At 40.6% G+C, this 72,089-nt stretch overlaps 1 protein-coding gene across 2 annotated transcripts; it reads right to left on the reverse strand.

The window, feature by feature from the left end:
- Positions 1-708: 708 nt before the first annotated feature.
- LOC145449005 (organic cation/carnitine transporter 2-like) lies at positions 709-36,325 on the reverse strand. 2 transcript variants are annotated; one of them, XM_080327465.1, is made up of 11 exons: positions 35,655-36,315; positions 34,598-34,825; positions 29,038-29,138; positions 28,638-28,792; positions 28,215-28,386; positions 28,029-28,149; positions 11,060-11,178; positions 10,517-10,731; positions 9,142-9,324; positions 8,433-8,571; positions 709-965 (listed from the first exon to the last, which is right to left on the reverse strand). In XM_080327465.1, the coding sequence occupies exons 1-11, from the start codon at positions 35,853-35,855 to the stop codon at positions 863-865; spliced, it is 1,737 nt and encodes a 578-aa protein (XP_080183591.1). In that variant the 5' UTR covers positions 35,856-36,315; the 3' UTR covers positions 709-862. The 2 variants fall into 2 exon arrangements, with proteins under 2 accessions (XP_080183591.1, XP_080183592.1); XM_080327466.1 differs by lacking the exon at positions 9,142-9,324 and having other exon boundaries at positions 35,655-36,325.
- Positions 36,326-72,089: the final 35,764 nt, after the last annotated feature.

The raw sequence follows: 72,089 nt of genomic DNA on the forward strand, positions 1-72,089 counted from the left end.
TCCCATCATTCATTGCATTGCAGTCTTGTGATGTTTTGAAGTGATGAAATTTTATGAATAACTTGAACTTGAACCCATATACCCTCCTGTAAAGTGTAAGACGAGGCAGATTCGAATCCTCCATATAGTCGCTGCCGCATAGTGATCATGGGATGTACATGGTACACAAGAAAAGAAAACGTTAGTATTTTACGTATAGGCAGTTTTGGAAGAGGCGAAAGAAAAAGTCCTTCATAATCGATATGCTGTCAACTCGGGTAGTATTTAAAAAAGAAAATCAATTTAAAACAAACATGCCCCTTTTTTAAAACATGTTTTCTTGTTTTTAATTATGTTTTTTATTTAGCCATGGCGTCAGGAACGTTTAAGTGTGACGTCACAGTGGATTCACATTGACAATTGAAAAATAGGGCGAATATGGCTCCTTTGTCGAAAAAGGTTTTTGACCGTTGTCATAAATGGACAAAAAATATCTTTAACCAGGACTACATCGTTATGCAGCATTTTTATGGACGGCCGTCGTCATCATCACAACATCCACTCCACATCTCCTCCGTACCAATGATCTATATTTACGTGATACAACTGTTGAACCGACGACAATTACGTCGACTAAATCGGACACAAATTGTTCTTAGGCTCGTATTACATGTTTTTCGAAAGTATTTACACAATTTTAGTATATCTCTGCAACTTTTGCACAAAAAATTCTTGATGTTTCAGAAGGGTATTTTATAAACACCATTTGTTTTAAATGCAACCCCACTGTCATCACGTTACTAAAATCTTGCATTTGTAGAGGTCCTTGCCATAATGCCATAGGCCTCTTCCTTTACGGCATGCGGTCCATTTCGCACACATGCTACAGCATCTGCTCGGTTTCATCAATCTTCACAGAGTCACGTCTTTTCTTTTGTCTTGCTCCGTCCGTTCCGAAATTGGCCAGCAATTTGAATCCGTAAATTCTAAAATAAAAGAGACACGTAGACGCGGCCATGTGTCTACTGTACATTGTACATGTGCATTTGTGCAATGCACATGTGTATGTGTAACACCCAGGGCTTTGGAGCAGCCGTAAATTTAAACTGCTCCAGCTCCGGCTCCGGAGCTTTCTTCTATCATACATTAGCTCTGGCTCCAGCTCCGGAGCAACATTATTACCACTGCTCCGGCTCCGGCTCTGAAATTATTGAATGGGCCTGTCCATATCAGGGGTGGCCAACCTGTGGGCCAAATGTGGCCCGCGAGAGGGTTTTTCGTGGCTCGCGAGGTAATTTGCTAATATATTATCGAAAATGAATTTCTCAGATTGTGAACTTGCAATGTCAACCAAAAATTACAAGTCTGGCTGCGACACTTGGGATGTTGATGACTAAAATCAGTTCCGACGCATTGGCAGCTTCAGGGTCCAGTCACATTTTCAGTAAATCGTCGTACATTACAATAAACTAAAATAGTAGTGAAATTTTTCTACACGCTTCGCGTGTTTAATTGTCACACGATTTCGTGCTCGGTAGCCTACCCCCTACTGAAAATGAAAAAAAAACGCCTAATTTACCCGATTGAGTCTAACTGTATACGCAATTGCGGGAGAAAGTCTTTTCGCGTTTGCGCTCGCATAAAGATCGTCGACGGTGAAATGTAGACACAAAATCACTGTCGCATATTATCGGAGACCTTCGATATCGATGTGGCCAGACACCGAATAGTCGTGTCCTTGCAAACTGATCCTAGCGGGCGGTATACAGCAGTAGACCCCAATATACTCAAGTAATAATATTGACCTAGTTTATTGATAATCTTTGAAAATTTTACCCGCTTGGCGCGGCTTGTGGACCGCGCACTCGTTCGTCAATTGCATGTGCCCCTTTAGCCGAAAAGGTTGGCCATTCGTAGTCTATATAGATTACTAATCTACCCATAGGTTAGTTATCTATAGTAATCTAGAGCAGTGCTCTTCAACCGGGGTGGTCGTACACCCTAGGGTGTACCAGAATTTGCAAAGGGTGTACCACTCGGATGGGGTGTACAGGGGTGTACCAGATCCGGATTACAATGAGCCGATGGCTAGCTATCACAAAGGCAGGTTTCTGGGCCAGGACAGGTTGACGCACAGGTTAATGACCATGCAGCACCGTAAATGCCACACCCCAAACCCCCCAATTGGGGAGGGGGGTGAGCTCGAAGGGGGGGCCAAATTATTTCGTGAATTAACATAAATTATAGCGTATTTTTTGAAAATTTATGCAATTTTTTTCAAAATTTAAAGTTGCCAATTATGTTCATTATTTGGTACTCTTCCCCCAAGAAAAAACACGCAACATTTATAGAAATGGACATATCGGCGTTGGCCATTAACACGCCACCACGCACCAAGATATATAATGATTTAGTACTTATTACATGCGACTCCAAGAAGTGTGCCAGAACGATCGGCAGCGCGAAAAGCTTGGCCGAAACGGACTGCCCTTACGCAGACCGAAAACTTCGTTATATATACCAAATAATAGGTTTAATTGTCCATAGGCGCCTAAATGACTGGCGCTATATGTTCCTGTCTTGGCAATCTGAACCTCAGAAGACAAATACCATCCAGCAAGAAAAAATATATGCCAGTGAAGAAATACCAATTTGAAATCGTGTGCGTCTTTTAGTTTAGTACGTTAGAGCAATTCTATATTTTTGATATAGCAGACAGGAGGTCACGAAATAAAATCATGTAACGAAGTCATACCAACGGGTCCGCCCACCCAAAAATGTTTAATTATTATTTATGGGCCCTAAAGTTTCCGGTAAATCTGATAACATGAGCAGAGAAGACAAGATATTGATAGCAATATATATGCAATTCAATCTTATTGGCCGATTGTATCATGAATTATCGAAAAGTTTCGTGATCCGAGCTGGCACACTAAACAGTGCAGCAAATTTCTCGGCAAAAGCGAACACTGTGATGAGGGGTCGGTTTATCACCTATGAGAACCCAAAACCCAAGTTTTTGTGGGGGGGAGGGGGCTGACGAAGTGCTGTTTCGTTCCTGCCAACGGGTATACGCCCGAGGATGTCTAATTATTATTGGGATGTCCTACAATTTTAAAACAGACTTCGCTCAGCTCCACCGGTAAATCTGATTACGTGAGCAGAGAGAGGTTCAAAATTGATAGCAATATATATCTAATTCCCGATCATATTGCCCGATTACATTCTTAAATTACTGAAATTTTTCGCGCTTCGCGCGTCTAGGCGGGAAAAGCGGTCTCACATAACGTACACCCAGTGGAGATGTGAAATAGCATCAAAAAGCGGATAGCCAAGGGAGGGTCTGGGGGGCGAAGCCCCCCATAAGTTAGGTTTATCACCCCATGGGGGGCCCTAGGCCAACGATTTGGGGGGGGGGGGGCTGACGAAGTGATGTTACGGCCCTGTGAGCATGGTACGATGTTGTCTCAAGTGTAATACAGTACACCGTTTGATTGTGATGTCATAAGCACAAATCTCCCGTAATCATTTAGCCGTCGGCAATAGACCAATGGCTCCGTTTGGTGTTGGAAAGTAGGCAGTTAACAAACATGTGTTCAGCTAGTCATTAGTCTTTTAGTGATTTTTGAGGAAACCGCCGCGATAGCTCAGACTTCTTGAATCGGTGCTTCATACCCGACGTTAATAAATACCGCAATGAAGATAAAAAAAAGTGACGTAGCCAGTCAGGGTCGAAACAGCATCCATGATGAAATCGAAACCCTTTTGTTTTAAAATGCCGATGTTATGTCCAATATTTCGCCATACATTTGTAATTTAATATTTTGTTACTAGTGATTCAAATTAGCGACAATAGACTGTGTATAGCGACATGGGATCTGAGGTTACTGACATCTCATGCAGCCCATGTGCTTCTGTCGACCGTGGGTGGTGTGGGGCAGGCCTGATACGCAGTAGGCTGGTGCGCCTGCTATCATCGCTGATCTGAATCACCGCTTCTGCAGCAGTAGCTTTACCTATTCTCTCCCCAATACTGTTACATTTAGGTTGATTATCGTTCGTAATGTCATGCTGTTTTGGGGCTGACACGAAATAAATTCCAATTTGCGTGACAGGCGGCCTAACTGGCGGCGAATAGACTCTGTGACCAAATACTATTTTATTCAAATTCAAATTTTTGACGGCAATAACTCCGCTTCTACTGGTTGGAATTGAACCAAATTTGAAGAACATCGTTTTTATAGACAACCTAATACTTTCATCGGGTGAACAGAAAAATTTGAAATTTTTCGTTATTTATTTTTCCCGTACTGGTTGGAATCGAACCAAGTTTGGTGTGTAGGCTTAAATTAGGTAACCTAACAATTTTATCAAGTAGCCAGTACGATTTGAGAAAAAAAGTCATTTTTGAAGGCCCAATAATGAACAGGGGTGTACGAGTTTTGAGCAAACGTTAAAAGGGTGTACCACTCCGAAAAAGGTTGAAGAGCACTGATCTAGAGTCTGTCAGCCGTCAGTAACATCCGATGTAGCAACAAAGACATAGGTGCCGCCGTGCTGGCTTGTGACGTCAAAATGAATACTTGTGAATTGTCGATAACATCATAGTTGCACTAGAACGCACTTTACTCTATGCCAGTGGTTCCCAACGTGGGCGATTTGGCGATCTAGGGGGCGAAAATAACGAAGGGGGCGTTAGAGGGGCGAAAACGGACGAAGGGGGCGATAACAACAAAGGGGGCAATGGCGCGTTAAAACGGTTGGGGAGTCAGGACCGTAACTGCCGCACCCCAAACCCCCAATTGGGGGGGGGTGAGCACGAAGGGGCCCAAAATTATTTCGTGAGTTAACATAAATTACGGTACAGAGTAATGTTTTAGAAATTCATGCAACTTTTTCAAAAATTGCAGCGCGATTTCGTTTTGTCATATGTCTTGATTTGGGGGTACCCTCCCCCTCAAAAATACGCATGAATTATTGAAATGGAGACTTCGGCGTAGGCCATTACTGCGCCACGACGCACCAAGACAAATGAAGTTATAGACCATGTAACATACGACTCCGAGAAGTATGCCAGAACGATCAGCAGTGAGAAGACCTTGGCCGAAAAGGAATGCCCTTGTGCTGACCGAAAACTTCGATATACATAGAATTTATACATATATAGGCTATTTAACTGTGCATAGGTGCCTTAATGGCTGGCGTTGAATGTTCCTGTCCTGGCGACCTGAACCCTACAGAAAGAATGTCATCCCGCAGTAAAAAAAATTATTTGCCAGTTCAGAAATACCAATTTGAAATCATGTGCGTCTTTTAGTTTGGTACGTTTTGGATTTCCATATATTACCGGTAAATCTGATTACGTGAGGAGAGAGAGGATAAAAATTGGCGTAGCTGATATGTAGCGAAATAAAGCCCACTGGCTGAGGGGAGTCTGAGGTTTGGTTTATCACCCTATGGGGCCCAAGACCAACGTTTTCGGGGGGGGGCTGACGAAGTGCTGTTACGGTCCTGATTGGAGTCAAGCTGGAGAAATGACTTTTTTTTTGGTCAACTCACGAAAATTTAGCTGTAAAAGTGTAATTTCGAGGTCGAGTCGAAAAGTTGACATTTTTTTACTAGTCAACTCGCCTGTGATCCCAGTTTGTATACCCATTTTTGGCTCCCAATATTTGGAAGCGATGATCGGTGTGGAGCTTCAAAAGTGGGCGATGAGTCGAAAAAGGTTGGGAACCACTGCTCTATGCCATTGCTGTGCATCGCGTTGAAATTCAGGCCTGCTGTTCAATTATGATAAATCAGCAGATGTGGTTGTTGCATATATAATAGCATCTTATGAAATACGTCGGAGCCGGAGCTACTCCTCAAATAACGGGCTCCAGCTCCGGCTCCGGCTCCGGCTGAATTTTATATAGAGCTCCGGCTCCGGCTCCGGCTCCGGCGAAAATGCACGGCTCCGGGGCTCCGGCTCCGGGCTCCGGCTCCGGCTCCAAAGCCCTGGTAACACCTGTAAAGGTTTGCGGTAATGACATCAGTACGCTGTACAGTGTACACAGATTACACTTATATGGGGGCCTTGAACCCTAGCTTGAACAAGAGAGCGCCAAGGTGAGCGGATACGTTTTCAGCGCCCGCTATGATAGCATCAAAAAGCCATAAATCTCGAAGACAGGAAGTCTACTTATCCGATTACATATAGATAGAGGTTTTCACCAACCTAATTTATACACCCGCGATACAGCAAGAAATCGGCGTAAGACGCTAAATTTGATGAATTGGATATACATCAAGAAATACGAAATCTACAGACTCATCAGAATCGCCGTTGCCACATAGGGAGTTATCATTGGCTGCAGTACTTCACCAACCGTCAGCCAATTAATACCATTTTGGACGTAACTTCGCCAACCGTTGGACAATAAATAACATTTGGACCTGAAGTCTACTGGATATTATTCATCTAAAACAGGGGCGGGCAAACTAATGCCCGCGGGCCGTATGCGGCCCTCCACACCGTTCTGTGCGGCCCGCGAGAGTCTAAAGAAACTCTTTAAAAATATTGATAGAATGCGTACTAAAATTGATATAATGCAGGGACTTGATTAAACTATTTCTTAGTATATTTCACCATGATATAATTCTTAAACTGGGGTGCGTGAAAGCATCAGAAGTGGGGCGCGAAGCTGAGCTCAACTAAAAAAAATTTTCGCGCTCCGCGCGATTTACCTGCAGTTTCATATTTGTTGCTCTGTATTTAGTCTGAATTTAACATTTCGAAATCTCACATCCATAGTCGTTACCTTCCATGCCATCAACCTATCCGTTAGGTTGCTAGCAATCTGGTTGCGATTTGTTATATGACGATAAGGGTGTGTGAAATATTTCACCATCATAGGGGGGGGGGTCAAAAGTTTGAGAACCACTGTTCTAAGGTAAATACTTCCTATATTATTTCTTTATGTTTAATTCCGGGCGAGACAGCCCGATCTCAAGACCCACACAGTTTGAAAGGTTTCTACTGCTAAACATCACAGAAATCCTAAACGATATTGACATAATTCGGATCACGAGTGGGATTTTAGTTTGGCCATTCCAGTTTTAATTATTTTAGTAATGTACTTATAAAAACCGATTCGAGCGTGTCTTGGGTAGATTTGTTCTCTTTATGCGTTGACTTGGGGCATTTATATTTTATCTACACATAGTAGAAGCGTGTTTGAAGCTACCATAGTTATTATTCTGTGAGCATTGTGTGTCCTGGAACTGAACCATAAGTGAAATTAGTAAATCTATGAACAGATCGCTGCTCGCAGATTTAAATTTTAATCCTGTTCTAAGAATCAGAATAACCGACATTCATCTCTATAGTTTTGACAAATTAGTTATTGAAGTTGACCAGCCTATGAAATCTCGCCACTATCTTTCTGACCCGTGTACGATATCATCAAAGCAATGTTTGTTTGTTTGTTTTAAATAAGCACATATGTTATCTCCATGTCCTCACTATATATAATCAAATACCAATATTGCGTTTTGGTTTATAAACCCATTTTATATAGCGCAGCCCGCGAATGGATTCAGATGTTGAATGCGGCCCGCGAGCTCAAAAGTTTGCCCACCCCTGATCTAAAAGGGTTGGTGTTAATATTCTCGATCTACATGCTGCTGTATCCTCGCTATTGTAGCTATTGTATTGGATTAACCCCGTGTTGCGTGAATCGGAACGAGCAGCACCAACGCATCATTATCTTCATTCTTTGACTCTTGACATAGATATTTGCGTCAACTCGAAATCACGCAGACTAACAATAGTTTCCTATTGTATCTACTGGAAATAATAGTAGCCTACGATTAAATGGTAATAGTGTTTTTTTGCCCACATCACTTTTTATGTTAAATGCGGCCCTTATACATGGGACGTTGAGAACCCCTGATATACAATGTGACAGTATGGTTGTACTCGCACGAACATGGATAGTAGCGCACAATGGCGCACACCATTGGTTCCGGTTGAATAGAAGTGAAGACAAGGAATGTAAAATGATGAACTATAGTACACAAAGTGTGCCAAACAGATATGAGTCGCTCTGTGCACTGTGCGTGTACAGTACAGTGACGAGTGTACGCCGTATGGTATAGTAAATATAGAAAGTGTGGTGGTGCTGATTCGATCACTCTACGTTTCGTTCCACTTCCATCGTCTATAAAGCATCTTGCGGTACAGATGAAAATAAACATATAGGCTATTTCCTATCTTGCTCATGCTTATACGTTTTAGGGATTTAGCGGTATGCGTCAACATGTTTCAACTCGAAATTACGTGTGCGTAACCAGATGGGATAAGTCACGGCGGAGGATTTTGTAAATCTCACGTTTACACAATCTCGAGCCCCCAAATAACATGGCCGTCTGTGCAAACTTTTTGTAATTGCTAGCACAAAGCAAATATCCACCTTTTATTGCCGCGTGCTTCCGCCGCCGTGTCAGGCACGGGCACCCCAAGGGTCTCCGGAATCCATAGTATAGAGATCAACGCACTTAAAAGAGATGCAGTACCCATCATCGCATTCGCAGCAATGTCGCTAGTATTTGCTGAAACATAATATAACTGAGGCAATCAAATCGTGAAATGATCCTGTTTATGCGACATTGCAGCGTTTCTATTTTCAAAACATCAACATCTGTGATGTAGTTTGCACTTTGCAGTAATGATATTTTTGATGAAATCTCAAATAAAAGTTATGCGGAGAATGGAACAAAATAGCTATAAAAAGGTCAGTCTGCCAGCCATGCTGGTGTCACTCAATGTTTAAACATTTCAACGTTATAGTGAAACTTTTGCGAATAGTTTTTAGTCAATCAGTCTCATCCAGCTTATCTCGTCGAATGCTGTTTTGACCTTACAGCCATGTAACGGAGATAACCATAATAAGAACACGAATAATTTCTCATACATATTATGATGCTTCGAGAAATCCTGATGCCAGGATTCATATGACTGAATTATGCCAGGATTTATATATAACAAACACACTCACAATCTGGGTTGGATTATTCATCATATTTATATATCACTTGGAAACTAATTACTGTAATCAGAAAAGACACTGCTCGCCGCGTTTCGCGTTTCGGTATATTGCTAACGTGATGTTAGTTTCTTACCAAGATACATGACATACGGCGCTATGATTGACCCGACCCGGCCTGCACCCGAGCAGAAACTCATCGCTGAACTCCTTTGGAGGGTCGGCATAACTTCGGTGGGCAACAGGTACCAAACGTGAAACACTCCGCCAATTGATCCTTTCCCGATCATAGCAAGGATCGTTTTTAACGCGTACAGGTCTGATAAAATATGTGACAATTCACAGAAATGAAGTTTCATTGTTCTTTAGGCCAGAGAGAAAATGATTAATGGAAGAGACTAAGGAAACAGGGCATTAATGGACGGGCCGACGAACCGGGCGTCAATGCAGCCGCAATTGTATGTCCAAAATTATTAAAATATTGGAGTAAAGATGATTCCCCGAGCTATTCCAATGCTCCTGTGTTCACTGCTCATGTTATTGTAGATTATCTTTATTCAATTTGGTGGATACTGATGATGAGTCATGTCAGTCATATTACAAGCTTAAACCGCAGTTATACGGACGTCAACGCTGCTAGGCAAGCACATGCAAAAAGCTGTTTTTTTTCGAATCAGTCCTAACTCAGTTTATACCTACTATCGAATGTTAACATGGAATGCCAACGACCGATTTTGCAGTTTCGTTCCCCTTCGATGAGGCTGGAACAAGGATTGTTTTGCGGCAGCAACTGTAGAATTTCTGGGAATCCAAACGTTATCTTAATCGAAAGCTACTGTGGCACTGATTCCGAAAATATAAATTGAAATATGGTCAGATTCCGGACTTTGACCAACAATCACCCTCAACATCTGATATGTGCATTGTTCTGAACAATCGGATGGCGGATGCTATGTGCCGTTCGCTATGAAACAATTCATTCTATATTTCAAATTTGATTAACCGCATTTTCTGACGTTCGCTCCTGATGAAAGTCAGTCGAAAGTTTCCATTGGAATAAATTTGGCAACATGAAAGTATTGTTTGCTGCAATATTGCAGTTATGTTCTTCCAAAAGCCCATTTAATCGGATGGATAACTGCAAAACAATCACCCAATGCATCTCTCCGATTGTTCGGACGATGCCGATATTTCATAATTGGATCCCGAATTCCAGGTGGTTCCAGTGCCTGATCATATTCCAATTCGTATTATTGGAATCGGTGCGACAGTACCTTTCGATCAACAACAGTATCAGTAAATTCTGCGGTCTGGATGATGACTTTTGGATTGCCAAAAATTCTACAGTCGCTGCCGCTAATCAATCCACACTCCGGCCTCAGCGAAGCGGAACGAAGCAGAAAATTCAGTCGTTGCAATTCCATGTTTACAAACGATGTACCGATATACCTATACTAAACAAATTCAAATACCTTTGAGCGACTACATTTAGAATTAAAATTTCCACCGACCTTTTGGTATAAAGGGAAGACCCAAGCTTGACAGGCCAGTAAGTGACATGAGTAGAAATGCGGTTCTTGGTCTTCCTGCGTGCGTTAGAAGAAGGAAAGTAATGACGAAAGCCGGTAAGTCCACGATACCAGACAGAAATACGTTCAGAAAGCGGTCACTGCTGAAGTCCGTCGAGAACAGTGCGATAGCGTAATACACTGTTGATGTCACGAACCTGAAAAGGAATCGTACACACTTTTCCAATGAAACATTAGTTCTGATTTCGTGAATACTTTGCGAGTAGGTCACCTAAAAGTGTAATGCCAGTTTCATCATACTATACTCGTGTACCTCCACGATAGATTTAAAATTGATTATGACTTAATCCGGCCCATGTAACTGTAGCATTTGAATGCAGTAAGTATGAATTTAACCATCACGAAATACTTAAAATAGTTATAGTTGGACTGCGAATAGCATGGGTGTACTCTTCCATGAATGATTGCACATCGCACGGGTTTGCATATTACAACAACAATGCATGTAGTGTCTCCGCTACTAACCATCCGTAAATCAAAGCACAAAATCGTTTTGCTATTCCTGCTTTGAATAGCACTCTCAACGCTACGATCGCCCCTGAGGATGTAGCGTTGCTCTTTGAGATGATCACGTGGTCGTTTTCCTGCAGTATAGATCATTTAACGTACATATAGACTGTGAAATAGATTCACTAAAGCACCATTCGCCACTATCGGGAGTATATTTGATTTACGTCCAGTACGCAGTCGGTACAAAACATATTTCGACGAACTAGAAATGTTCAAACTAAACTATAGTGAACGTGTATATTCATTTTTCGATTTGAATAGTATATCGTAGGCCCTGGTAGCGCCCTTTGCAATCTCAGCCCCGCATGGAAATAAGAAGTTGGAATCGTGTGGTAACTAACGGAAGAAATTTGCTTTGCTTACTTTCCACTATCCTTCCACTATATACTGACAATCTTGATGGGTGGTCAATAAATAACAACAATTGGCTCACTCGAAAATCCATCATCATATTAAAACTTACCCTAAATTGTCGAAACCCCCTCCCTGTACCTTACCTTTGAGCTGATCACGTGAAATGAGAAAGGATAAATGCTTGATAGGAATACTTGAAACTATTAATATTAATGACGAAATTCATTACTGATTCTGTAAATTTTTCGCGCTTGGCGCGACTATAACGATTCCCAAAAACATGACCACTCGTGATTTCGGTGCGTATAGTAAGCCAATCTGAATAAACAAATCGGTGCCGAGCACACGGCAAATGGACATGGACAATTTAACATGAGTATTTGGCGTCCACTTCATTAAGACTGTGCCCTGGAATGTGGCCGTATAGGCTACAAGACTATAGTGCGGCCTTGGATAGCAAAATGATTGGCCATGGCCACCCCTGGGTTAAATCCGTGATAGCTGTACCGTAGCTTATACTTCGTGTAAGGAAGAATACGGAAGGCATCTGTACGAGGTATATTATTAGTGTTTGAACTGTCTACGGGGGTGGCCAACCTTTTTAGAAAAGGGCCACATGCGGATCTTCGAACCAGTACGCGGGCCACATGAGTATTTATAACCTTGTTTAGTCGTCCGATATGAGTGAACCGTATTTGGTTACGATGAACGCAGTTATCTTACTGCCATTCGCGACTCTGTGTACTTGTCATCATTACGTCACATCGACAAAAACCTTTCAATATTTGGAACTCGGTTAACCTCATTTACTGGCGGTCACTCCTGAAGAGGGCCAGTCGAAAAGCTTCGAGTGGAATAAATATGCAATATGAACGTATGTATTGTTTGCTGCAATATATTGTTATTGTATTTATCGTCGGGATATCAGCATCAGTGTCAGTTTAATTTGTCATCATGTTCCGCACAACGCTTTCTTTTTTAAGCTTCTGAATACTTCGTTTTCTATTCACACTTCACACATTAAAGTTGACAAGGATTTCGCATTTAAAACACATTTGTGTGAAGTGTTTACGTGTCTATAGTGTAACACAGGGCCGGCCAACCCGTGGTCCGCGAGAAGGTTTTGAATGGCCCGCGAGGTAATTTCCGAAATTAGTAATATTATCAAAAATGAGTTGCGTGAATCGTGGAAGGCCGACAAAAAATTTGATTAGTCTGGCCGTAACACTTGAGATGTGATGATCAAAATATTAGTTCCGATGCATTGGCAGATCCGTGAGCCACTCAAATTTTGGTAGATCCTCGTACACTATACAATAAAGCAAAATAATTTGCGATAGATTAATCAAAAGTCGAAAATTTCTACACGCTTCGCTCAACATGTTGTCACTTGATTTCTTGCTTTTAATATTGTTGCCTCTTTGTGAAAATGAATGAACTCCTAATATATCAGATTGAGTCTAACTATAATCGCGATTACTAGACAAAGCGTCGTTCAGCATATGCGACCTTGCGTTTACGCTTGCAGAAAGACCGCCGACTATGAAACCTAGGCACAAAATGAGTGACGTATATTCGTCGAAGCTTTCGATATCGATATGTTCAGACGCCGAATTATCCATACCTTGCAAACTGAGCCCAGCGATATACAGCAGGCCCGCAATATAGTCAAATGAAAATGATATTGACCTATAAACCTCAAACAATTTTCGCGCTTCGCGCGGCTAGTAGCCCGCGCGATAGTTCGCAACCGAATGTGGCCCTTTGGCTGAAAAGGTTGGCCACCCCTGGTGTAACATATCAACTTACACCTTCTTCTGTTAGGTTGAGCGCCATTTAACAAAATTATGCTTTCTTGGAAAGTTGTAACTGCCTTTATTTCAACTGTGTTATTATAATTTAGTAGTATTTAAAACAGCTGTCATTGCAAAAAAAACCTTGAATTGAAATAAAAATACAATCTTTCAAAGATTTACAACATGCATCACCAATTAAGCTACCACAGAACTTAATTTCTTTGTTTATAGTAATGACGAAAGCTTGCATAATTGAATATGTGATGAAGTAAAAACTTGACCTGATTGAAAAGAATAGTTTCATTTCTGTGTTCAGTGCGAAAAATTGAAGAGCAGGTAAATCATCCTTGACCTTTCAAAAATAAATTTCAAACGCAGCACAGTGTCATCGATATTTTCCGTCGACGTTTATGAATAACTAAATATTAACAGTTTTTTCACAAAACATCACCAATTTTTATATTTATTTTTCAAAATTACTGAGCGAATGGAGACTGGAGAGGTAAGGCACATAGGTGAGGCACAGACGAGTCGTGTCGCATCTGGGATAATACAATGCATCATAAACAGCTCAGAATTTATAATAGCTGGCAGTCAAATGCTGTTGTCGCTGTGATTTCAGAAATCAGAATATTCACAATGTCACAGCCCCAGTAGTAGGCTTACCAAACGTCAGTAGTATAGTAGATCGCTTTGGGTGTGCCTGGGGCTCTTATGGGCGCGGTCGTGAGGTGCCTGGAAACTCGTGTTGGTGACTCGTACTTTCAGACCCCCCCTTTCGGCGGTGAGGTGCCATGTGTTCTTATGGACGTGTCGGTGAGTCGTACTTTCGAGTATAGGCTACGGCGATGACTCGTATTGAAAACTCGTGTTGGTGATTCGTACTTTCGGGTATAGGCTGCGGCGGTGAATCGTATTGAAATACTCGTGTTGGTAAGTCGTAATTTCAGGTATAGACTGTGGCAGTGATTCGTCTGTCGTGTATTCTTACGGGGTCTGTGGTGATTCGCCATGTGTTCTTATGGGCGTGGCGGTGATTCGTACTTTCAGGCATCTCTCGCGCGGTGTTGAATATGTATCAAGTAAATAGTCATGTGAATGAATCTTTGTTAATGTGTATATCGTGAAAACTCGTGGTCGTGACTCGCCTTTTTTACTATAGGCGGCGGCGGTGATTCGCCTGTCATGTATTCTTACGGGATCTGTGGTGACTCGCCATGTGTTCTTATGGGTGCGGTCGTGAATCGTACTTTCAGATATAGGAATCCCTCGAATGGTGTTGAATATGTATCAAGTAAATAGTCACGAGTATCGTTAAACAGGAAATTCACTAAACCGCAGTGCAATGTGCGATTTTGAAAAGGATTATCGCGACCGCGTTTTGATATTTATGACCCACTAAATACATCCGTTTTGGAAACGCGACCTGATGTGAGGATTTCGAGCGCGCAATATCGTATCGATTATTACACTAATCCAGTCAGTACTATCACATTCAGGAGTATTCAGCATTCAGCAGTGACACAAAAAGCAACCAACAAATAACCACGCTCGTAAATTAACACTTCAAAAAGTGTAAAATAGATTGCAAATCCCGCGATCGCTAACAAGATAATGTCTCGGGCATAACCCTTTTAGTGACTTGGTGTTAAAGACATACCGATCGCTCACAAGGTAATATTTCGGTAATTAGTTTGTCACAGAGCCGTCGCAGACGGTGATTCGAAAACCAACAATTTGACACTTTCTGGTGGTCGCTACATGTTTTGACACTTCGAACAGTGGCTGACTTTAGTTGCCCGATAAGAATTATGAGAATATTCAACCAATGTATCAATTTGACAACTCGAAATGAAACTTACTACACAAACCAAGTTGATTCGTATCTGAATGTGTTAATTCGGTACAATTCTAATTATTTTGAGAAATCTTTTCGTGATCTTTTGATTCGACCATAACCCGAATATTACTGACGCCGACTTTCAGCTACATCGAATTATTCGCACATTCCACGCCGCTGTTTTCAAAATTATAGAATCAATACCAACTATAATTCTGCAAGAATCAAGAATCACAAGTATGTGCATTATACAGTTATTGTCTTTATCAACATGAAATCAAACTCTTAACAAAAACACGCATCTTATCACTCGTCAACTCTATCATGAAAATCCTCGAGTCCTTATCATCAAAAATGTTATAGCGCGGCGTCGGAATCCATTCGTGAGATGTACTAAAGGTAAATCCAGATAATCCAAAATGAAATATTTGGACTTTGACATAGTCTGAATTGAAATACATTGACAAACATGACTACCAACTTTCACCCAGTCACATTTCAAGATTATACTTTGAAACAATCCTTGAAACTGACAACTCTATTCACGACTCCGTTTCCGTTTGTAAAATAGAGTTTCAGAAATACTATCGCGATATTTTAATGTGTTACTACACACAATAGAATCAGTCAATGAAATACCACCTGTTGTAAATATTTCTAACTTGACAACCACTTGTGCATACCGCGATCAAGTTGCGACGCGATGAGTTAAATCGGGATATTTCAATCTATTTGTCGAAACCTTGAACAAACTATCAGGTTATTTTTTGTTGTAATCGAGTGAACGGAAATAGTATTACGTCTCAACATTTTAACATCTTCCCATACACAAAAGAGTAAAATACAAAAAAAAACTTGTCAAGTCAATCCGTTTGTAACTTACCCAACCAAAGCAAAAAGTATCCTTATGAAAAGTAGACAAGACTACTTGAGTAATCACCACAATCCAAAATCCATAGCAAGTTCGGTTGTATTCATAGTCCACCAACTCGTATTTTTATTCCACTGTAAAAGTCGTTACTATTCTGCAAGACAAAGAAATTACTATGTGGTATATTTTGTAAGACAAAAGTAATTACTTCTCAGTGTCGGCGACTTGAGATTAACATAATATGTTTCAGTATACGAGATTTGACAGTCTGACCATCGTAGTTGAGAATTCATTTCTTACAATCGAACACAGGTGTTATATCAAAAATTATCATGATTTAAACATAAGGATTGACACATTGATTTTGACATATGAGATTTTGTAATAGTTGATCAATACTTTATTATTAAATTATTTGCGTTAATTAGACCCGGCGTTGTGGTAAATGTTATGACAGCAACAAACTTTTCAGTACCAATGTTATTAACATATTAAGCTGTAAAACTATGTATGTCTGAAATGTTCTTGATAGGAAAATTACTCCACCTTGGTAAAAATCACTCTGCGTATCGCGGATATCAGAAATATTTCCAGTAACCAAGACTAAAGATGAAACGACAATTTCGTTTGCTGATTAACAACCGGTACAATACTTTATCATCATAATCCGCGGTGAGAATTGAAACACTTTCGCGCATTACCCGGTGTCAAGATATCACACTAGGTGAATTGACATACCGCCGCTTGAATAATACCTAATCCGTTCGCACCATTTCACATACTTTGATCATTAAAAAAGTAAATTGTGATATGTTTGTTAGATGCATCCAATTCAGTTAGAAATGTCTGGTGCACAACAATCGTAATATCAAAAAAGTACTTGCTACACTGTTTTTGCTAAACGTGTTTTGCATTGTTGTTCATTTGTAGTATTGATTGAAATTGTTCTTGAACGCTCAAATAATAATTCCTGACATGAAACTAAGCCGCTGAAAGTCGTTACCATCACGAAGATACAATGTGTACGATGTTTGTCAAATGTGTCCTACCTGGCCAACAGAAAACAATTTTCACTCATTCGAAATGAAACCAATGTGACGGTCTCCATTCGATATTTTGTTTGTGTCAAATACTTTGCAATGAACACATTTGCGTGGTTGAGCTTTACATCATCAAGCTGTTATTTGTAAATCAAGATTTCGGTAAACTTGTAAATGTATCGTTTAACTAACCGACATTTAGTGATTGGGGAACATACCAGACGATACACATCCTTCTCCGAAATACTGCATTGATCTTAATTTCCATCATCGTGATAATCTAAGTACATTTCTTTCGAATTCGTAACAACCGACTATGACATGATCAATTTTTGACAAGTTATGCTTAGAAGATTGGTTGCATATCGCGAAAAAAATAACATACCACTCATATTGATACTGTTACTCCATTGATCGATATTTTCAAACGAGTAAAATTTATTACTTGAGTTTCCCCGCTTAATGTAAATGAAAACTCATCCGTCTTTTAACATCACAAAGACATTGATAAAAAGTAGGCAATCAAACACAACACTTTGTACGACACTAATTATTGTTCCACACATCTCATTTCATACTAAGTGTATACGAAAGATATTCATGACACATGAAAATATTCCCATGCTACAAACCTATACAATGATTGGTGGTGCTTTCAAACTGTTTCGATATCACAAGAACTTTATTGTCTGAATGGGTGTTCATGTATATTAATAATCAAATAGTTCAACACAGAACTAGTACTAACAGAAACATCAGAGTTGTTTACACAAAAGTTTGTATGTGTACAGTATGCGAATACCATGTGTAAGTCCAGCACAATTGCGGTATCCATCCGAGTTTAGTTAACACAAATTTATTACAACGGAGCCACGTAAACTTTCGTGAAAGAAAAGCATACTCACTTCCGGATGGTTCTATCAATGCCATAGCAATACATCAGCTACTCCAACAAAAGAGTACATATGTTTTCTAGTCGCGGTCCCTAAATCATACACACCAAACAATCTACTTTTGCTAACGAAAAGTGCTGAGTCATCACATAATCGCCCTCACAACAAAACAGCTAGTAGATATTATCATTCAAAATATTCCTAACCCTTTACACACCAGTGACAAATCATATAACGAATATGTTTTGTGGGTCGAATTGTTGTTCAGTGTCAAGTCTACCTGTTGAAACTTACATTAAAACAACACAGTCACAATTCAATTAAAACCACGAATCTATTTTCATTTCGTCACATACAGAAAAATAAATTTTCTTTCCCCAACACATACTTGTAACCAATCGCTTTCATTAAACACACAACTCCATAAAAGTATTCACTTTCTACAACATAGACATTCCGATGTAGTCAAGAAATATTTTTATTAATCAAAATCATCGATTTCTGTTCACGGCGTTAGTGTGTGCATGTCATACCTGTGGGCCCCGTATTAAAATGGACACGACACGACTGAATGTAAGGGGGTAGAAGTCTATCGCATCGATTTACATGTGGTCTTCGCTACGGTTTCAAAAAACGAATCACCCATTTTGCATTGATCGAGACCGAGCGAACCAGTTACACGTATTCGCGGTAATGATTTTGCTTGTCATATGCGAATGGTAGGGTTGCTACTCTGGCAAATCAACATACAACAATCTTCTGACGATCATAATAGCAATTTCATTTTCCGCCCCTTCATAATTGTATACGCACGAAAAGTATGTTGTACAACTCGACAACTACGTTTAACAAGACCAATCACACTACCAGCGTTGAACACAAGATACCTACCCAAGTCGAAAAATATCATACTGGTTTGGACAACTGACGTTTACCTGTGTGAAATTATCATTTTCACTTGGAGGTCCACCGTTACCTAAGTAAAATACCATTGTCCTTTGGGGATTTATCGTTAACCCAGTGTAACAAACCCCTTTTCACTTGGAAATATATTTTTACCCTGGATAACAAACCCCTTTTCACTTGGAAATCTATTTTTTCTCTGGGTAACAAACCTTTTTCACTTGGAAATCTATTTTTTCTCTAGGTAACAAACCTTTTTCACTTGGAAATATATTTTTTCTCTGGGTAACAAACCTTTTTCACTTGGAAATATATTTTTTCTCTGGGTAACAAACCTTTTTCACTTGGAAATATATTTTTTCTCTGGGTAACAAACCTTTTTCACTTGGAAATATATTTTTTCCCTGAGCAACAAACCATTTTCACTGAGCAACAAACCATTTTCACTTGGTGGGTCGTCGTTTACCTGAGTAAAAATATCATTTTCCTTTGGAGATCTGGCGTTTATCCAGTGTAACAATACATTCTCAATTGGTCAGCCAGCTTTTCCTAGAGTAACACACCATTTTCATTTCGAAATCTGACAAACACACCCGGCAATTGGGTATTTGTTGTATTGACGACAGTTGGAAATTGGGTTTGTTATCCAGGGTAAAAATATATTTCCAAGTGAAAAGGGGTTTGTTACACTGGGTTAACGATAAATCCCCAAAGGACAATGGTATTTTAGTTAGGTAACGGTGGACCTCCAAGTGAAAATGATAATTTCACACAGGTAAACGTCAGTTGTCCAAACCAGTATGATATTTTTCGACTTGGGTAGGTATCTTGTGTTCAACGCTGGTAGTGTGATTGGTCTTGTTAAACGTAGTTGTCGAGCTGTACAATATACTTTTCGTGCGTATACAATTATGAAGGGGCGGAAAATGAAATTGCTATTATGATCGTCAGAAGATTGTTGTATGTTGATTTGCCAGAGTAGCAACCCTACCATTCGCATATGACAAGCAAAATCATTACCGCGAATACCTGTAACTGGTTCGCTCGGTCTCGATCAATGCAAAATGGATGATTCTTATTTTGAAACCGTAGCGAAGACCACATGTAAATCGATGCGATAGACTTTTACACCCTTACATTCAGTCGTGTCGTGTCCATTTTAATACGGGGCCCACAGGTATGACATGCACACACTAACGCCGTGAACAGAAATCGATGATTTTGATTATTAAAAATATTTCTTGACTACATCGGAATGTCTATGTTGTAGAAAGTGAATACTTTTATGGAGTTGTGTGTTTAATGAAAGCGATTGGTTACAAGTATGTGTTGGGGAAAGAAAATTTATTTTTCTGTATGTGACGAAATGAAAATAGATTCGTGGTTTTAATTGAATTGTGACTGTGTTGTTTTAATGTAAGTTTCAACAGGTAGACTTGACACTGAACAACAATTCGACCCACAAAACATATTCGTTGTATGATTTGTCACTGGTGTGTAAAGGGTTAGGAATATTTTGAATGATAATATCTACTAGCTGTTTTGTTGTGAGGGCGATTATGTGATGACTCAGCACTTTTCGTTAGCAAAAGCAGATTGTTTCGTGTGTATGATTTAGGGACCGCGACTAGAAAACATATGTACTCTTTTGTTGGAGTAGCTGATGTATTGCTATGGCATTGATAGAACCATCCGGAAATGAGTATGCTTTTCTTTCAGGAAAGTTTACGTGGCTCCGTTGTAATAAATTTGTGTTAACTAAACTCGGATGGATACCGCAATTGTGCTGAACTTACACATGGTATTCGCATACTGTACACATACAAACTTTTGTGTAAACAACTCTGATGTTTCTGTTAGTACTAGTTCTGTGTTGAACTATTTGATTATTAAGATACATGAACACCCATTCAGACAATAAAGTTCTTGTGATATCGAAACAGTTTGAAAGCACCACCAATCATTGTACAGGTTTGTAGCATGGGAATATTTTCATGTGTCATGAATATCTTTCGTATACACTTAGTATGAAATGAGATGTGTGGAACAATAATTAGTGTCGTACAAAGTGTTGTGTTTGATTGCCTACTTTTTATCAATGTCTTTGTGATGTTAAAAGACGGCTGAGTTTTCATTTACATTAATCGGGGAAACTCAAGTAATAAATTTTACTCGTTTGAAAATATCGATCAATGGAGTAACAGTATCAATATGAGTGGTATGTTATTTTTTTCGCGATATGCAACCAATCTTCTAAGCATAACTTGTCAAAAATTGATCATGTCATAGTCGGTTGTTACGAATTCGAAAGAAATGTACTTAGATTATCACGATGATGGAAATTAAGATCAATGCAGTATTTCGGAGAAGGATGTGTATCGTCTGGTATGTTCCCCAATCACTAAATGTCGGTTAGTTAAACGATACATTTACAAGTTTACCGAAATCTTGATTTACAAATAACAGCTTGATGATGTAAAGCTCAACCACGCAAATGTGTTCATTGCAAAGCATTTGACACAAACAAAATATCGAATGGAGACCGTCACATTGGTTTCATTTCGAGTGAGTGAAAATTGTTTTCTGTTGGCCAGGTAGGACACATTTGACAAACATCGTACACATTGTATCTTCGTGATGGCAACGACTTTCAGCGGCTTGGTTTCATGTCAGGAATTATTATTTGAGCGTTCAAGAACAATTTCAATCAATACTACAAATGAACAACAATGCAAAACACGTTTAGCAAAAACAGTGTAGCAAGTACTTTTTTGATATTACGATTGTTGTGCACCAGACATTTCTAACTAAATTGGATGCATCTAACAAACATATCACAATTTACTTTTTTAATGATCAAAGTATGTGAAATGGTGCGAACGGATTAGGTATTATTCAAGCGGCGGTATGTCAATTCACCTAGTGTGATATCTTGACACCGGGTAATGCGCGGAAGTGTTTCAATTCTCACCGCGGATTATGATGATAAAGTATTGTACCGGTTGGTAATCAGCAAACGAAATTGTCGTTTCATCTTTAGTCTTGGTTACTGGAAATATTTCTGATATCCGCGATACGCAGAGTGATTTTTACCAAGGTGGAGTAATTTTCCTATCAAGAACATTTCAGACATACATAGTTTTACAGCTTAATATGTTAATAACATTGGTACTGAAAAGTTTGTTGCTGTCATAACATTTACCACAACGCCGGGTCTAATTAACGCAAATAATTTAATAATAAAGTATTGATCAACTATTACAAAATCTCATACGTCAAAATCAATGTGTCAATCCTTATGTTTAAATCATGATAATTTTTGATATAACACCTGTGTTCGATTGTAAGAAATGAATTCTCAACTACGATGGTCAGACTGTCAAATCTCGTATACTCAAACATATTATGTTAATCTCAAGTCGCCGACACTGAGAAGTAATTACTTTTGTCTTACAAAATATACCACATAGTAATTTCTTTGTCTTGCGGAATAGTAACGACTTTTACAGTGGAATAAAAATACGAGTTGGTGGACTATGAATACAACCGAACTTGCTATGGATTTTGGATTGTGGTGATTACTCACGTAGTCTTGTCTATTTTTCATAAGGATACTTTTTGCTTTGGTTGGGTAAGTTACAAACGGATTGACTTGACAAGTTTTTTTTTGTATTTTACTGTTTTGTGTATGGGAAGATGTTAAAATGTTGAGACGTAATACTATTTCCGTTCACTCGATTACAACAAAAAATAACCTGATAGTTCGTTCAAGGTTTCGACAAATAGATTGAAATATCCCGATTTAACTCATCGCGTCGCAACTTGATCGCGGTATGCACAAGTGGTTGTCAAGTTAGAAATATTTATTACAACAGGTGGTATTTCATTGACTGATTCTATTGTGTGTAGTAACACATTAAAATATCGCGATAGTATTTCTGAAACTCTATTTTACAAACGGAAACGGAGTCGTGAATAGAGTTGTCAGTTTCAAGGATTGTTTCAAAGTATAATCTTGAAATGTGACTGGGTGAAAGTTGGTAGTCATGTTTGTCAATATATTTCAATTCAGACTATGTCAAAGTCCAAATATTTCATTTTGGATTATCTGGATTTACCTTTAGTACATCTCACGAATGGATTCCGACGCCGCGCTATAACATTTTTGATGATAAGGACTCGAGGATTTTCATGATAGAGTTGACGAGTGATAAGATGCGTGTTTTTGTTAAGAGTTTGATTTCATGTTGATAAAGACAATAACTGTATAATGCACATACTTGTGATTCTTGATTCTTGCAGAATTATAGTTGGTATTGATTCTATAAGTGTGAAAACAGCGGCGTGGAATGTGCGAATAATTCGATGTAGCTGAAAGTCGGCGTCAGTAATATTCGGGTTATGGTCGAATCAAAAGATCACGAAAAGATTTCTCAAAATAATTAGAATTGTACCGAATTAACACATTCAGATACGAATCAACTTGGTTTGTGTAGTAAGTTTCATTTCAAGTTGTCAAATTGATACATTAGTTGAATATTCTCATAATTCTTATCGCGCAACTAAAGTCAGCCACTGTTCGAAGTGTCAAAACATATAGCGACCACCAGAAAGTGTCAAATTGTTGGTTTTCGAATCACCGTCTGCGACGGCTCTGTGACAAACTAATTACCGAAATATTACCTTGTGAGCGATCGGTATGTCTTTAACACCAAGTCACTAAAATGGTTATGCCCGAGACATTATCTTGTTAGCGATCGCGGGATTTGCAATCTATTTTACACTTCTTGAAGTGTTAATTCACGAGCGTGGTTATTTGTTGGTTGCTTTTTGTGTCACTGCTGAATACTGAATACTCCTGAATGTGATAGTACTGACTGGATTAGTGTAATAATCGATACGATATTGCGCGCTCGAAATCCTCACATCAGGTCGCGTTTCCAAAACGGATGTATTTAGTGGGTCATAAATATCAAAACGCGGTCGCGATAATCCTTTTCAAAATCGCACATTGCACTGCGGTTTAGTGAATTTCCTGTTTAGCGATACTCGTGACTATTTACTTGATACATATTCAACACCATGCGAGGGATTCCTATATCCGAAAGTACGATTCACGACCGCACCCATAAGAACACATGGCGAGTCACCACAGATCCCGTAAGAATACATGACAGGCGAATTACCGCCACCGCCTATAGTAAAAAAGGCGAGTCACGATCACGAGTTTTCACGATATACACATTAACAAAGATTCATTCACATGACTATTTACTTGATACATATTCAACACCGCGCGAGAGATGCCTGAAAGTACGAATCACCGCCACGCCCATAAGAACACATGGCGAATCACCACAGACCCCGTAAGAATACACGACAGACGAATCACTGCCACAGTCTATACCTGAAATTACGACTTACCAACACGAGTATTTCAATACGATTCACCGCTGCAGCCTATACCCGAAAGTACGAATCACCAACACAAGTTTTCAATACGAGTCATCGCCGTAGCCTATACTCGAAAGTACGACTCACCGACACGTCCATAAGAACACATGGCACCTCACCGCCGAAAGGGGGGGTCTGAAAGTACGAGTCACCAACACGAGTTTCCAGGCACCTCACCACCGCGCCCATAAGAGCCCCAGGCACACCCAGAGTGATCTACTATACTACTTACGTCCTCTTTTAAGAGGATTTGTCCTCTTTTTTTGACTTTTTTGAAAGTGTCCTCGGAGGACGCCCTTTTGTCATCTTTTTTTGAGATTTTGTCCTCTTTTTTGAAAATTTAGGTCTGATATGCCGCAAATTAGCACAGAAGTGACAGTCCGGCGGATATATCGGAGTGAAAAACGGTGAATTTATCTCTGAGCGAAAAGATGACCTTTTTTTTTAGTCATCCATCTGGCAATGCGGAGAGAAAAACGGTATTTTGGGCTCTGAGCAGATGTGATGACCTTTTTTTTTTTTTTTAGTCAACCGACCGCAAAGTGGGAAAAATTCACCGGTTTTTGAGAATTCTACTCCGGTTTTGTATCTTGTAAATTTCTGAAAAAGTGTCCTCTTTTTGCATTTTCAAAATATGGTAAGCCTACCCAGTAGCCCCCCAAGTGTGCCAAGGAATGAAAAAACAGCACATACGAATCTACCTCACTCGCTATTCGCTAACAACTGGATATTCGCTGCACAGCACATTGAAACGCGCTATCGATTTTGGAAACCAACAGTGTTGCATGAATCGTTGAGCTGCGACAGCCTATTCGTAACGCGGGGAAATACATTCCCACACTGATATAGCAGTAATGTATTTTCCATCCATGCCTACCTTAAATTATATAGCTACTGACATCGCCTGCGTTGTTGTTGCTTGTAGCATTTATGATGTTTTTGACTGCAATCGGCGCATATACACTAGGCTAATATCCTACATTATGATTCCATATCTGCCGGCATGTAGCACGGTCTACTCTAGGCAGGACAGAACAGCACTTCATCAGTCTGGGGCAGTGGTTCCCAACCTTTTTTCACCCACGTACCATTTCGAGGTTTTATGCAGTGCTCGCGTACCACCTACATAAGTTACGCGCGCTGAAGGCGTTCAAAAATGTTTCCGTCATTTATGACGTCATAATTACGTATTTGATCTATGATGCAAGGCGTAATAGCAAATAGTAATAAACTAGGCATTATCATCCAGGGTTAATGGAATGCATGAAATTGTTTTTTCACCACCAGTCACAAGAAGAACAGCATAATGAAATAACAGCAAACAACAAACGTCAATTGTTTCAATGCGATGGCTGCATTTGCTTATTTTCCACTAGCTCAGCGGTTCTTCTCAAACTTTTTATACACCCCCCCGTTTATGATAGTGAAAAATTTCGCGCCCCCTCATCGTCATATCACAAAATGCAACCAGAATGCTAGCAATTCCAACGAATAATTTGATGGCATGGAAGGTTATGACTGTTGATAAGATAATTCTCAAATATGCACACAGAGCAAAAACAATGAGTTGGCGGCAAATCGCGCGAAGCGAGAAAAAAATTCAGTTGGCCGCACCATCGCGCCCCCTAGTTTGAGAACCACCACACTAGCTGGTCGATGCGTGGCATATGTTTGCTCGCAGTGCATCGAAAGTCATGCATGGGCGCAGCAAGTCGGTTTCATTTCTTCGACTTGATAGTCATCAGAGATAAAAAAAGCCTTGCTTGCACTCCCACGTAGAAGGGAAAATTAGTAGCTGGGGAATAGCGTGAGAAGTTAGAGTCGAGTACAAGGAGGCTATGCTAAGCATGAAGTTAATTGATGAACAATCTTTGTTGTACCACAGGTTGGGAACCACTGGTATGGGGGCTTCGAGACCCTCCATCAGTCTGTATTTTTGCAGCCACTGATCAGAGAGATGCGTTATACTATATATAGTGAGCTGGCTTATTGCGAAGTGCGAATATTTTTCTACAATTCCTGATTGAATCGATCAATATAATCGAGAATTGCACATATATTGCAATCAATTTTTCATCTACTCCCCGCTCACGTAATCAAATTTGCCGATAGAGCTGAGTGAAGTGTCTTGGAAGGTGTAGGGGCCGTAAATAATATTTGAACATATTCCGGCGGACGCGGTGGTAAAATGACTTCATTACATGATGTTATTTCATGACCTGTACTCAGGTTTGCCACACCGTTCTTATTTCCTAGATTTGTCCTGATTTTCAAAGGCCACGTCTTAGAAAACTCAACTGTCCTTATTTATTTATTTATAGAAATGTCCTCGGTTTCGACTTGGGTCCTCATTTTCTCTTATTTTCAACAACTACAGAACTTCGATCGATTTCCTCTAGTATCCGGATGCTTTTGAGTCGTGATTTTATGACATTATAAATGAAAGCAACTCCTGTGGTGTACATATATACACATAAGTGGTGAGATAGCTAGGGCGGCATTGAGTGATATAGTAGTTTCGGCTGTACCAAGCTATCGCAGCAGACATCATTTTAGTAGTAAACAGCGGTACCAAGTTTCTTCTGATTAGTCTGCAGCAGAATCAGCTGTGGGGAAGGCTGCATTTATTGTGTCGTGAAAAAGGGAGCAGTGCAGTCGACACTTAGGTTAAAAAGTAGTAAAGCTGTAAATCATTGATGAATTATTCGTAATTATATTTCACATATAGTTTTAGCTACTAATAATGCTAAATCTGATTAGTTGAAATCAGCAACCGTAAAAACGTTCTTCGTGGCCAGAGGTGGTCTAGTACGAAGTACGCCTATTCACACTACTTTTTAAGTAGTTATGATTTTAGACTACTTCTACTTCTACTTGACAGTTTTCAGTTTTGTAGGCAAAAATAAGCGTAGAATACCTACTTACTTACTTACTTGTGAGCCACCACTCCTACTTCTACTTGAGTATAAATTCCGGCGTTACTTCTACTTCTACTCGAGTAGCGACGGTGACTACTTTGACCACCTCTGTTGGTGGCTATTATGAGAGAGAATTCAAAAGTATCAAACGAAGCTTGAAGTGCGAGTGTTTTGCACATTGCAATATCTGCAATTGTGTTATTAACCTGGATGCCATGGGAAGGACCGATATTTCAATTCACACAGAGTATGTACAAAACGTTTCTTTAATGCCAATCTAGTTTTTTGACTGTCCTCATTTTTGATTCCATGTCGATGGCAACCATGCATATACTGCCTATACTGCTATATAGCAAAATATATTGAAATCACCCAAGCGTACTAAACTAAAAAGACGCACACGATTTCAGATTGGTATTTCTTCGCAGGCGAATATTTCTTCTCGGCGGGATGGAATTTGTCTAGCGCGAGGTCCAGATTGCCAAGACGAGAGCATTCAGCGCCAGCCATTTAAGTGCTTATGGACAATTAAACATATCGAAGTTTTCGGTTAATATAAGGGTACAGTCCTTTTTGGCCAAGGTTTTCTCGCTGCCGGTCGCTCTGGCACACTTCTCGGTGTCGCATGTTACATGGCTAAAACTTCATATGTCTTGGTGAGCCATTGCGCGGTAATGGCTTATTTCTATAATTACCACGCGGGCCACTACAAAATCATCTCTCAAAATATTTATTACTTCAATTGCAATGAAATTATAATAATACCAGGTCTGAAATTTGTTTATATATGACCAATTAATCATCAATTACTATGACTATTTTTATTACTACAGCTCTTCCAAACACGACATTTACCTTTAAAGCATTCTCGAATTGCACTGGACGGCTATTCACACGGGCGATAACACGTAGTCCCTTGATTGCCAAGTCGGATTTTCCTTTCTGGGCCAGCCATCGAGAAGATTCTGGGAAATACCTGGTGAATGATACCAACGGTTACAAATTGTGCAGCGTATTTCTGCGACGCTCAGTGAAAGTTACCAACAGCAAGGCGCGTATATCAAGGTGCTGAGGACTACCATCGAGCCAAGAAACGAACGCCAATACGGGAACAAATACCCGAGAAGACCCAGAGTACAATAGCCGACGGAAAATCCGACTGATGACACGATTGAAATAAAATTGCGCCAACCCGGTGCGCAAATTTCCGTAACTAAAAAATAGGAAATATTAACAAAAAAATATGTAGAATACTGAAGTAATATTCGGGCTATCAACGGATTTTCGTCCCTGAGGCATACTGAGCTATCATATTATGGCTACAATTGAAGCCATTGACATTTGCGTATAATATACATTACACAGCGTTTAGTTTCACTCATTGGCGGAGATGTGTACCAGTAAAGGTAGCGCGTCGACAATGGCATGCAAAAAACACTTGTAAATACTCGCAACCAACCTTACCGAGCACATAAACAGCCACGTAATTAACGAGAGAGCACATCCCACCCAGCAGTATGGAAAAGCAATAGCTGGCGAAGTTCCAGGAAATCGTCGTCAGTATTTGAGACACGATCTGTCCGACGCAGGCCGCAATAAACATTGGTTTGCGACCGTACCTATTCGATATTCACGAAATGTATGCTTAGTATAATCGATCAACTAAAAAAGAATTGAAGTTAACTGCTATGCGTGAATGCGTGCGTCGTGCGTGCTCTGTGAAATTGAAATATTCCTATGTTGACGTGTAATGTTTTATCGACCGAATTAATACTGGCAGAGTGGCACATCTGAGATATTATGCACGAAATAATCGCTCTTGTCGACTTGTCGGACAATATCGTAAATTGAAAGCTAAACTCACCAGTCTCCTGTCACTCCGATCATGGAACCGATCAGTAGTCCAACTGAATTCAAAGATGCAGTGAAGACCGCCTTCCAGGCATCGTTGCACACCATAGAATACTGTCGGAAGGATCGTAAATAGGATTGCATTTAAAACAAAACCAATTTAAAACAAACATGTTTAAAACAAGGCCATAATTTAAAACATATTTTTAAGCCATTACATCACGAATATTCAATTGTGACGTCATAGTGGATTGACATTGGCAGTTGAAAGTATAGGGTAAATATAGGTCCTTTGACGAAATATCTCTACTATTAATGTTGAACAGACTATTTCAAGAGTTCCAACTATCCCATATCGATATACGTCGGCTATATCGGGTGGTAATTGTCCGTAGACTCATACAATATGTTTTTTAAAAGTATTTACACAATTATGGCATAATTTTACAACTTAAAAAATGAACAATTTGTTTTTTTAAAAAGGTCCTTGTTTAAAACACTGTTTAAAACATATTTTAAACAAAGCGTTTTAAAACACCGCTAGACACCGTGATCCTGTTGTTTCTGCATGGCGATCGAAGTCCTGTTACAACCATTAGCCTACCTTGATTTTGATTTGCTCGGTTTCTTTTGAAGCAACATCGACTTTATTGCTTGTGCGCCTTTGTTGTACAGTCAAATGTCGTGAACTGTGGAAATTTACTGGTCCTAAACGTTATGTAGGCTACTTTTATATAGTCCAGTATAACCATAGTGTCCTATATGGTGTGGACACAGCGAGACTGAACGGCTCACTGCATTTGGGTTACGTCATACTTTCCATTTGACAAAAGACAATTTTACGGCCATTTTTGAACGACTTGCCGAGCGCTAAAATCGATAGAATGGGTGTCAATGGAAAGCTGCTGCAGTACTAATTACGAAAATATAAATTGTATTCTCCTCGTGGTCCTGAACCCCCCCCCCCCCTTCCCCCCCAAAAAAAATCGGCCTCGCATTGTGACGGAGCAAAGCTGTCTGGCTCTTTCTTCTTAGCTTTAGTCTCGTATTGTCAGACATAATTGTTCCGTCACAATTTCAAACTCGATCACAAGCAAAATTCGAGGATTATTTTGGGGGTTCCATGCTATAAACAGAATAAAATTTATGTTTTCGTTATCAGTACACCAAGAGCTTTCCGTAGATATACGTTTTATAAAATTTAGTGCTATGCAAAAATGCCTATAAATTTTCCTTTGGTCACATGGAAAGTATGACGTAACCCAAATGTAGTGAGCCGTTTAATCTCGCTGTACCCACACCATATAGGACACTGTGGTATAACACTTGGCACATTTTGATGTTGGCCAGGTCTAACGAAGACGACCAACTCTATATTACGACAAAATGCATTAAAATATGTGCCAAATTTCTTAATCGATGGAAAACTGATTTCTCCAATTATTGGAGAGGCACCCAGATTCTTGAATTTTCTTAGATCGTAATGTGTTTGGCGGACTAACAAGAAGGATGGCCACGGACTGGCGTTTAATCTAGGGGATGGTGTGAACATCTGAAAGGTTCAGGTTCGTGTGAACGCGAACCTTTATGAAAGGTTCAGTGTGAACGCGTACGTGAGCCTCGAGACGCCATACTGCTAATTTCAACCCTTTATTTCTGTGAAGTGATAGCTTATATCAATGTATACATGTGCACCAGTGGTGTCAAACATACGGCCCGTCAGACGATTTCAGCCGGCCAGCGAAGCAATTCTGAGTAGATTGAAACATTCTTATATTTTCCAGCACATTTGTAACAAATGTTAAGATTGTTTGCAGGAAATACTTCCATGTTCATAGGCCCCATTATAACCACCCGACTACGGCACTATGTTTACCACTAGTAACAAATAGGCGAAATCGATATTCAAATTCGAGAAGGCAAAAAGTGCTGCATACTCAGTTCAGAGTTTTACATAAATATGGACCAAAAAGTAGTTATTCACAGAGGTGCAAACGTCAATGCGGAACCGCAATATGCAGTTTACATTGGAAATGTATCAGTTACACAAATATATCATTGAAATATCTATGGTCGCACCAGTGGCGTAGCATCATAAGCTGTCACATATATGGCTCTCGTTGAAAATACCCCCAGATTTTGAAATAGTTCCAATCTTTTCAAATATATTTACTGAAAATCTTGCTGTGTTGACTAAAGAAAAAACGTAATCGCTTCGCCTCGAATCCCGTATCACCCACCATTTCAGTACTTCTTCTGTGGAGTTGACTAAAAAAAGGTCATCACCACACAGCTTGCCGCCCGCTAACAGCCTGCCGCCCATGGTGCAGACCCATAAGCGCCAATTGGCTGCTACCCCACTGGGTCACACTGCTGTCTCACTTTCGATCCAATAGATCAACAGACATGAGAGAAACCGGACTCGCGGTTTAATAATTATAAACCAAATTCCAACCTGCGCTTTCCGATACTTATATTGTATTCTTCACAACGTATATACAGGGCTAACGACAGATTATGACTAAATCAAAGAGAGCATAGAATATCAACTATATCGTCTTTAACCAAGCGTCACTGTTTTAACAGTTCTTAACTGTATTCAACCAGAAAATCATCGTATTTTTGTCAATTCCCATGTTCGGGAATAAGGGTGTTGCGACTTGATACTTAAAAAAATCATTGATACGTGTATAATCTATATATGATTCTAATGTATCTAAGTGAAAAGCAAGAGCACGGGGTCACATTTTAAAACCAGTTGACTCGTCCGGCCCGTGATTTATTTGAAGACTTGAATCCGGCCCGCGACGCAATTTGAGTTTGACACCCCTAATGTATGCCTACAGGCCCTACACGATATCTAGCGACGACTCGGGCCACATAATGCCACAATGTCGAAATACATATTGACGTTTTGAACGTCGCCAAATGTATCAACTGGGGCAATCAAATGATATCATAATCTCATAATCCTATATAATGAATATTTGTCGTCGTTTTGCCAACAATCTCGACGAGGACTTGGAAAGGAATATACGCTTACGGGCTTAACGGTGTAGGTCAGATTGGTCAAAGTTATACAGAACTAGCCAACATCCCAAACGATTTCAGAATTCCCATATCTCTAAGTATTCGAGGTTTATCTAGACACTCCTTGTGCGTTTTATTTCTTTTTGGAGAATTATAGGCATAAGATGTAGGCTTTCTAAGAGGAAGTCTAAGTTTATATCAGATTAGGATTAGGATTAGGATTGGAATATACAAAATTTCTGGATTAGGACTAGGATTAGGATTCGAAGGTTTGGATTTGGATTGGATTTCTAATACGTTCATCTCTGCAGTGCAAAACCTGACAAGGTTCGTTCGTGAACGTGAACCTCTAAATTTCCGAGGCTCACGCACAAAATGCGAGCGTGAACATCACGCTCACACCACTCCTAGTTGATAGCCACTGGGCTAAGGTATTATGGTATTGTTAAGGCCAGCAAAGTCACTCAACTACGACATGACAGTTTGATGGGCAGAAAGTGTCTATAGCACTGAGTACATTGACATTGGTGGACTCGAGGCGAAGCATGTCACTTGTTATATGAACTGAACTGCCGAAGGTGAGGTAGATGATATAAAGCACTCTGAATTCTAGGTTGCTATGAAATACTTCCTTTACGGTCAAATTATTTGTGATATAGCAATAGAGGATTAGTAGAACATAGGGATGGTGTGAACCTCTGAAAGGTTCAGGTTCGTGTGAACGTGAACCTTTTTGAAAGGTTCTGTGTGAACACGAACGTGAACCTCATGACGTCACGTGACGTCATTTTGCTAATTTCAACCCCACATTTCAACTTGGCGATTGCCTGTATTAATCTACTGTACACGATACCGAGCGACGACTCGGGGCCACATAATAGCTCAGTACTTAAGTACATATTGACGCTTTAAACGTCGCCAAATGTATCAACTGAGGCAATCAAATGACATAATAATCCCATAAAATCAGTATCTTGCATCGCTTTGCCAACAATTTCGACCTGATCGGACCATGTATTCGGCGTCTGAGTATTGCCACATGGATATTGAGCCTAGTGTAAAATGAGTTTTTATACTTGCTAGTTGCTACCGATATTACCCCATTAACAAGCTATACAGCAGTATAGCCAACACCCCAGTCGCGCGGATTTGGTTATTATGATACAGAATACATATGTAGTCAAGATTGACCCCGCACGCCTGCTAGATTTTGAAATCAGAAGACGATATCAAACTCATTGATTGGTTGAATAAGGATCATTCGCTGACAAAATACAGTGTATTTCGCATCTTGGTGTCATGTGATTGCGGGTCAAGCTCACAGCACAGAGACGCTAAATATACACAAACGGAAAGCTGGATATTTCGAGCAAACTTTTGTAACAATACAAGTAAATTTTTGAGATTGTCAAGGGCATGCTCGTTTAGTGTTGAATGTTTATGCTGCCAGTTCCATGCATAGAGTGGCCCGCAGTTGAAAGTCAATAAATTTGAACCAAGCATGTTATAATGAAGTTAAAAATCGGCAATATGTGAAAAAGGTTCACAGTGCAGAACCTACCAAGGTTCTGTTGTGAACGCGAACTTCAAATTTTACGAGGTTCACACACAGAACGCGAACGTGAACCTCACGTTCACACCATCCCTAGTAGAACACACAATCATTGAAAGACCATAGTTTCTCTGATTCAGGAGTCTCAAACACGAGGCCCGCCAGAACATTTTGTGCGGCCTGCGTCCAATGTTGGATTCTCAAGATTTGGATACTAAATTCCAAGAAGGACATGTGACTCGGAACATCGTGATTGGCTACAACCTTTAACGCAACAAACTATTCGCCTGTCATGGGTGATAGTAGTCGATCGGTCGTAGTTTGCTAACTAGCTATTTGAGCAAGTCCTTATGGCAACCAGTAGAATTTTATGATGTAGGGTCAGTTACATCGTGATGTCTTCATGCACGTTAGTACCGCCACTTAAAGGTGGCGATTGAACATTTCTAATATTATGTCATTTTAAGTCGGGGTCTCAAACACGCGGCCAGTGCCAGCGCTTATGCATAGAGTGGCCCCAAGTTGAAATGTAAAGAATTTCATCCGATGATGTTATAATAATGCGTAAAATGTATATGAAATATATGAAAAAAAGGTTGACAGTGCAGTACCTAACATGGTTCGTTTGTGAACGCGAAACTCACGTTCACACAATCCCATATGTTCTATAAATACGACGGTATTAAACACGTCGCAAGTCTTATCTATATCTCAATAGTGACATGCACGAGTTATCATAAAAGCTCTATCGGGTGTTCGTTTCTTGGGAGTTGAATATGTTTTAGGATAAAAATTCGCGGGAGTTGGTCTACGGCGCAATTCATTCATGAGAGTCGTGCTTGACTTGGCACTCAAAAATCCATCACTAGAAATCGCCTCTATTTCGATTTGAATATGGAAACTGGACATGGGCATGCTCGACGACTGTCGGATAGCCGACGAGATGCTGTTCCACACTATAGGTGTGGATATACCAAAAAGCACATAATACCTTCATGCGGACATTTTCTTCAGCAGGAGGAAGTGAGAATGAAATTCCGTATTGGCAATCGGCAACCGGTAAATCATTAGCAGGTGGAAAAACCAAGGGCCAATCTTCTACGTGATATTCGCTGTAGTTTCGTTGATATATCTTGCAGGAACTTCTCACCATTTGATGACGTTGGTTACGCACAAGCGGTGTTATCGTCGCGATAATCTGCTGCCTGATTGTTTCATTCTGAGGAAAGTGTTGCACTACAATTTACGCACAGTTATCATCATGCTATTGGTTTGAATATCCATAATATTGATATCTAAACAGTTGGGTAAGAGAGTGGACCCTCTCCAGCAGTGGAAATGAAAACGTAAAACAACATTGTAGACAATAACTGTATATGTCTGGATCGACTATACAACCGGGGCAGGCAACATATGGCCCGCGACGGTATGTTGAGCTTCCAGCAGACAATCTGCAGCAATATCCCACTACTTGCTTAGCATGCGAGATTATAATGACTATAGATTGCATTTGGATGGAGTTGATTAATCTGCAACGTGACTCTACCCTGAAAGTGAAATTCCAATCTGAAAGCATTCACAAATTGTATGCCTCACCGAATGAATCCAAGTTTACCAAGCTGAGAAAAATGACCATGGAGCTACTTGGTTTGTTCGGGTCTACATACATTTGCCAACACACATTTTTTACCATGAACATTACCAAGACGAAACTACGTTCCAATTTGACTGATGTTCACAAGCAGTCTTACAATGGGTTTCTACGTCCAAAATGCAGCCAGCGTTCAAACAACTTATTAACAACTTTGATCGCCCATATATGGCTCATTGACTTCAACAGCTATCGAAGAAAATCACATTAATAAATTCATTTAGTATTATTGACTTGGCCTGTATGCTTAGAACCTAATGTTCACATGAAATACGATTTACGACGCGATTTATGTGTCGATTCGGGAATCTGGCAGGCCAATTAAACTTCATTTTCCCATATCAGGCCTGGACTACAACCTTATCAAGTCACTGGTCACAGCAAATCAATTCCTTACCTCAGTCGTATAATTGTAATACTCTGAAGGATACGTGCAATGATGCTCAACCTTTGCCTGACTGACGGCTAGCGGAAAGCCGACGTAGGCATTGGGAACTGCCGAGAAAAACGATATCAATACAATAAGCTTCTGATAACGGCCCCATCCACCCGCAGCGGTCAGAGCCTCGTCGTAGTTCAGGCCTTCCGTGATCCCCATGATAGTCGAATGAATGTGTCGAACTGTCGGTGGAAGCTATACTAGAGCGTTAAGGTCGATTGGGTCAGGTTTACACTCAAGGCAAAAGCTCTGTTTATTTACTAGAATTTTCGAGCGCTTCATTGCGTCGCAGTCTTGTGGTCTTTTGAAACGAACTGAACTCTAAAGCGCTCATCGAGCAATATTATTTCACGCTTGGGAATCATTTATATTAGTTGTAGGATATGTTGCTAAATCTGATGGTCCTTTCTTATCCCAATGACTCTTCCGCTTGGAACGCTCGCTTTGTAAGTGGTGGGCAAGACCCAGGGTTGTAACCAAGTCACAAGGCTTCAAGTCACAAGTCAAACTCACTTTTTTTAGTTTTGACTCGAGTCTAGTCGAGTCGAGTAATTTCAATTCACCACCGAGTCAAGTCCGAGTCCAAGTCAGCGAGCAGAGGGTCGAGTCCGAGTAATGGAATAGATATCCCTGGTTACTTGCATTTCACTTGCTCGTTTGGCTGTGATTATAGAATAGGCTACTCTTGCTTCTATGGGATGACTTTCTATTTCCCGGTAGCACAAAACCTATTAAATTAAAATCGAAATAGAAAACTGCGAAGCCTATATTCATTATAGTATTATATGCTAATAATAGCGTTTAAACTGGCCCAATATGGTTGAATTATGTAGCATTGCTGCTCAGTACGGAAAGTTGTGGCGTCCCATCATTTTAGTACGGTCAATCGGAGGTGGGTACTTCAGAATTGAAAGGTACACCGTCGCGGTTAACATAAAATGAAGAATGACAACGTGAATACTTGCATTGTTCGAGAAATTGCACTAGCTAGCTATCCAAATTAGACACTCTCTTCAATGTCTACATTAAATATTATTCTTTCAGAGAACGTAAGTAGAGATGGTAGAATTAGAACTACGGACTGAAAGCATATAGCCATTTGAGTATGTATTGAAAGTAGGCAAAAGCTACTTTGAGTACTACGAAAAAACAGAAATGCTTCGTTATTGATCGTCTCTGAAATTGGTAGAGTCATTGTACCCGAAACCTGAGATTACTCAACTGAATCTTCTCAGCTCTCTTAATGTAGCAACACAATTTCGTAAAAGTATGCAGACTACTAACATAAATATGCTTGTATATATCCTCTTGCACAATAAAATCGACTTATTTGTGAACTATAACAAATTCTGACACGCTAAACTCAATGATGTCGCCCCTCTGAGCAAATTCTCACACATTCATCCACAGTAGTTAGGTAAATGTGCGGAATCCCCCCATTCGCGATTTATAAAGAACAAACAAACATTATCAATATAAAAGATACTGAAAGAATTAGCTCATTTTCAATTTTGCAGCAATACTTTTATGACCTTGCGTGCGGCAATCAGAAAAGGGGGAATAATTAACGATAGAGAGAAAACGAACAAAGAATCTTGATTGACCTTTGTACTCAGACTGGAGTACTTCTACTTGTACTTTTCCACTCGCCTCCTGATTATAATACATTGTAATTTTACTGTATTTTTCCACGATTCACAGCTGACTTCGGTCGTACACGACGGTGATGATAGTTGCCTGCCCTGACCTGTTGTTCCGTGGTCCAATTTCGTGGCTTGGGAACAATAACCCGTAAAACTGGTTGACTTGTTGTTCCGCGGTTGATTCATTTTCGTGTACGGTGGGTCATAGGAATAATTGCCGGTCGTGACGTCAGTATAGTTTTCCTCTGATCCATGAGATCCTGGTGCGTGTTTTAGGTGTCCATACGTTCGGCTGTGTAAGGTGACGCTTGTGGTCTGTCTCATACTGTCGTACTTGAACCCGCTTGCTTTGTTGTCCACCCAGACAGTAACGAGAAATGATCTGTTATTATTATAAATATGTGTGTCATTTCGAGTCATACCGAGAATCAGAATGAATGTCCTGGTAGAAATTTGTATTAGGCGACCCGACATAGATTAGCTTAAATAAAGTAACATTATGAATATAATAAATAATTAAACAAATAGCTGATTCTCAATTTTGCTCGCATCAACGTGTTAACCCCCCAGTATTACGTACCTAGTATTCGGTGCAAGCAACAAATGTGGCTGTTCCATACCTATACCGCGTTCTAGCGTCTTAGGACAGACAGTCCCAACCAAACAATGTATTTATGATAGGGTCTTTTACTGCTTCACGTCTGGTCAAGCGTAATCGTGCCGGTGCTTGTAAATGATATACAATTTACCGCGGCATATTATTTTTGTATGCTGTACACGAGGTACAACTTGAATCGATCAGTTGGCGAACTCATGCTTTACCCGTCTGTACGATCGATCGCGAGCTCACCACGCACTTGTCGTTCGAGAGCGACTCATTTCGCTATAGACAATCAGTTGTGTTCGCGTGTACCGTAACATATCCTCAACACATGTTATGCCAACACCGCCGAGCATATTTGCAGCATCATACTACGGATATATTGACTCGACAGAGTGTTACTATAGAAATTAAACATGGAATGGCAACGATCAATTTTGCAGCTTCGCACCGCTTCGCCGGGGCTGGAATGAAGAATTGTTTTGCGTAAGCGACTATAGGATTTCTGGCAACCCAAAAGCTATCTTCCCGAGCGCAGAAATTATTGAATCTGGTCTTGATCGAAAGCTACTGTTGCACCGATTCCGAAAATATAAATTAAAATATTGATCGTGTGCTGATCCACCTAGAATATGTCCTCCAAGTCTGAAATATCGGCCTTGTTTAGAACAATCGGGTAACCGCAACACAATAGCGATAACAATGACCCGTTGGGATCAGTGGCCTGACCTTATTTGGCTGAAACGCGCTCGGTGGTGCAATAATGGCAATGAATTGTGATAGATCATACGTTATGCGATCTATAGCCTGAGGTGGGGTGTAAAGTAGAGTGGGAGATTTCGAAATCGGAATCCACTGCGACTATAGGATTGCAAAAAATCAAAGTCCAAAAAATCCGACTGGCACGTAAAGTACTGGTTTCTCCATATATTAGGCTGGGTAAAATGTAACATAAATCCAACTCTCAAAGACACTGCTGTAAGGGGAGTGTCGTTGTACATTAATTTGCGTACAGCGAAACTTTGTATGCGGTGGTGCAATAATGAGGATGAATTGTTCCAGATCACGTGAGGCAATCTAGCCTGCTTTCGGTGAGGTGTAAAGATGAGCGGGGAGATTTCGAAATCTGACTCCACCCCGACTCGGGTTGCTAAATCAAAGTCCAAAAAATCCGACTGGCTCGTAAAGTCCTGTTATTTCCACATGTTGTGAGGGCAAAATACAGCATAAATCCGACTCTCAAGGCCATTTGGCCGCATCCAGACTGGCTTCGCTGAAAACTGATGAAATCTGCGCCGGGTCCGGAGATGTTTCGTGACCTCCTCCGTCCAGACAAGATTGTTCTGCTGTAATATAGGTGTCGTTGTATAATAATTTACGTACAAGGAGACTTGGTATCGATCCTTTGGCGGAATTCTGTTTGGTTCGTCTGTACAGGTGTTATTAGTGCGATCAGATTTGGCACCTCAAGGAGTATATTGGTAAAAATCACACAACGATGACAATAACTTTACCGGTCAACATGCGGTCAACGGTCAACGATGCGGTGTGATGTACGTAAATCAGCTGTGATCAATCGAGCGTGACACAATCGCTGTCAGTCATCAATCTGCGACTTGACAAAAACTCGCGTTTTCGGGTTGACAGCAACACAGTGCGATATATTTGATGTCCCCGTCGACCCTCCTATTTTAATAGGGTTACCATGCGGCCTCATTTAGGGGAGCATATGTCCTCCATTTCCCAGATATGTCACCCAATTCACCTAAATGTACTCTCTTTCTGTCAGTTTGTCCTCCTTGTTAGCTCAACATTTCCAAAAAAAAACACCACGAGTAACGCAAAATGTGGGCCTAGATTACGAAAAGTCGGGTATTTACGTAGCCAAATCGGAAAAATGACCCTATGATGGTATTGTGCAGGCTATTACGTGGATACGTGGGCGTGTGTAAACATGTGAATAGTAAAAGCGCCCCAAACTACCGTCACATGAAAAAAGATCGAGCGCACTCGACCATGACGGGGTATACCCACCTTAGTACAGCCAAATGATCCCATGTCGTACCGGGAATAGCCGAGGTGGTGGTACATCATTCTCACAAAATGTACTTTGGAACGCGTGTGAAATCGACATCGCCGCTACTCGACGGGAACAAGTCGCCACTGCAGTCCCTCTCTGTGTATACACAATGTGCTGAGCACTGCAGATCCAGACGAGACTACGCATTCTGGCGAGGTTATCGAGATAGCTGGAGCGATTTACAACACATGCTACATTTACTTCAAACGGAATGACAAAATATGGTTTTGGAGTACTCAAGTAGTTTTAAGGGAATGTCAGTATCGTGATATCGCTTTCTATCCTAATTATAAAAGAGTAGGTCCCCGTAAAACTGTCGAGCTCAAGCACGTTGGTAACTGTGATAGTAGACGAAACTGACTCGAGTACCTCAGAAATAGTGACTGTATTTCGTTGCTGACCACGCGCCTGTTTATTCACACCGACTGACTCTCCTAGTAAGCAACTGCGCCCCCGTCATCTTCTTATTGCTCAAATAATTTTACAATTCACGAAATCCAATCTCATTTGTCGATAGTTTTATCAGCACAAAAGTCACAGTTACACAAGTCTCGTAAATAGGTGTCGATACACTACAATCGTTTTATCGCCACTATTCAACTCATAGCCCGATCACACGACTGACGTTTCCGCAGATCAATTTTTGACGTTTGATCAACTCTTGCCTGGTTATGGGGTTTCTAATCACAGGGCGATTGAGATTCGGGTGTGTCTTTTCGATACGTTGCGCAAACTCGATACCTTTCGTTCGGAGTACGTATTCACACTGCGGAAACCATTTTGCATGTTCTGTCCAAACCTCGTCTTCACGGTCCCAACGAAGCCCGCCGCCACAGTAAAAGTATTTGGTTCTGTCCGAATCAATGTAGTAAAACCCCGCTTTTGCTAACTGTTCAACACTAGCTCTAATTTTATTCGGTTCCCAGCCCTTGTCGAACGTTGCGATTCTTTTTGACAACGACGACATGAGAGGGTTCACGGGTTTAAGACAAGGAAATAGTTGCTCAAGACATCGCTTTTCGTCCTCGGAGGGTTCCTCTGGTTCTTGCAGATGTAAAGTGAGACGTCGTATTTTGTCGTCAAGCAACTTATCCAAATTGTCTCGTTCGTACTCGGTTAACGCCACATTCCCCGAATCGTCGCCACGTGCGAAACAACAATCCGGGCGATACGTCAAGTGTATTTCAGATATATCGTCTGTAGGCCTCCAATTGCGTAGAACGCCGGAGCAGTTGAAGCACTGCGTTCTGTCCAGGTCACCGAGGTAGAATAAACCTTGTTTTGTCAACTCGCCGACCGCCCGTGGTATGGGATAGCTGGGCCATTTCTCAAAGGTTTCGCGACGCTTCGACTCCTTTCGCAAGTCGAGATTCCTAACCCGATACTCATGCTCTTGATCAACGATATTCGCAAAGTTGATGTTGGCGTTTCCAATGGCTTTAAACTGTCTCCATAAACTTTTGAAATTCGATTTCACAATAGGTATGTTCAACGCGTCTCGTACACAATTCGCGTCATGACGCCGTGCACTCGACCCGGTCCATCTTTCGAGGTACGCACTGCACCCAAAGCATTTGATTTTGTCTTCAAATCCTAGCCAGTAGTATCCTTCAGACGCTAAATCGGTGCGTGTTGCGTATGATACTTTAGAGAATTTGGCGAACGTGGCGAGTCTGTACAATTCAGTGCGGTGAGAACCGGAAGCGATATACACTCGTTTCTGTCCGGGGGATCAGAGTATCTCTCCATTGACGTTATGTCAAGCTCTTTCATAAACATGGAGTACTAAGACAGAGCTTTTTGTGTCTAAACGTGCCCCATAGGTCAACCGAGTCGGCTCACACATATATTCCTAGTGTATCCTTGAGAGCTGTATAGATTACCGGTAGCTGTACTTTTATGGCTGATTGACAACCGTTAGCTGTCGCTATTGCACCATTTACATATGTTTTTACCAGGAGCGTGCAACTTCTGCAATCCGCGGGGTGTGTATAGCATAGTACCTCGGCGGTGCGTATTGCTGAATCGATGCATTTTTCGACCACCGATCAACATATACGAGGAATAAATCGTATTCAATCAATGTATTTTAGCAACAGCAATGTCACTACAAAGTCATATCTCGCCGATAATAACGAGGACAATGTGGATTTGAGAACCGTATTTTTATACAGGCACCGCCATGTCTGCTTCTCCCTAATCAATTAACACACGGTGCAATACTTAAATAAGATTTCATAGTGGTCTATAAGCCTGATACCCTAAATTGACAGAGATATCAATTCATTACAGTTGTTTTCTAACGACGCTACAGACAAGTATCAGTAAACACAAAACGAATTGTCACACTGTTGCGTCAATTCACCGACGACTCAGTATGAGACACTCTAGACCAACGAATGTACATTAGGCAACCGAAACAGGTGACCTTGCGTGGTGGGTATTTTCGATAACACCGATACGGCAACTTTATACTGACAATGTGATGGAGAGCGGGTTAATTCATCAGACAAAGACTGGAAGCAACAACTAGCAAACACAAATCTAATGGCCACACCGACATTCACAGGTATTCGATAGACCCGATCATACCGAGGTCATCCCACTTCTGTATTGGCACGGGTACGAAGCAATTTGAACGATGTTGCTCGGTCGCGGTTCTTGAGCAGAATTATCAAAGAAAAACTGAAATAACTCCACTTCTACGGCTTCGAATTGAGTCAAATTTGTTTTGCATCGTTTTCGAAGACAGCGCAACAATTTCATGGGGTTGGCAGAAAAATTTGAAATTTTTTTTTTTTTTTGCATTTTTAGGCAAATTCAAAATTTTCAAACTTTACGAAATCCGCGAATATTGGTTGGAATGAATTCAAATTTGGTGTGCGTCGTTTTTTAAGGCAACCCAACGATTTAATCAAGTAACCTGCAAGATTCAGGAAAAAAGCTTAATTTTGAACCACCCTAGTGGGCACCCCAAAAAGCCTTCATAGGCGGTCATGTGACGTTGAAAGAATAACGAAATGACACGTTAGCGCCTGTGTTTTCACAGGTCATCTGCTTACCTATGAGTAAAAAGCGACGTTTATCGTAGGCGCGGTAAACGATCGGTTACGGTCCGGAATGAGATGTGGTAAACGCGTATTGCGTTGAACGCATCAAATTTGTCCCCCTGTCTATTTATGACCACACTCGACGATAACAAAAATTCAAAGACATGAAAGCACGTACGAGCGAATATCGACGCTAACAAGAGAACGATCAATCAATGTTCAACTTGGCAGTGACTTTCCGCTTTAGTAAGTTTACCAAAGCCATGAGGTCGTGCAAATAGTACAGACGTCAATTTCTATATTCTACACATGAGCGAGTGATCACTATTACGACGTTTGAAATTGGCACTACAAACAGTGAGATAGACTGATGCTAACAAAGGTCTTGGAGGGTCAAGAACCACGACTGAGCAGATTGGGAGTATCCGACTATATTGATCAGTCCGGGGCGTCTCTAATCTGTATTGTCTAACCACAGAGCCGTAATATAGACAACGCGGTAATACTGTATACTTCAAGGGTAGGCAAAAGTATATCTGTTCGACAGCAGATCGACGCAAATCGCACGCAAAATTAATATACGATCGACACCAACATGGTATACCATTTTACACACAGCGGATTGATTACGCAAGTGGTGATCAGGTTTTGATCGATTTTTAATGAGGTCGGGCACAGGATAAAGTGGTTTGAGATTTAAATTAAATTTGCTTCACTGAAATACACAAAACAATACCCCGTTTTTAGGTATGTTGTGGACTTGGATTGAGTAATGATGTTAAAAGACGCTACTGATTCGAGTACTCGGTACTTGTGCTATATACCCAAGTCGTTGTAACTTACTCCTCAACCGTTTCAGGTGAAATTACTTACTCTTTGGACGTTTGACTTTAAAAGCAGAAAGTAGTTTTGCAATGAGTTTACCTCACTTTTACAAAGTTATAAATCAGACCTACACCAAAATCCTACATTTGAATAACAGAATTATGCAAAAACAGCAAGATAGACCCTACCCGCCTCTCGTAGATCCCTATTTCGCGTTATTCACGGTCTTTTTGGATATTTTAAGCTAAAACGGAAGATAAATTCACAAAAAGGAGTACACTTATGCGAGGATATTTTCCTGGAGAATGAGGACGTACGCCAACCCCATTAGTATGAGAATCGATGGGGACATCAAATATATCGCATTGCCGTCAACCTTTACAGCCAGACTGTTTAGAGTCAAGTGTACCCGTTTGATGCTGGTGTGATCAGACTAGATGACCTTCACGGTCTTATCGATCATTCCTATCTAATACCGAATACTGTGCAAGCATATTTTCTGTACCACCATCACTGCCGTGTGTTATTTATTTTGGTTGGATGAAAATAAAGACTCTCTCTCTCTCTCTTACTGAGTATACGAGTTTCCTCAGACAGCTGATAGGACCGACTTCGATCGCGTCACACTCGAGTGATCACAGCTGTGTTGAGTACATCACACCGAAATTACAAGCATTCGTACGAGAAGTGATGAGAGCCCGTAAGTGTGATCATGGTTTCCGTAGTAAAAACAGAGTGATTTTGTCGAATACCCCCACCATCAGACGGGTGTATCACTAACGAATACCCCTACCCTTTTAGACCTAGTGTAAAAGACCGTAGCTCCCGATCATCATTTTACAATACTAACAAACCCTACCGAAAGAGATGGTACGTAACAGTATCTTGTGGTCGATTAGCTTTTTCATAAAAATATGAAATCTACATAAATACATACCGTTGGAGTCGTTGAGGGGTTTAAAGTTGGTATCGTTGTGGGTAAGATTTTATTCATCCTCAAATGATTACGTTCCTGTGGGGATAAACACGATTGCACTGGCAACACATGCACAGCCCGCAGGCCGCTACAAAGTTTCACTGTACGCAGAGCTATTAGGCCTTGTATGGAGGTGATCACGAGCCGGTCTTTCCAAATATCTACTCAAAAGTGGTGGATAGACTTGGCGTAGATCCATGGTCACTCTGATACTTTACTTCGAGGCAAACGCTGGGAATCAGACGGACGAACTCCGTTTTCGATTGTGGTACGTGTGGAAAAATACAGTACAATTACTGGGATTATATCACACCTCAAATCGTGTCTAAACTTGCCTCATGGGTCAATCGAGGCGACTCACACAGATATTCCTAGTTTATCCTTGAGGGCTGTATTACCGGTTAGCTGTATATTTATGGATGATTAACAACCGTTAGCTGTCGCTATTGTACCATTTACATATGTGTTATACAAGGGGGCGGGCAACTCCTTCGGTCGGCGGGCCGGAGAAAATTAAGTACTTGGCGGGCCGAATTGCAGAATCGATACATTATTCACCCATTGATCCCCATATATGAGGAATAAATCGTGTTTAACCAATATATTTTAACTACCTCAATGTCACTGTAAAGCCATATCCCCCCGATAATAACGAAGACAATGTGGATTTGAGAACAGCCTCGTTATACAGACACCGCCGTGTCTGCTTCTCTCTAATCAATGAACACACCGTGCAACCCATAAATAAGATTTACAAATTACCGGATCGCTTCGAAACTGTATTTCGACAGTTTTATGGGGGCCTACTCTTTATAGGATAGAAAGCGATTTCACGATACTGACATTTCTTTAAAACTACTTCTACTTGAGTACTTCAAAAGCTATACATTTTGGCCTTCCATTTGAAGTAAATGTAGCATGTGTTGTAAATCACTCCAGCTATCTCGATAACCTCGCTAGAATGCGTAGTTTCGTCTGGATCTGCAGTACCTAGTAGGCCTACGTTGTGTATACACAGAGAGGGATTGCAGTGGCGACTTGCTTCAGTCGAGTAACAGGCGATGTCGATTTCACACGCATTCCAAAGTGCATCTTGTGAGAATGATGTACCACCACCCAGGCTATTCTAGCTACGACATTGGATCATTTGGCTGTACTGAGGTGGGCCCGACATGTCGAGTGCGCTCGATCTTTTTCACGGTAGTTTGGGGCGCATTTACTATTCACGTGTTTACACAGGCCCCCGTATCCACGTAATAGCCTGCACAATACCATCATAACGTCATTTTTTCGATTTGGCCACGTACCCGACTTTTGTAATCTAGGCCCTCATTTTACGTTACTCGTGGTGTTTTTTGGGTATGTTAAGCTAACAAGGAGGACAAACTGACAGAAAGAGAGTATATTTGGGCGAAGGGGTGACATATCTGGGAAAAGGAGGACATATGCTCCCTTGAATGAGGCTGCATGGTAAACCTATTAAAATAGGAGGGTCGATGGTGATATCAAATGGATCGCATTGCTGTCAACCCGAAAACGCGAGTTTTTCCAAACAGGCGGATTGATGACTGACATCGATTGTGTCACGCTCGATTGGTCACAGCTGATTCGCGTATATCGCACCACATCGAAATTGGAAGCGTACCAACGACAAGTCATGAGAGTTGTTGGCGGGTAAAGTTGTTATCGTTGTGTGATTTTACCAATATGCTCCTTGTGGTGGTAAATCTAATTACACTAATAACACCTGTACAGACAAACAGAAGTCCGCCAATGAGTCGATACAAAGTCTCGCTGTACGCAAATGAATGTACAACGACACTCCCCTTACAGCAGAACTATTTTGTCTGGACGGGGGTGGTCACGATTCGTTTCCGGCGCGGATTTCATCAGTTTTGGTTAAACCCGGGCTGGATGCGGCCAAGTGTCTTTGAGAGTCGGATTTATGATACATTTTACCAGCCTAATACATGGAAATACCAGGCCTTTACGGGCCAGTCGGATTTTTTGGACTTTGATTTTGCAATCCCATAGTCGCAGTGGATTCCGATTTCGAAATCTCCCACTCATCTTTACACCTCACCTCAGGCTATAGATCGCATCACGTATGATCTGTCACAATTCATTGCTATTATTGCACCACCGAGCGCGTTTCAGCCAAATAAGGTCACTGATCCCCGATGAAACGAGCTACCCCGATTCGTTTCGTGGACAATTGAAATAACATCGTACTCGCAGTTACCGAGCGGAAAATGCAAGGCCCGAAGGCGTGACACAGCAATTCTCTGACGGTAATACTCTGCCGAGTCAATATATCCGTAGTATGATGCTGCAAATATGCTTGGAGGTGTTAACATGTGTTGAGGATATGTTTCGATCCTCGGCACAGCAGGATGGATCACAAAACAAAATGGCGCTATGCAGTCTACGAGGCCGCATGTCATTTTTCGACAGCGAGATTGATTATCGTGAATTAGGTCTTGGACAAAGCAACGATAGCAGCGCGTCGTATCATATCCGAGCTAAGTAGTTATAGTATACTATAAACCTGATCCTCGCACCGCCAACGAGCCGTAACCACAATTCTAATACCGCAACAATCCATACACAATAATACACCATACCGGGAGCTTTCAAAATACCAGTTGACGTGCTTCGATCGATTGTCGACACGTGATGATTTAAATCAGCCTGACCAGAACCCTAAGTATGATGCAAATATGCTTGGAGGTATTGACATAGCATGTGTTGAGGATATATTTACGACACATACGTGAACACAACTGACTGTCTGTAGCGAAATTTGTCGACTTCGAGCGATAGTGCGTGGCTGCCGAAGCAATAGTTCCTTAGTATGATATTGTAAATATGCGTGGAGGTGTTGGCATAACAAGTGTTGAGGATATGTTACGATACACGCGAACACAACTGATTGTCTGCAGCGAAATGAGTCGCCCTCGAACGACAAGTGCGTGGTGAGCTCGTGATCGATATGTGTATGTTACAGACGGGCAAAGCATTAGCTCGCCAACAGATCGATTCAAGTTGTATATCATGTACAGCATACAAAATTAATATCCCGTGGTAAATTGAATATCATTTGCAGACACCGGGATGATTACGCTTGACCAACCGTGAAGCAGTAAAAAGAACCCATCACATTGTTTGGTTGGGACTGTCTGTCCTAAGACGCTAGAAAGCGGTAAAGGTGTGGAACAGCAGTTTTTGCTTGCACCAATTACTACAATATCGGAAATTAACACGTTGATGCGAGTCAAATTGAGAATGAGCTATTTCTTTAATTACTTATTATATTCTAAATGGTACTTTATTCAAGTTAATCTATGTCGGGGGCGCCTAATACCTATTTCTAATACACGACATTCTGGTTCTCGATATGACTCAAAATGACACACATATTTATAACCAGAACATTTCTCCTTACTTTTTAAGTCGACAGCAAAGCAAGAGCAAGTACGACAGTATGGAACAGACTACATGCGTCACTATGCACAGCCGAACGTATAGACACCTAAAACACGCACCAGGATCTCATGGATCAGAAGAAAACTATACTGACGTCACGACCGGCAATTATTCCTATGACCCACCGCACACGAAAATGAATCAACCGCGGAACGACAAGTCAACCAGTTTTACGGGTTATTGTTCCCAAGCCACGAAATTGGACCACGGAACAACAGGTCAGGGCAGGCAACTATATGATCACCGTCGTGTACGACCGAAGTCAGCTGTGAATCGTGGAAAAATACAGTAAAATTACAATGTATTATAATCAGGAGACGAGTGGAAAAGTACAAGTAGAAGTACTCCAGTCTGAGTACAAAGGTCAATCCAGATTCTTTGTTCGTTTTCTCTCTATCGTTAATTATTCCCCCTTTTCTGATTGCCGCACGCAAGGTCATAAAAGTATTGCTGCAAAATTGAAAATGAGCTAATTCTTTCAGTATCTTTTATATTGATAATGTTTGTTTGTTCTTTATAAATCGCGAATGGGGGGATTCCGCACATTTACCTAACTACTATCCACTTGCTGCATTTGTTCTGTCGATGTTGACAGCCGTAGCGTCGTAATTAGCAACATATTCATGTTTCATTCAGGATAAGTAGGATACCCTTTATTAAAAAAAAACTTGAACGTTTTCATACTATTCCTAATCATGAGTACTGAATAATACAAACAGAGAAAAAAATTTAAGCGACTGTTAACAACGAAAAGTTTGATCAACTGGCAATGACTAACAACGAATAGGCTACAAGAGGCAATGAAATGTAATCAAACGAATACACAGCGATGAGTAAAGCAAATGAAATGTAATTGGTAAGGCCTCAGTACTGGTAAAAGATTTATAAAACTATGACAGTGGTGTAGGAAATGGTTTAGCACAGGTTTCGGAAGAGTTTATTTGCTGTTCATCCATTTTTGAAACATTCAGATTTAGACTAGTGGTTCACAAAAATAACCGATATATTATCTATAAAAGTCCATTACTCTTACTATCCATGCTTTTGAATTAGCCGGATGATGAGCTACCTTTAAATTTTCGGTATAAGCAACATGCTCGAGTGTCTTCATGCGGCGCAATAGATACTCTGAAGTTTGAAATGCGGCCCCAACAGCCCAAAGGTAGCATTCAAAGTCTGAAAATCGGCATTGCTCCAAACAATCGCAGGGGCGCAGCACAATGACCATAACAATGACCCTTGCGTGGCTGCCACTGTTTCAGACAATGTCGATTTTCACACGTTGAGGTGTATTTCGAGCGGGTTCCATTGTCGTTATCCGATTTTAATGTATATTTTCGGATTCAGCGCGACAGTGGCTTCCAAATAAGATCAACTTTATTTAACTCGCTCGGATCGTCAGCTATGGGATTAGCAATTATGTTGCTTTCAGGGCAAGCAAGCGTGACGACGGGTGTCGCGTATCTATCCGTAGGTTATTTATCTATAGTATGTCACAAGCAGTGGTGGATTTTGGGGTGGGCGAGGTGGGCGGTCGCCCGCCCCCGCCTCCCTGGTCGAAGGACCCCCTCTTTGGTCAATCATCAAATCTCTGCATTTGTTAGAAAAGTCCCATATCCCGATATTCATAAAGTCTCTGCATGCGGTAAAAGTACTTAGTTTTGATGTAGTGTATCCTTGCAACCATGTCATAATAAATATAACCTAATCCAGCACCTGGCTAAAACCTTGACGTGGTGTGCTCGCTCATTACTTATATCCACCGATGTCTTTCCCGATTAGCGTGGGTCTATTTAGCCTGCAGCAGTTGTATCGCTATTATATTATTTCAGGCTACATGCCATACATCCTGAACATGAAGGCATGAGTTATAGTTAACTGGTACATTTTTTTAAATAATTTGACAATGTAGGATACAATAAGGCTCAGGGGCTAGAGCAATTCAACACTCCGGCCTGCTTCAAAGGCATGTTATAGTGTCATATAGGCAACACATAACGTAATCCCGTTCCATATGGCGCACTAACATTAAGTTGGTGATAGTAGATGCGAAATGGGGGTATTGGAGCAGAGCCTACCAGAAGCCGCGATTACATACTTATAGGGCCGCCCCGGAAGTCCCGCCTGCCCCCCCCCCCCCAACCGTAGGGCCACCACTGGTCACAAGCCAGTGGCAATTCGTCCGAAACCGGACAAATAATTTGCCAGGCTGTCAGGTTACTGACCCAGAACTGTTTTACGTAACTCTGTTAGCGTCATAATGATTTGATTGTCGGACCTCGACCGTGGTGTTTATCCACAGTCGTTTGACGTAGGATTTTCATATTTTCATTTCCGAAAAAAGAGTTTCAATAACAGACATAACAATGGCGAATTTATACCAATAATTATTATTCTAGCACTGAGTTCAACTTGTTTTAGTCATCCTCCGCGGCAATGCCTGAAAACCTCGGTTTCCCGAATAGTTGCACCGATTGTTTTAGTCAACCTTCTCGTAGCTTGTGTTGGGTTCACCTTGTTAGTCTTCGCTGTATATTTGTTTAAAAATCAAAGTAAAAAAAGAGGTCGGCATACGAAAAAAGGGACATTTGGACGTCCTCGGACGACATTTTACTTGCATTGAAAAGATAGGACAAAACCTACCAAAAGATGATATATTATATAGATATCGCTATCTAAACGACTACGGTTTATCGCTATATAAATATACATTACTAATCTTTAACATAATACCAACAGATACATATGTAGACGTCCCTAATTACCTGTCTCTGTCTATAACATTATATAACTTGGTAATTATCTTGGTAATTATAAATAACACATCGATTAAAGTTAGTAAAATATTTTGAAACATGATAGGAAATGAAATATATTGCTATAACGCCGTGTTATGGTTATCACATATAGTATCTCGAGACGTTATACGGGAAATGACAACCCGACAGGACATGTTATGTGATTTAATATGTGTCTCGTGAAGTACGTAAATATATTTATTTGTGTGATATAACGTAAATATTCATTCAATGATTCAATTCATATACATTCAATTCAATATTTTCACTTTGGTCCGATTGGCTCAATAAAAGTGACAAGTGATTGGGACAAGATTTGGTTATTCATTCATATCGATTCGTCGTTACGTTTTGGAGCGATTCAATAAATTGACAGGTCTTTGGAGGCAGACATAAACCTCGTTGTTCGTGTGATCTTGAAGAGGCAGACTCCGTGTGGTACGTCAGTCAAAGCCGGTCACTGCTGGTACGCCGTAAGGGGGGATATACGCAGTGAATCCTACAAGTAACCTTCTGTAGTCACATTACACAAGTTTAACATCACAAAGTCATTCCACTGCGTTATACTGTCCATGTACCCTCCAGCCATGGCACTGTACGATATTGTATTTTCATAAAAGTCGACTCCAAGGCACATAATTGAAAGTGTGAACATTAGTTCTTAGTGGTCAGGCGCGAATAATTTCAGTGCTATTGAACAGTGTATCCATATTTAGGCTTTTGGAAGTACAGAACTTCAATTTGCAACATACAACATGTGCCAAATTTTTTCCACTCAAAGCTTTTCGACTGACTCTCATCAGGAGAGAACATCAATAAATGCGGTTATCAAATTCCAAGAATGGAATAATTTTTCGTTGTGACGTAATAATGACAAGTACACATAGTGGCGAACGGCACATAGCAACGTACGGACCAATGGCCTCGGAAAAAGACAAGGGATTCCACCCTTGCCTCGCTTAAATGCACGCGCGCAGCGCACACTCGCGACCTTCCCTGCCGTATGCCTGATGCCAAACAACCTAACAAATTTCTAATTTATTTATATACATAATAAATAAATGAAAAAAACTTTCTTCTCCTGTAGCAAGGCAGCTAGTGGTTGGAATTGAACCAAATTTGATTTGCAGGCATTAATTGGGTAACCCAACACTTTTATCAAGTCAAGTGCCCACTGCAAATTGAGAAAAAATATCATTTTGAACACCCCTAATCAGACATGAGGTAATCGCGATTAGTAATCGTAATCGATTACGACGATTACAGCATTTTGAAGTAATCGTAATCGCAATCGATTACATTCGAAAAAATCCGAAGTGATCGTAATCGTAATCGACTACTTCCCATATCTAATCGATTTCTTTGTGAAAGAACGATTACTTTTTATTTGTACACGACTATGACATGAACTGAACATTCGTGAACAAGGAACAGATATTACACGAGGTTAGTAATAGCATAGACGTCTGATTTTCAAACGCTAATCCTCATTATTACGTCAGAAGTATTAGCTTCATTGCGTAAGAAGTATTCACACATAGTAAATATGTATTCGATGTATATTGAACATTGTAGTGTGATTGTAATAACACACATCGCTGTGAATATCGGATTATCAATGCCCTTCAGACGCCACTACCTCGCAGCAGGATAATAATCTTCACTCTGCCTAGTGTCAAATAGTAACTTATGTATTGATGTTTGGTTAATGGTTATTCTTGGTTATACGTAGTTTGACCGTTGCTGCTTGGCGAACAGCAGGCCTATGTAGTATATACGTACGTACAACGTACACCAGACAAAGATTTGAATTTTGTACTCGTCAAATAAAACATTACGGTTTCCACAACGAAGAATTAAAAATCACCAGCTGCTGATATATATCATAACCGAGAATGTCTTTGCCGTTTCTCGTAACGGTAGGGCATGAGAGAGAGAGAGAGAGAGTCTTTATGCATGCAGTATCCGTATTGAGTTGAAGGTAGAATATTATGTTTCCTTTATCTTATTCTCAAATGACTCTACTTGAAACGGGCGCCAATCGATATTTCACAATTCTTTACTCAATATTCGGACCTGCCGCCATAGCCATCCGCTTATACACCATGTGCGCGTGGGTTGTAGCTAGAATCCGACCAAAACAGCAATTCGTCCCCGACTTCAAACGCGAGTCTTGGGGCCCATAGGGTGGTCAATTTTCAAGTTCAAGACTGAATTTTGTCAATGATATTGGTAATTTCATTATAATTAGGGTTGCATTTAAAACGAAAATCAATTAAAAACTAACATGTTTAAAACATGGGATTGTTTAAATCATGTTTTTATTGTTTTCTCTTGAGCCATGACGTCACGAATATTAAATTGTGATGTCATAGTGGATTGACATTGACAATTGAAAATATAGGGTAAATATAGCTCATTTTATGAAATATATGTACTATTGCTGTTGTACCGACTATTTTGAGGATTTCAGCCATCCCATATCGATATACGTTGCCTATATCGGATGTTGATTGACCGTAGGCCCATGCAACATGTTTTTTGGAAAGTATTTACACATTTATGGCATAATTTCACAACTAAAAAACACGTAATTTTGTTTTTTAGGGCCTTGGTTAAAATACTGCTTAAAACGTGTTTTAAAGAAAGTGTTAAAACACCGTTTGTTTTAAATGCAACCCTAATCATATTATTGTCTGGATAACATACATGTAAAAGCAGGTGTGGTAATGCCTATAATTTTCGGAAATAAAGCTACACAGTATGGCATTTTTACGATCCACCATATTTTTTACTAATGTTTACTAATCGCGCAAAGTGTTTACACCGTATCCTTTACAACCTCTCCGTATTGCTCTTCGACTAATCTACAGACCTTATTTTATGGGGAGGGCGCCATACCATGCCATGATATTATTTAAAGCGTGCTGTTCGAGTAAACTGAGGATTAGTATCACATTTCCATATCAATACTATCATTTTCAGGATGCGGACGAATGCTAATGCTGTCGAAAATTAGATACCTCCTGGTATACATCAATAAGAATCAATCTCTGCACCTTTCGCATAGCTTAATTTGCACCTTTTGACAATCCATGTGAACGAATTACGATCGTTTTCAAAGCTACTTACTTACTTGAGTAAATTTAAATTCAGTAGATTCTACATCTACTTCAAGTAGATTTAGGTTGTTCATGGTGGAAGTACTTATACTCGTACTTGAGTAGATTTTGTCGTCGCTACTTCTACTTCTACTTGAGTAGCTTTCTTGACTACTTTGACCAACTCTGCATATCACCACGATTACGGTTACCAGTTCATTGCTCTGGACTGCATGCCTCGCAAAATTATGGTATGTTGTTCACAATAACTCATTTTAAGAATTATGGATAACCAATATTGGGGTTACAAACACATTTAGCACGCGTTTTCGAGTACTTTTGTGGGTTGCCGGTACACAAGGAGTTTTATGTTGTAGTCGTGCTATTTTCATTTCTGTCAACCCGTGGCTATTGAGTGCATTTAAATAGATAAATAGCTTGTCCGTGACATCCAGTATACAGAGGTGGTCAGTAACGAAGTACTTCTACTTTTTGGAAGTACTCAAGTAGTTTTCTTCTACTTCTGGTACTAACTCAAGTAGATCAGATTTTCTCTACTTCTACTCATACTTCGTAATATTGTGTGATCTACTTACTTACTTTTCGCTATTTTCAGTTTGTCAAGTAGAAGTAGTTTAACCCCCCAATACGAAAGATAGCATGAGGAATTTCGGGGCTGTTTTCACAGAGTACCAACATTTAATATTCATAAAAGTCAAGTAAAGCCCTGAAATTTTGTTGTGCTTCGCGTATAGTAGACTAGTGATGGAGTGGCAAATAGGTTTTCATGAAAGTATCAGTGAATATAATTTAGGAACCGGATTGCTTGGTTCCTCCCAAAACGCATTGTCGTCCATGTCAAATATTTATTCACATTAAATATGGCCCACCATATCGTTTGAAACTACCGATCTAGCAATTACCTATCATATCGTAATCTAGCAGTCCATGCGTGTCTTGCCAATCTGAAAAATCCAGCTTTTTGAACGTTACACCTGTTTTAGCGGATCACCTACGAAGCTTTATGGACAAAAGACATGAAATATATTTTCCGCTTCTTAGAAGTGGTATTTGTATTTCTCTTTCAATTGCGAGTATCATACCTTGAGTTCTAATTACTTTCAGTTCTTTTGTCTGCAAAACATACATGATGAAGCTATCTATCCCAAGCTATCCCAAGCTATCTAAATAAAGCCAGAGTAGTCCCTGTACACAAAGCTGGGGATAGAACTAATGTCACCAACTACCGTCCGATATCCGTTCTCCCATGCATCGGGGTTGTATTCGAAAAGTTGCTCCTCCTCTATACCGCCTGTCCTCCTTCCTCGCCAAAATGTCTATCATTTCCCCTCAACAATTTGGCTTCCGAAACAAACACCAAACCGCACATGCCCTCCACACTGTGGCCGAGCAGTATTATGATATCTTAGAGAAGCGAAATGTGGGATGTAGCATTTTTCTCGATCTAAAAAAAGCGTTTGACTGCGTAGATCATAAAATTGTCATCTCGAAATTGGCGCGTTACGGACTTCGGGGCCCACAACTTGAGCTCATGAAAAGTTACCTCACTGGACGCCAACAAATGGTTGCGATCTCAAAGACCTTGTCCTCTCCTCACCTGGTGACCTGTGGTGTGCCCCAAGGCTCAGTACTTGGACCGGTCCTCTTCACCTTATATGTCAACGACATTTTTGAAACCTCCTCATTGAACACCACACTGTTCGCTGATGATACTCACCTCCTCTCTTCCGCATCTTTGACGGCAGAGCTGGACGCCCTGACTGGTGACCAAATGCCTAAAGTCCATGAGGGGACGGCCCAGAACAACCTTTGCATAAACGCCTCGAAAACCCAATTGCTGACAGTAAATTCAAAAAATAACCTAACCGTTAATATCGCTGGTGAGCCCGTTTCCAACACAGATAATGCCAAATATCTCGGGGTTTTACTGGACTCGAACATGTCCTGGAAGAGTCATATTCAGTCCCTGGAAACTAAATTATCACCGAAGTGCGGCCTGTTCTACAGCCTTGGGCGCTTCATGCCAGCATGGGTTCTTGTGATACTCTTTAAATCCTTAATCCAATCGAAGTTACATTATTGCATCCTCTGTGGGGGGGCTGCCAGTAAAACTGCACTCAAGCCACTGCAGAAACTACACCATAAAGTACTCCAAATCATAGCTAGGGCCCCAAAGTCCAATAAGTCGCTGCTGAAGAGATTCGGCGTCCTTAACATAGAAGATATGCGGAAACTAGAAATCGCCAAGTTTATGTATCAGTTTCACTGCGGTCATTGCCCCGAATACTTCAATGACTTCTTTACCTCTGAATCAAAAGCGCACAAGTACAACACACGCGCGTCCACGTCGTCCAAATATCATATGATCGACCGAAAAGATCATCGCTCTATCAAATATGCCGGACCTGATGTGTGGAACAGTATCCCGCCGGCCATCCGGCAGTCGACGAGCATGTCCACATTCAAGTCGAAATACAAGCAATTACTACTAAATAAATACAGTCCATCCTCAAGATTACCGGACCACGACTGACCTATCGATCTCGCTTCCCATGGCATGACGCCCTATTTCTTGTCGCTTCCTTTTTCTATACTATCTTCTTTACTTTCATTCAGTGTGCATGCCTCCTCTTTACATCGCCTAGGCCAAGGTGGGTGTCCGATTCCATAGACAACTCCTAGTCGCTTCGACATCTTCCTTTCTTTTCATTGTATCGCATTTTTTGTGGTGTATCGAACTGATAAAATTGCTAATAAACCAATGATGATGCTGATGATGATGATGATGATGATGCAAAAAAATACTTATTCTGTCGAAAATTGATACCTCCAGGGATGCATCAATACGAATCAAACTATCTGAACCTGCCGCATAGCTCAATCAGCAGCTTTTGGCAGTCCATGCGAACGAATGAGGACTGCGTTTTCAAAACTACTTACTTACTTGAGTAGATTTGAAATCAGTCAATTCTACCTCTACGTCAAGTAGTTTTAGGTGGCTTATTGAATAAGTACTTGAGTGGATTCTTTCGTCGCTACTTCTACTTCTACTTGAGTAGCTTTCTTGACTACTTTGACCACCTCTGCCAGTATATCACTGCTGGTGAACTTGACGCTCGATAAAACGTAATGACTTAAGTTAAAAGAAAATACGAACATACCTAACTCGACCTCGGATTCACGTTTATACAGAAAACTTATGAGCAACTGCCATAATCGTTCGTTTTCTTGACACGATTCGTCACTATAAATCCCAACTTTAATTGGAGGGAGCATTTTCAAAGGTTGTATAAAAATCGGAAAAAATCAGAAGTGAGGAATGAAGAAAAAAGGTTTGGAACCACTGCCCTAGCCGATAGGAATATAGTTCCATCAATGAACAGTCGAACATACACACACATTTACATAGTGCGAAATGCCTCAATCGCCAAGAAGTAACCCCAATCAATGCCTACCATACACAGGCCTGCAAACATTCAGTACTTTACTGTTTTTCCTGTTTGCCCGTTGGGTATTTTTTCGTGTTATATTGAATATGAAAGCCGCTCATGAGTTCTAACCATTGGTTAGCGCAGAGGTCTCAAACACGCGGCCCGCGAGACCATTTTGTGTAGCCCGAGACGGCATTTTGGATTTTGAAGTAATCGTCAATATTTAACTACCATTTTCTTTAATTTGAGAACTTGTAATTCCTTCTAAAACTACTCGAGAAGCCAGAAACTACTCATCAAACTTCACTATTTCATCAGTTTCTAAAGTTACAATTACAGCGCAGAGGAAATTTACCTATGACGTGACATTACTTCTTTATGACGGTTAAACATGTTGGTGATTCGTACTGAAAATTGTGATTTGTACTTGGGCGCGAGTTGAGTCGCGTCAAAAGATACAAACAGAGAAGGACTATTGTGACGCGAACCGCCGTGACTTTGTGCAACCACGGACGCAACAAACTATCGAACTGGTATGGAAAATAGTAAAATATCGGAAGGTCGTAGCTCGCGTTTCGCAACTCATTTCGACATATAAGCAGGTCGGTAAGGCAACCATTGGCATGATATTGCCCTCTTGATGTATAGTTGGGTACATCCTGTGTTATCATGAGTAGACTATCTTTATCCATGTTATCATATTCAATTATTGTGATGAGTATAAAATAGTCGTAGCCTACGCTTCACGGCTGTAACACAAATGGATTTTTCACCGATGGACATTTCTATTGCTATTGCACAGTAATCATGATATTCAAGTTGTTATTGATCTGTTCAGATATTCGAAGGTAAATATAACGTCGATTTAATTTGACCTTGGTAATGACATGACTAATAGCTTAGGTGTCAGGAGTATACCCGAGACCCGGATTATAGGCTATACTGCTCCCATGTTCTGATATCAGATCAATCTTTGTAGAATTCTAAATTCCTCCCTATAATTGCGGTACGTCAAACGTCCGTTAGCTGCAAAATTAAAACGCGACAGCTTTTACGATGTCATGATGCATTTCTACACTGACATGATGTATACAACTAATTATTTTGACAAACTATGCCAAGTACACCAACTATTTTACTCAAATATCTAAAAAATGTTTTTTTCATGCCAGGCGTGAATTCACACACATTTTTACGATGCGTGTAGAATGTCAGTCTGCAAGGTCCCGTCAAATAAGGCCTGCTTGGAAATACATTGAATTCCCCTATTATTGGTGCTGTGGCCCGCGGCGCCATCAAAAAGTATGGCTTGGCCCGCGAACACATTTGAGTTTGAGACCTCTACTCCACTAGTTGCTGACGAGTGTCAGCCGAAAATATTGGAGTTCATTTTAATATGAATATACTATTTAATTGTATATTGAAGTTATGTACCTCCAAAAAGCTCGTAAAATAGCAGAATGAGTAATAAATGCAAACTGAGCTCTTCATTCACAGCTATATATTGATTATCCAGTAACTCGTAGGCTACAAGTACGTTGTAAAATACATTATAGATAGAACCAACTTTGTTAGTAAATCCAGTGAAATGTTAGACTTTTTTAACACTTGAAATCGAATACATATCCACCTCTTGCTGCGTCGATGTTGCCTGTTTGGGTGAATCATGGATACATATCCTTGAGGTGAATATATCATGTAAAACCACCAGACAGTTGACAAAATCAAGAGATAGCGCCCTTAATTCAGGTGCACCAATTTTCTGTACTGCCGACTCGCGGCACGAATGACAGCGTAGTATTCTTTGCATTGTTTCCTAATGGAGCCATCCAGTTTAGCAATCCAATCTTCTGTGGGACAGCTCGGTACCTCCACCGATGCTACAATATCGCCACCATTCATGTTACCACGGACGAGAGCGTCAACAATTTCCCTGACATTATCGATTTGCATGCTTCTATACATCATTCTAGCATTGGCAGCATATTGTCTAAACATGTTTGCATCCAACGAATTCTCTTTTCCAACGGCACACGCGATGAACTGCATCAGAAATGTGCGACACGTCTGTAGACCAATTTCCTTTGTAGCGTTCGATGCGATCACTTAATTGTTGGTCTTGTACTTGGTAATGTACATGTTGAAATATGGGTCCGTTTTGCTAGCGAGATTTGAATCAAAGCATTTCATTTTTCTGATCAATTGAGCGTGCTTTTCGGAAACAACAACCATCTCCGTTACCTCGGCCGCTGCGAGTGCCACAACTTCTACAGAACTCAACCCAACAGTGGGTACCTCGGCTGCAGCAGCGAGGGCTTCTACAGCTTCGATAGGTTTGTAAGACATATTTACACTTCGTGCAGTATGTGCTAAAATCACTAACTCATTGAATTCCTCGTCGATAACAGGATCCGGATTGAGATCACCAAGTTTCAGAAGCGAATTGAACTCTAAAATCAAAGAGTTAATGTTATCGTCACATGCATTGCCATTGTGCAATGTAAGTCATGTAATTCATCAGCCGCGTGCTGCACATCATGTATCGTTACCAACCGTATCCCTGTAATGAACTATAGGAATATGTCGAGTCAAAATTATTACAACGATGAAAATTTTTCTGGTTTACTCCGTCTTTTAGGGCTGGTGCGAACCCCTGAAAGGTGTGAACGCGAACCATTTTGAAAGGTTCTGTGTTTACTCAAAAGGGAACATATGACATCATATTGCTAATTCTAGTCCTGCATTTCAGTAAAGTTATTTAATAATGTACAATTCAGGGGTCGGCAACCTTTCGCATGCGGCGTAAGTGCCAATATGTCAAAAAATGTCAAAATGTTACCCACTGGCGTGTCAAACATTTATATTTTGGTATATTTAGCGTTTCAAGCAAGGAATCCCACCAACCGCTTATCTGCAGCTGGAATCGGTTACGCCAGTGATTCTCTGCCAATCAGGGTATAAATTTTGGCCGCTACTCGCTGTCGCTACCACTATGGATTACTAACCTACGGATATAGATAGATGCGCAACACGCGACTCGCGGTTGAATGCACACTTCACGGGGAGGTATACTGCTGAGCCGGGTAAAAGCAGCACAATTGGTAGTCCTATAGCTGGCGATACAAGCGTCCGAATTAGATATGTCTAGTTTTAATCGGGCTAGTGTCGCACTAATTCCGATGAAAAGAATAAAATATTGCCAGGGCAATGGAGCCACCAGTGCTTCGAGTATATCTAGGCTCCTCCTCGCATATCATCTGCGTAAGCGGTTTCATACAAAAACCGAAGAAGTGGGCCGTGGTAAGTCGGCAGATACGGAATCAAAAATAAGGAATATCGGCAATCGGCATGGTGTAAATGACCAATAACCATAGTACAGTAGCCGACATACACCATTATTACCACAAACAACAACACTGAGGTGGCGAGATAGCGTAGTGGTATAATCCACAGCTGCTACGCCAATGGGTTGTGGGTTCGAGTCCGACCGAGTTCTTCTGCAGATTTCATATCTGAGTGTTGGAGGTCTTTCTAGCCCCCTTCTCGCCATATCATCCGCGTAAGCGATGTCTTAAAAAGCCTAGAAGTGTTGAGTCGGAAACAAAAAGTAGGAATAGCGGCCTAGTGTAAATGACCATTGTATAGTCCAGTGGTTCCCAACGTGGGCGATATCGCCCCCCAGGGGGCGATTTGTCGGTCCAGGGGGGCGAAAATAGCCAAGGGGGCGATAGGGGGGCGAAAATGGACGAAGGGGGCGATAGGGGGGCGATGGCGCGTTGAAATGGCTATATTGGCGTCCATGACCGTAACTGCCACACCCAAACCCCCAATTGGGATGGGTGGCCAGAGCTCGAAGGGGGCCCACAATTTCTTCCTGAATTAACATTAATTATAGCGTATTATTTTGGAAATTTGGGCAACTTTTTCAAAAAAATTTCATGCTGTGCGCCATTTCGTGGTCGCATATTTCTTGCTTATGGCATACCATTCCTCCAAGAAATAATACGCATGAGTTATATAAATGGGCATCTCGGTGTCAGCCATTATCACACCATGACGCACCAAGACATATAAAGTTTCATGCCATGTAACATGCGACTCCGAGCAGTGTGCCAGAACGAGAAAACCTTGGCGGAAAAGGACTGCCTTTATGCTGACCGACTTCGATATATATATACGATATACATATATATTTAATTGTTCATAGGCGCCTAAATGGCTGGCGCCAAATGTTACTGTCCTGGCAATCAGAACCCCACAAAAATGCCATCTCGCAGAGAAAAATTAATTGCCAGTGCAGAAATACCAATTTGAAATCGTGTGCGTCTTTTAGTTTAGTACGTATGGACGATTTGAATATCTTTTGACATAGCAGACAGGCCACGAAATGTCATTACGTAACGAAGTCATTATACCCACGTGTCCACCCGAATATGTTCAATCATTATTTACGGGCCCTACATTTTCCAAGACACCTCACTCAGCTTTACCGGTTAATCTGAATACATATGAGCAGAGAGAGGATAAAAATCGACAGCAATATATATGCAATTCCCGATCATATTGACCGATTCAATCATGAATGATAGAAATTTTTCGCGCTTCGCGCGAATTAGTCCCGCTAACTAAAGAGTCCAACAATTTGTGCTGAAAAGTAGCGGTAAAGAGGTATCGTGGGAGTTGAGTCTGAGGGGTGCAGAAGTTTGCTTTGTCACCCTATGGAGGAGGGGGTCAAGACCAACGTATTGGAGGGGGGGGCTGACGAAGTGCTTTTACGGTCCTGGGAATCAAGTCGGAGAAACATACCTTTTTTGTTAGTCAACTCACCAAAATGTAAAAAAGCTGGAAAAGTGTAATTTCGAGGTCGAGCCGAAAAGTTGACCTTTTTTCTTAGTCAACTCGCCGGTGATTTCAATCTGTATGCCCATTTTTCGGTTCCCAATATTTGGGGGGGGGGCGATTATCGGTGTGGAGTTTGAAAAGGGGGCGATGAGTCGAAAAAGGTTGGGAACCACTGGTATAGTCGGTAAATAACATGAACACCACAAACAACAACAGCAGCAGCAACAACAAAAACTACCACAATAGCCCGATAGTTCTACTGGCAGGGGCAGCCATCCGTGGTTCAATTTCCCGTTTCATCAAATCGGGATAATAACCTCAGCGACCGAGACATTTGTTGACTGATATAATTACATCAACTTTACTTTCAAGTTCGTCGCCTATAACATAACGTTGCGCAGTGCCGACACGCCACTTAACAATCTCAATGTGGATGGTTATGTTTGTTATTCGAATTTGTAAACGTGAACAATACTCTCAAAGGAGTTCAGATCTCGCTGGTGATTAGGAAATAGGAAGACGATCGGCATTTGCAAACTGCATTGTCACACAGGCTCCGCCATGTCTGTTCTTCTCTCCGGTCAACCAACTGAATTCAGCCTTCGAGGTACGCGATATGTCGGGTAAAGTGAATCGTGTAGGATTTTGATTGCGGGCATGACAGCAATTTTGGTTTTTCAAATGTACAAACTTCACATCGAGCACGGTTTACTATAGACTAGAATTATTTTGCGCATAATTTCAAAATTTCGAAGAAACCACTCGCTGCACCCTTACCAGACGTAATTGACACACTGGTTGAGAACCACTGGTCTAATCCTTAGGTAGCAACCTTCGAAATTACGGTAGTGTTAATAACCATCCTACCCACATACGATACCAAGTTTCACGAATTATCATGGTGCGAACCAACGTTAAGATCGACCTAAATACCAGCGGAGGGTGATTCAACGAATAGAGGACAATAACAGAGTTCGGATATAGATGCCATTATTACAACACAAATATAGGGCGAATCGCAAAGTTGTCCCACCTGCTCGGTAATTTGATGAGTAGAATGAGTAAACCATTGTCTCTTTATTGTGAGCGGTTTTGAGGGAACAGACAGATGAAACTTGTTATGAGCGCTACTGGGGCATGCCCCGCCTTGGCATTCACAAGCGAGGAAAAAAAATGATTCTGTCACTTCCAGAAATGAAGTCACACACCAATGGAATATGTATTGGGAAGTGGATGTCGGAATTAAACGGCATCGACCAAGACTCTGCGTATCTTCTCATGCATTCCCCGTCCACGAAATTTGTCACGGAGGGAATCATCTATTATATTGCGACTACAACGGGACACTAGGGTTATGACTAAAAATAATTTCAAAATTTTGTGTGTCCTGTAGGCAAAAAATGATAAACTTTTGTGTCGTGATTTGAAAATTCACAAAAGCTAAGACTGTTTAAACAAAAACCTCCCGCACAAAAATTTTCCAGTTTTCACTGTATGAAGGATAGTAGGGATGGTGTGAACGTGAGGTTCACGTTCGCGTTCTGTGTGTGAACCTCGGAAATTTTGAGGTTCGCGTTCACAACAGAACCTTGCTAGGTTCTGCACTGTGAACCTTTTTCATATATTGCAATTTTCACTTCATTATAACATCTTTGGTTCAAATTTATTGCATTTTAACTGCCGGCCACTCTATGCATGGCGTTGGCAGCATAAAAAATCAACACTAAACGAGCATGCACCTTGACAATCTAAAAAATTTACCTTGCCTTGTTACAAAAGTTTGCTCGAAATATCCAGCTTTCCGTTTGTGAATATTTAGTGACTCTCTGCATGAACTTGACCCGCAATCACACAACATCAAGAGCCAAATGCACTACATGGAGTCAGCGAATGATGCTTATTTCACCAATGAATGACGTTAATATCGTTTTCTATCTAGCTGACGTAGCTATACGGGGTCAATCTTGACTTCATATGTATACTGTATCATAAAAACCAAATCCGTGCGATTGGGGTGTTGGCTACTGCTGTATAACTTGTTAATGGGTTAGTATCGGTAGCAAGTATAGAAACCCGTTTTACACTCTGCTCAATATCCATGTAGCAATACTCAGACTCCGGATACATTTTCCGGTCTGGCCTAGACCGTTAAGGCGTGAGCTTCATTCCATGGCAAGTCCTCGTCGAAATTGTTGGCAAAGCGATGAAAGATATTGATTTTATTGGATCATTTTATCAGTTGATACATTTGGCGACGTTTAAAACGTCAATATGTACTTCAGCATTGTGGCATTGCTAGGTATCGTGTACAGTAGCCTATACATTAATATAGGCTATCACTTCATTGAAATATATGGTTGAAATTAGCAATATGACGTCATGTGACGTCACGAGGTTCACGCTCGCGTTCACACAGAACCTTTCAAAAAGGTTCGCGTTCACACGAACCTGAACCTTCTGAGGTTCACACCATCCCTAAAGGATGGGCTTTTTTTTGTAGATACAGACAATATAATTTATATATCGATATATCGATTTGATTTTAATTGACCCAATTCCAATTGCGAAGATTTAAAATGGTATTTTGGTAAATTTTGATCGCTCAGATTCAAATATTCCTATCGTGTTTTTGTTACCAGTCAAAATTAAATATTTAATAAATAATTATTAATTCCTATTTTTGATGTGGACTGTATAATTTCAATTTGTCTGACACAAATCAAACTGGGTGTTCGAAAAGGCGAAAGTAGAACAACTCTAGATATTTTCAGCGGTCTAGAAAACCGATTAGAAGAATATGATGTATAGGAAAATTTGAAAATCTCATATATCATATGTGACACCGTAGCATCTGTTGATACTGGACGACAGAATGGCGTTGTTTCTAAACTGCAAAATGCAATGATGAGCAAGGGTTTTCATAAACCAAAATATATTGTTTGGAATCATCATATTATCGATTCTTAACGCATATATAAGAGTTCTTCAATCCAACGTCTTCAACAAATCCGACTCTCAGCTACGAATTTGGAGATGATGTGGTAAAACACTAAGAAAACTTTGTGCAATCCACCAAGCAAGAGTTTCAAATGAAAATATTAGAAAACCGAGCACGGAGGGATGATTTGAAGTTTATCAATGACCTGTGCAGAGCATGCTGCTCTTTCAAAGAAAATAGTATAGATTACCACTAATCAAATGGCATAAACTTCCATCTCTACGCAATGCGAGGTGGTGCTCAAGGGCCATGATTGCGTACTTTCAAATCCTCAGATGAAGAATAACTCTGGAGATATCATTACAGCCATCGCAAATGCGTGTCAGGAAGACTGGTATTCTAACCAGATCTCTAAAGATGGAATATAGGCCTACTAGAGCCGGCTCGTCGATAATAACACTTTGAAAGAATTATCGGAATCGGCCATTGGAGCTGAAAATTTATCGGCAATTTACTGTGTGACGTCACAACATGGCGGTAGGAAGCCAGAAGGCTATGATCTTTGACCGCTAGACTGAGAATATTGATATATCTCATATAGCTTAAACTTTACAGGTGTCCAGATGCAGCCTTTCTAGTTCATTTCATGTTCAAGTATAACAATGGCTGTAACGATGTTCAAATAAATGCCCTGAAGCTTTGAAAATGTGCTTATGTATACATCCAACTTCTTTTGAATATCGGCTGAATGTATTGGGGTTATCGGTCAAGGTGTGAGATATCGGTTTTATCGGTATCGACCCAAACATCCAATGTCGGTCGAGCTCTAGAATATACCAAAGATCATTTGTTGCTATCTTTGCGTTCGAATGTACTGCAGCGATAAAGTGCCTCAAAACCCCAATGGAAGTCGGATATGTCCGTCGTAGATGTCCCTGGCACTAACATGATACCAGAAAGGGACGTCAAATTGATGGATGAACTTTACAAGAAGTGCAATAGGACATATATTTGAAGATTAAATTTGTAGCAAAGAAATCTTTGAATTTTAAATTTTTCAAAATTTGGACCAGTGTGAAAATTGAACTTGGTTTGTGCGGGACATTTTTTTTTCGATTGGAACAAAATGATTATAATTTTATTAATTTATACCAAAATGTTCATCAATTCCTGATTCCGGGCAATTTTTTTTTTTTTGAAAACCCTACTGGACACTTGTAAATTGAACTCGCTCCTCCATCGCATGAGTTGTCATGACAGTGGTATTTGCGAAACGCGCAGCGTACCAGTAACTGTAAAACATTTTTTTATTGAAGTGACCTCGTCACGATCTCCAGAGACAATATTTAAAAAACGTTGCACATAATTATTCCTGTCGTAGAATTTGTTTTATTGTTTAGATATATCTGATTTAACTATAGCTCCCTCAGGCCTGGTGCAAAAGACCTTAGTCGTCGAGCACCATAAAACCCTTTATACATACATACAGAAGATAATTTGATTTTAGCAGAAACTTCGCTATATATAGGCAATAGGCATATACAAGCGCAAGAACATTTTGCTATGTATTGATTGCTGTGCGTCTATAAATGGTAAATCATTGATAAAGCACATGATTTTTATTCGCGCAATGTCCCAGTTGCCGTATAGAACGAGCCGCCATTCGATAAATTGATATAAAAGAAAAGAAATCGTAATCTAATGTAAAAATCTAGTAGGCGTACGGGATCCATCTCCATCCAACTCCGTGCGATTGGTCTGTTGGCTACTGCATAACTTGTTTATGGGGTAATATGGGTAGCAAGTATAAAAATCCGTTTTACCCTCTGCTCAATTTTAATGTTGCAATAGTCAGACGCCGAATGCATTGTCCTTCTGGCCCAGAACGTTGAGGCGTGAGCGTATAATCTCTGCTGATATTCTCTTGCAAGGCCTTGTCGAAATTGTTGACGAAGCGAGGAAAGATAATGATTTTATGGAATATTGTAGTTGATACATTTGGTGACGTTTAAAAAGTCAGCATGTACTTCGAAATAATGTAGCCTGAGTCGCTATTTATGTGGATTCGAAAACTGCGTTGTCAATCCAAGATTTTAGGAGACAGTGAATTCCCGAGTGAATTGATTGCTGACGCGACCAAAACTTCGTTCTTGCAATCATACAAACTCCGTATGAAACACTACGGATAAAATGTGTACGATGTACACCCCTGAATAACTTGAACGTACCGTATTTGCCCTACAATAGAACAAACTATAATGTTGGACTGATGAATTGGAGATTATCAGCGGGCAATTTTCGACATAACTTTTATAATTTTGAACGGGGTTCCGGGCCAGCAGCCCCATGGATACCGCATTATCTTGACCTCATATACACTTGTCGTAGCTGCTGCCAGAGCGCCCTATATGGTTCACGAGCAATAGCTTCCCAGCCTCTGATATAAGACAATAACATAGTAGACATTGATCAGAGTGCGCTTGATGCGATTCGTACGATGTCACTCATAACTATAACACCATTTCTCATAGCGTGACTTGGACGTCATGACAACTTCATTGCATATTTCAACTGGATATGTGGTCCGTTTGTCCCTGCAAACGCCCCGCATTCGCACCCAATAGTGCATGACAGAGACACTCGACTATTTTTAGCAAACGTCCAGTCACAAAACTTTAAAATTCACTGAGTTCTCTTATACTCTCATGAAAAAATTACACTCCCACAAATGCAATACGGTATGACTATATAAAATATCCGGTAAATCGATAGTCGCAGAAACAATAAGCGAAATGAATTTATGGTTAGGTGAGTCACGGCTGGTAGGGGAATTGGCATTTTTAGCCTTCTGTTTTTGCAGATCAACGATAATGGACTTGAATTGTCTTAAAGGATACTAAGACTGAGACAGACAGAGTCCGGATTACACACCGAAAAGGTTCACATTCGGACCGCGGTCCGCCAGTTATGTTTCTCTCTGGGTATCGGCCAATATATTATGAACAACAAAGCTTTCTGCTTTGCAAACGGACTTTGCATACTTTGCCCACATAAGTCACGCAGAACACGAGGGTATTCAAGATGTTCTGTCACGACACAGGATTTATAAATTCGGTACGATTGGCTTATCATGAAATCTTGTCAATTATTGCACGAATCGGACGTAATGCCGATGTCAATGCTGATAAGGCGAATTTCTATACCATGATATGCGTCGTAATCATTATTATCATCATTATCGAAATTGCAGAACGTCCCAATATATTTATCTCTATCTCCCGACGAGACTGTAATAACATTCCCTGCGTTTACTTCACCCTGTACATTGAACATTGTATATCAACGATCATATCACAAAATATGACGTCCAAAATCCCAATAATCTCTACTAGTCGCGGACGATTACTCCTGGCGATTGTCCAGCCGACAATATCATAGTTCATTTCAATATGAATAATTGAATATACTATTTAATTGTATATTGAAGTTCTGTACCTCCAAGAAGGTTTTCCTAAACATATTTTTGAAGCGGCACTTCTATTTGTACATTCCAGTAAATTCTCTCGCTGCTCATATCAAATATACATATTGCTAACTAACACGTTCCTATGGAACTCGCAAGGAAATATAGATATCTAGATATCAAAGAAATTCTGCAGCGTTGTTGCCCGTCGACAGTATGCAATCTTGCGAACCGTAAACATGATCTCGCCCTGGCTCAGCCATTCGAAACATTAGTGATTTACCAGTACCGAGAGATGTTGGAATGTGAGTAATGCGACTTGGATTGAGTACCACATCCGTGTTAATCCGACATGCTGTCTGCGATGAAAATCACTACAATAAGAACTTATTATTATATTTTCATCAAAACCTTCTTTTCTTTCGGATGCAATGTTAAGCTTCGAATTCCTTGCTAATCTGTTGTACTTTTTGTAAATGGGGTAATGACGTTACTTTCCATACAACAGGCGAGGAAAATGATCGGACTCTTCGGACGTACGACCTGTGACATCGTCGTGCTATTTGATCAATCATCACAGTGTTCTGTGAGGAACACAAGGAGAATGCAGCACTGATCCACTTTTAACGCGTGGACCGAAATCACATCCTTGACGCTGAACACCAATTCTATTGTCGATCGGCTACGGTTTAAAATTTAGATAATACCTCGGAGTGTATATGTATCTGAAATACAGGCATTCATATGCTTGCCATGGTAGGCTACAAGTAAATCTGCTATGTAAATACGTATAGTTGCATTCGCATAACATATCATTGGAGATCATCGCTAGATTTGCTGCAGCTAATTCAGCAGTTTCTCGTGTCGATTCATCAAGATGAAATTGTTGTCCTTCAAGAGCCGAATGCGGTCACATTGGGGAAAAGGGTGATGTCGCGATTTGCCTGAAATAGAAATATTTACACTACAATTTGTAATCTAAATATGATTCCCTGTCCGAAAGCTCGTATCAGTGCACCCGCATGTGGTCCAACGCGCTGTCGCCTTTGACACGCAAACGACAAAAAATCGACTGCTTGGTGATAACTTTTATGTGACCCAGGACCGTAACTGCCGCACCTCAAACCCCCCAATTGGGGGGGGCGAGCTCGAAGGGAGCCCACAATTATTCGGTGAATTAGCATAAATTATAGAGTATTTTTTGAAAATTTATACAACTTTTTCAAAAAAATTTTGCGCTCGACGCGATTTCTGGTTGCCAAATATCTTGATTATTGGGTACTCTTCACCCAAGAAAAAATATCGGCGTTGGCCATTACCGCGCCACGACGCACCAAGATATAAAGCTTTAGGCAATGTATCATGCGACTCCAAGAGGTGTGCCAGAGCGATCGGCAGCGAGAAAACCTTGGCCGAAAAGTACTGCACTTATGCTGATACATATAAGTTTAATTTTCCATAGGCGCCTAAATGACTGGCGCCGAATGTTCCTGTCTTGGCAATCTGAACCCCACAAGACAAATACCATCCCGCACGAAAAAATTATATACCAGTGAAGAAATACCAATTTCAAATTGTGTGCGTGCTATAGTTTAGTACATTTATGCGATTCTACAATTTTTGATATTGCGGAGGTCACGAAATAACATCATGTAACGAAGTTATACCACAGGGTCCGCCCGCCCGAAGATGTTTAATTATTATTTACGGGACTTACAGTTTCCAAGACACCTCACTCAGCTCTACCGGTAAATCTGATTACGCAAACAGAGAGGACAAGAAATTGATAGCAATATATATGCAATTCCCGATCTTAATGACCGTTTTTACTATGAACAATCGAACATTTTCGCGACTCCCTGAACAGTACCGCTATAGTTTGGTGGCAGATGCGAACAACGTGATGGGGGTAGGTTTATCAATGAGCCCGCGATAAGCTCACAGGAACGTCGTTAAGATTTGTCTAAATGCGTCTGAAAGTAGCTGCTGTACAGTGGGCGTGCCAGCGACCATAGAACGACGAGGAGATCAGTAATTACGAAATCACGGCTCTTGTTTGGTTAATCAGCTATGCTTGGATGATCAAAACCGCAGTCGAAAAGGCTTCTGATCGTTGTCATAAACGGACAAAAAATATATTTAACCTGGACTACGTCGTTATGCAGCATTCTTACGGACGGCCGTCGTCATCATCAAAACATCCACTCCACATTTCCTCGGTACTAATGATCTATATCTTTATCTACGTGCTACAACTGCGTTGAAGCGACAACGCTTTCGACGATTCTAACCATCCAATAATGTATACGCCGACTATATCGAGCGCAAATCGTCCTTACGCTCATGCCACATGTTTTTCGAAAGTATTTACACAATTTTTGTATAATTCTGCAACTTTTGCACACAAATTCTTGTTTTTTCATAAGAGCATTTTATAAACACCATGTGTTTTAAATGCAACCCCACTGCCATCACTTTACTAAAATCTCGCATTTGCAGAGTTCCTTGCCAAACGCCTCTCCATTTACGGCATGCGGCCCATTTCGCACCCTTGCTACAGCACATGCTCCGTTTCAGCAATCTTCACAGAGTCACGTCTCTTCTTTTGACTTGCTCCGTCCGTTCCGAAATTGGCCAGCAATTCGAATCCGTAAATTCTAAAAAAAGAGACACGTAGACGCGGCAATCTGTCTACAGTGCATTGTGCATGTGCAATGCTCATGTGCACCTGTACAGGTCTGCGGTTACGACTAGGGCTGGGCAAAATCGAGTACCTGAATGATTCGATTCTGAATCACTGAATATGCTTCGAGTCGAGTAATCGAGTAGCACTCATTATGACGTCATAACATAATGTAATATGTCAAAGTTCAAATATGTACCTTTTATGCGACCGCAAAGAATGTAATGCCTTCTATCCATCACATTAAAGATACTTTGGCATTTTTCGACCATACCGATTTCATTGCACTTGGTAACAATGTTATGGGATGATCATGACTTCGAAAATGTGCTATTTCCAGTAGCGTTCGTAGCTTTTACTGTATATTTAGTATGTTACGATACGGCCAATCGAAGTTTTAAAGCTGCAACAGTGAAAATTAGTATCGAAACTATAAGTTTGGTTGATAAATTAAC

The sequence above is a fragment of the Botryllus schlosseri genome, chromosome 10 (assembly GCF_051294905.1).
Source record: "Botryllus schlosseri isolate E-star chromosome 10, Bs_hap1, whole genome shotgun sequence".
NCBI lineage: Eukaryota > Metazoa > Chordata > Ascidiacea > Stolidobranchia > Styelidae > Botryllus > Botryllus schlosseri.

What these genes read in the sequence shown, in the direction of transcription:
- LOC145449005 (XM_080327465.1), bottom strand. Translation starts at nt 35,855, where the DNA reads ATGGGGATCACGGAAGGCCTGAACTACGACGAGGCTCTGACCGCTGCG. An exon ending in AATTCGAGAATGCTTTAAAG is followed by an intron (nt 11,179 to 28,028) that starts GTAAATGTCGTG and finishes TCTATACTGCAG; the next exon opens with GAAAACGACCACGTGATCAT. An exon ending in GCCGTATGTCATGTATCTTG is followed by an intron (nt 8,572 to 9,141) that starts GTAAGAAACTAA and finishes ATTATGTTTCAG; the next exon opens with CAAATACTAGCGACATTGCT.